This window comes from Papilio machaon, chromosome 6 (assembly GCF_912999745.1).
Source record: "Papilio machaon chromosome 6, ilPapMach1.1, whole genome shotgun sequence".
NCBI classification, from domain to species: domain Eukaryota; kingdom Metazoa; phylum Arthropoda; class Insecta; order Lepidoptera; family Papilionidae; genus Papilio; species Papilio machaon.
In genome coordinates, this window is record NC_059991.1 from 7,364,731 (window position 1) to 7,436,819 (window position 72,089).

Here is a 72,089-nt window from a genome sequence, read left to right on the forward strand (position 1 = left end):
GTTCCACATCGGTTGAGATCACTATATTTGTTTTGTACTTCTGCAATAGAGTTATGTATAAACTTTGCGATTCAGTTTAACCACACTTGAATGATTTTTTACTAGAATCATGAAGTAATTACATATAATAAGGGCGTCATAAAAGTAAACGTAAAATGCGAAAATCACAGATATCGTAATGCGGCTCAATTATAAGAAACTAGCTTTTACCCGAGACTCCGTCCGCGCGGAATAAAAAAAAATGCACACTAGATAAAAAAGTTCCTATATCCGTCTCCTAGTTCTAAGCTGCCTCAATCCCATTAATTTTCAGTTAAATCAGTTCGACCGATCTTGAGTTATAAATAGTGTAACTAACACGACTTTCTTTTATATATATAGATAACAAATTCTGAGGCCTAGAATAATCAAACTTGGAATCCATTGTTCCGTCAAATATTCCGCTTTCCAAAAGGGTCCCGTAGTCAAAAACGTTTGAGAACCTCTGATATAGATAAATTAATAAGATAAGAAAGATATCGTGAATTGATTTTGCATTATGATTTCAAGTAAAAATCATCATTGCGTCGGTTCGTCGCAGCGGAGTCTAATGTAATTTGATAAATAAAGTTACGACTTTCTCACAGATGAAGCTATAAAAATAAATTTATATAGCGAACATTTTGAGAATGATTTTCTTTGAAAGCGTACCATACCAAAGTATATTTGCAAATAATCAAATAAATTCAATAGTGAATTTAGCCTTTGTAGTTTTTTACTACTTGGTAATGTTTTTAATTTAATTGTTAGATTAAACGAATCATATAAGTATAAAAACATAAATTATTCTATTTGAATCTGCAGAAAAAGATTCCGTTGTGGAACTTTCATGTTTAAAATATATTTGCCGTTCAAATTACGTAAGTGGTTTGAGTCGTCTTTTACTATACGTACATTAAAGTACAACCTTTGCTAATGATTTGAAAAATCTTCTATTTAATAAAATACCTTATGTTGTTCATTTAAGAAAAATAATATTCCGTATGTTTTTTTTTATTATTTTGAGTATGTAGAAATAGTTTCAACAAAGACGGTCTCATGACAATATCAACGCAGAACAAAACCAACTGCCTATCCCTTCAGAGACCTTTCTGTAGATCTAAAATTGTTTCATTTTCCTCAAAACATTCATACCTCTTTTATGGATGATGTAGAAAAAGGTAGCACACATTTCCTTTGAAAATTGATCTTTGACACTTTGGTATATTTGGACTTGCTTAGGGTTTATTATGTTAATAGCTTAATAATATAAAATTAATATTTGTAATGCTTTGAATCCAACGACGGTACGGACATAGTGATGTGAAGGTATCATCGTTATTCCAAGAAGTGTTAATAACTACAAACGGTTAGTACTTCGCTATAGCATAAAAACTCGTTATCTAAACGGCCCTAGGTTTTGTGTTCAATAAATGGATAAAATTATGCGGTACAGTTAAAGTAGATGACTATAATTTAAGATTATATTTTTTAATATATGGAAAGGCCATCATACATATTAAGATTTTTTTAAGGTATAATTTTTTAAACCGATAAGTTTGTTAAAAAGTTGATAGTAATTTTCATCTCTGAAAAATAAAATATAAAAAACTTACACTTTACAATTTTTTTATTAAACAAATTGTCGGAATTAAAAGCACAATGATATTCATATCGATATCAAAATGGACGTCATAACGTACATCTCTCATCATTTTATTCGCAGTCGTAAAAATAAATTGGATACTTTTTATTAGAATTAGGTCAGATAATCTGTTGCTAAAAGATTAATGAACGTATTGAAATTGACTCGTAATGTTTATGTTTGCTTTCAAGATTTTTATAACATTTTGGAATATATTGGTGCAACGACCCGATATGTAGCTGGGTCTCGTATACCATATCTCATACTTTTGTGCGTACTCCTATCACTTTAGTACTGTCTTCAGCTTCGAGGGCCTCTTCTAGGTGTATCTGAAGATATACTTCAGCTTTCATGGTATCTGTCGATGGCTCCTACGTAAACTATCGTATGTTTAAAATTAAAATTTTGCAAGACACAAATATTAAAATCAGTAATATAATTAATTACGGAGCATCTAACATAAACACATAATAGAAAACTAAAATACAGTTATTCTTCATTGTAATGTTATTTCAAAACACAGACGTTATATCGCATAAATTGCAAAATTGTGATTTACACTTGTCTACGTAGGTGTCATCGATGTGTGTCGTTAGCTGAATTGTGTCCTCACCAAGGGACTTAAATCTAGCCTAAGTTAGGGATATGTTATTGTTTAATTTTTCATTCATGACAATTATTAGCCAAATTCGTTCGTTACTGATTAAAATCCTATCTATGATTTTAGTTCGAAATTTACTTACGGATCTTTTATTTGTTTACAATTATTTTGTTTCCATGAAACCTTATTGCGGATATTAAATATCCAAGAACGCCCTTAATACAATAATACTGATTTCAAAATGTGTATAAATCCACTGTCTTTTACCACGTACATTAATCATATGTCTCGTACTAAGTAAACATTACCTTGAGTTATTTCTGCAATGTTTCAACGATGATCAAAACGTTCAATTTTTAAAAACATACCTTATGTCTGACCCTGGTTTCGTTCTTTGATTTCGCACCAGATTTATGTTTGAACACATCAGAGAATTTCATATTACAATATACGAAAAGCCTAATTTGTTTTGTGTCATTGCGAAAATGCATTACGAGTAACGAATCTCTTTTTGATTGTGTTGATTTGAATCGAAATAAATTGCGTGGCATTCGCTGAATAATGGAATAATTCACAATGTACTCTCTTAACTTAAATTATAAGTTACGGAGAAAATAATTTTGTAAGGTTATGAGTTCAGAATTAGGTAAATGAAAGTTTAATTAAATCATGTAACAAGTTTGTTAATGATTTTAATAATAAAGTACTTAAAGAAAAGCAAATAGATAATTAAATTTATGTCAATTTATTTTATTCACAATCTAGTAATTGTAATTTAATATAAGAAAATGTTTTTAAATAAATAATAAGAAGAATAAATCAAAACAAACTATTGGTCAAGATATTTTTTTAAATTAAAATTATTTACCACCCCATAACAGTCAAGGCGAGAAGATAATATTTCGTAGACAAATTACATTGACTTGAATCTTGAAAAACTTTTTTGAATTCAAATCAAGAATCTCTTTCCAATCCAATTTTAAATGATAATGTTACAGTATTAACTTTCAGTATAAAGAAATCAAAATCAAAGACAGTTGAAAGACATTTTTCGTAATGCAAACTTCAACTCTTATCGGGAATTCATTTTTTATTCTAATATTTTTAATAGTGAAATAGTATTGAAAATCCATTTATTAGTAAAAAGCTTGGTAAATTACTTCTATTAACTATAATTAATAATTTTACTTACGAATTTAAATTGATGACGTAATTAGATGGTACAAATTAAGTGTTTCAGAATCATGCAAAATGGAAAACACCTATAATATTACATATTAAGGATGTGTATAATAGAGCGGGCTACACACCTTCAGTTTTAACTAAATAGTGGAACCGAAAAGTACGTGTGAAGACTACTTTGTAACTGTCACTTAAGCTGTACATTGAAGGTGTGTAGATGGCTTTATATGCCTATCGTTTATGTAGGCTAACATGAGTCAATACTTTATCGTTTCGTACTATATATACACAGTATAAGATATTTCTATAAACATTGTATTGTACTAACAATAGAAAACAGAATGTTATAAAAATCGAATGGTCCCGGCGCCAGTTTGGTTCGGAATGTCAAGTGTTCGTTTTAGCTTTGCCAAAATACCTATTTAGATACTAGCTATCGTAATTGAAATGTTCTACATTTTTTTCTGTTAGTATTCAATTGTTTTGTTCCTGTACTTTTAGGTTAGGTCGGTGTATTCATTATTTCTACTCAATTTTTTGCATATATAAATAGGAAAAATTGGATTTCCGAGGCAAAAATCTATAGAGAAACATATTGTCAATTCAGGTTTCAGAAATGCTTCTACAGATGAAACTGTAAGTGTTTCGTTCTTTACCATCTTGCTTTTGACAAATTAATGATAAAATAAAATAAACAAGAAATAAATAAAATAAAACCAATGGGTTAAGGTTCTTCAAGAAGCGAGCATATATCTTTCTTAAAAGCCGGCAACTCATCTGCAGTTCCACCATTGTTTCGGATGTCCATGGGCGTCGATGATCATGTTGGTGTTCCCGCCGCTCGTTTGTCCCCTTCTTCTATAAAAAATGTTTTCCTTTCTTACAAATAAAATTACTATGTGAAAATTATAATTATGATAATCATGCGGAGAGATTATGATCACGTTAATAAGAAAGTAATGGGATTGAATGTGGATGGCTAGATGGTAGAGGAAGACCAAAGAAAGTATGGGTGGATTGTGTGAAAGTTGATATGCGTAAGAGAGAAGTGAATTCAAATATGACAACTTATAGAGATGTATGGAAGAGTAGTACATAACATACTATACTGTAGGGATAAGATGATTACTTATAAAATAACTAAAATATCTCAAGCAGTTTAACGATGTAAAAGTTCGTTTAGTGAAATGTAATAAGTAGTGGCCATTTCTCTGTTGGAAAATATATTAGGTCTTTCATAAATGCATCCAGTGACATATTCGATGCATTATTGAATCAGAATGAAAGTCGTTTGATGTTGTGTTTACGTGTATCGTGGAACACATTTGGCGGAGATATAAACGTTTTATGTATGTACAGAAATGTGAATGTTGTGTCTATATGTACATGCCAGGTCACGTCCGTCCCACTTTTAATATGATATTAGACCTTCTTTGCCGTCGTTTTTATGTTACACCTTTACGTGATTTGTCAGAAACGGAATTTTTTGTTCCAACTTTATTATTTTGAAGCGATTAAAAATTACTGGCGGTGACTCACGTCTGACAATTGTCTGTAAAATATGATCTTGGAAAATTTGTATTTGAGATTAAAAAATTTAATAATGATTTTTTGTGCCTACAAATAGTGTTTTTTTATTATTTTGTGTATAAATGATTTATATGCTTTTTTCTTTTTTATATGCCAGTGATGTTTTTATGTGACAATAAATTCGTTCTACAAAAATATTTGTTGTACTCGTATGTTCATATTTGTAATTTTTATCAACATAGTGTTTTATAAAAGAAATTTTAATAAACGAGTTTTCTAAAAATATACGAACAAGGGAAGTTGTTTGAAAACATCAAAGTCATGATGAAGTTAACAGCGAGCTATATTTAATTAAGCTAGAACTCTAGTTAAAGTGGACAATCTTAGTTCGCTTGAAAATTATAATCGAATACATTATAAGTAGTCCATTTGTTCTTCCAGACCGAGATCCGTTGAACCATTCTGGAGATACCTTCAAACAAACATCCATCTGTCCAAACATTCGCATTTATAATATTATTAAGATTTAAAATGGATGGGCTTAGACAGTCATTTGTCATCAATGATGTTTTGTCCAAAATCAAAAACTTGATTTTTAAAGTTTTAAGCAATCATATAAAGTCACATAATAAATATTTTATCATTCATAAAACGTAATTAAATGCAATTCATCGATGAAATCGTTTCGGTCACGCGACTCACAAAATAAACATATTCAAGCGCCAAATAAAGGATACCGATCAACTACGCCTGTGTAATGAGTTTAATATGGTCAGATGAGTTATTTCGTTTAAATCGATTTTCGTTCTCTTAATTTACGAGTTTATTACTGATTTTTTTACTTGACCGTCATTTGTTCTAAAGAAAAGAAACTAGGAGACGTTGCGTTATAGCCTTTTTCGATACGTCATTAAATAAAACGACTATTCTGTTATAGTGACCATTACTACTACTATTTATAAACAAAACAATATCAGTACCAAGAATATCGGTTTTTATGACTAAGTAAAAGGTCATTTCGAAGTTGTTAATTCTATGCACATTTCAAAAAGAGCTTAAAGCTCCGGAAATCGAGTTTTGGCTTAGGAGCAAAATGCGACAGAAATACATTTCTGTTTGACAGTTTCACTCCAGGGATTGAGAAAATCGCGTACAAAGGTATTCCATATTTCATAACGCATTGGAGCATTATTTCTACTTCACAATATCATAGAGCTTTTGAGTGCTTCTATCTTCCTAGAGTATTAAGGATTATGCAGTGCGGAATCAGCTAAAAACTGAGGCAACATTTATAGAAAAATGTTATGTAAGTATTCTAGAAAAACAACCTATTTGAGGCAAAACCTAACTTCATGTGCCCAGTTTTAGAATACATCACAATTAAAAAGACGAAATAAACAAAACCCTGTTTCCACTGTTAATTTTAGAACATCGTAATGTAAAAAAAATACCACACTGTTTGAATTCGGATCTGAAGTTTAAAATTTATAGACATTTCAGTACCGTAATTTTGTTATCATTAGCGTAGGAAGATCGTAGGAGCGTACGTGTATTGATGTAAGATAATCTGTAACATCGGGTAAGAGGTTATTTACATGCGTCTTTGTTTCTGAATACTGTACAAATTTATTATAAGTCTTCTAAGAATAAATGAAGTTACCTTTCTGTTCTAAAAAATTGCCAATAGGTTGCTACATTAGGCTGCTACAGGGAGCGTAGGATTAGTAGGTGCGCTGATCCATCTGCCTAGGCCTATAATAGGGCTATTTTTATTTTCCTTTTAGCACGCAGATATGTTGAAAATAAAGCCTAGGTATTGTGGCGGTTAGGGTGGGGCTCTGATCGCCAAATACACTATCCCGGCAACATGACGTGGTCCCGAAGGCACGAGAAAGTATTTTCATGGAGTCGTGCAGAAGTTCAGTTTAGAGGGTCCCGGTGAGGTGCATTGGTGATCCCGGGACCCTTGCAGTCGCATATGTGAATGGCGATCAAAGAGGTTTTAGTTAGAAGAATTCCCACATAACCCTGTCTTTCAACCAAAAAGGCTTATCTTTTCAAGATTTCGACTCGATGCCAAAAAAAGGGTGCTATAAAAACATTAAAATAGGCCAAAAGTGCGAAGTCTTTTAAGCTGGAGGCAACGCGTAAGCTTTGATGGGCGCTGTAAGCTGATCAAAAGAAGTGCCTTATTACATATCGTAGATTGCTGCAATTTATCAAAGACCACACTTGTAGCGCAGCGGAAGAGATAAAGTGTACTTGTAAACTATGTATAAAATATAACCAGAAATTAACATAAACTTACTAATATTATAAATGCGAAAGTTTGGATGGATGGATGTTTGGTTTTACCTATTTCCAGCAGCTTAATGTATATCGCTGAAACTGGCATAGATATAGAACATAGTCTGGAAGAACACATAGGCTACTAATTACCTATTTCCGTGTGGCCGGAGTCGCGGCCAAGAGCTAGTAGTATTATGATAAAATCATCATTCTACCAAATACCTCAATAGCTGATTCTTTTGCCACGTAAAATCCTTACTAATATTATAAATGCGAAAGTAACTCTGTCTGTCTGTCTGTCTGTCTGTCTCGCTTTCACGCCAAAACTACTGAACCGATTTAAATGAAATTTGGTACACAGATAGTTTTTAGTGATAGATAGTTTAACGCGAAAAAGGGGTTGTAAGGGGTTGAAAGTGGGGGTGAAAGTTTGTATGGAAGTATCGCCTACTATTGTTTACTGAACCGATTTAAATGAAATTTGTTACACAGATATTCTAGAGCCTCAGAAATAACATAGGCTACTTTTTAACGCGAAAACAGGGTTGTAAGGGGTTGAAAGTGGGGGTGGTAATTTGAATGGAAGTATTGTCATTTTAACAGTTAGATGCTTGAAATTTCTTTCTAAGGCTGCTAATTTGATAGAAATAAATATGAAATTAAATTTTTGTAAAAATGTTACCCTCAAGGGTGCTAAATAACTATAGGGGATGAAATTTTGTTTGGGAATATTTTAGACTTTGGTGAATGTTTTGTTTAGTATGTTTTGCTGTTACCCTTACGAATATTTAGTCTAGGGCCTCAGAAAGAACATAGTCTATTTTTTAACGCGAAAAAAGGGTTGTAAGGGGTTGAATGTGGGGGTGGTAATTTGTATGGAAGTATCGTCATTTTTACAGTAAGAATCTTGAAACTTCTTTCTAATGCTGCTAATTTGATATAAATAAGTAAGAATTTCGATTTTTGTAAAATTTTTACCCGTAAGGGTGCTAAATAACAATAGGGGATGAAAATTTGTTTCGCAATATGTGAGGTTTTAATGAATGTTTTGTTTAATATGTTTTACTATTATACTTACTGATATTTAGCTTAGAGCCTGAGAAAGGACAAAGATTAATTTTTAACGCGAAAAAAGAGTTGTAAGGGGTTGAAACTAGGGGTGGTGATTTGTATGGAAGTATCGTCATTTTTACAGTTAGAAGCATGAAACTTCTGTCTAAGGCTGCTAATTTGATATAAATAAATATGAAATTCAATTTCTGTAAAAATTTTACCCTGAAGGGTGCTAAATAACAATAGGGGATGAAAATTTGTTTGGGAATATGTGAGGTTTAGGTGAATGTTTTATTTAATATGTTTTGCTGTTACCCTTACTGATATTTAGTTTAGAGCCCGAGAAAGAACAAAGACTACTTTTTAACGCGAAAAAAGGGTTGTAAGGGGTTGAATGTGGGGGTGGTAATTTGTATGGAAGTATCGTCATTTTTACAGTAAGAAGCTTGAAACTTCTTTCTAATGCTGCTAATTTGATATAAATAAGTAAGAATTTCGATTTTTGTAAAAATTTTACCCGTAAGGGTGCTAAATAACAATAGGGGATTGAAATTTGTTTCGCAATATGTGAGGTTTTAATGAATGTTTTGTTTAATATGTTTTACTATTATACTTACTGATATTTAGCTTAGAGCCTGAGAAAGGACAAAGATTAATTTTTAACGTGAAAGAGCGTTTGTAAGGGGGTAAAAGTAGGGGTGGAAATTTGTATGGACGTATCGTCATTTTTACAGTTAGAAGCTTATAACTTTTTTTAGGCTGTTAATTTGATATTAATAAATAGGTCATTTAAAGTTTGTAAAAGTTTTACCCTTAATGTTGCAATATAATAAGGGAATAGGGGATGAAAATTTGCATAAGAGTAAATGAATATTTTGTAAGTTCCATTTGTTTTGTTGTAATTTTTTATAAGTTTGAATAAAATACCTCAACAACAACAACTAAATTCACGCCCGTAACCCAGAGGGATAGGTAGAGACCAAACACCTACATTTGGTGCGGTCGCGGCACACCTATCTCTATGTCTACATCCATACATCAACGCATAGCACGTCGGTCAAGTAAAATAATAATCCTTAAAAAAAATGCTTAACGAAAACAGTATTTCACGCGGACGAAGTCGCGGGCACAGCTATTTAGTATAAATTGTAAGACCATTATGACGTCAGAAGACCCATGAAATAAGTTAATATAAGAAATATTTTTTCCTTATATTACTTCTTACTAATATTATAAATGCGAATGTTTACTTGGATGGATGTTTATTTGAAGGTATCTCTTGAAAGGTTTAATGGATCTCAATGGATGATGAAATTTGACACAGATGTAGAACATAGCCTATCATCACACGTCGCGGGCGCCAGCTAGTATATTAATAATTGTACATGAGACGTTAAAAAAGTCAAGGTCGGGATCAATGAGTTTGATACGAAGTTAAGGTCTCTTCCTATCTGTACACAAGTGTAAATATTTTTAAAAACATTCAGATAGACAGCTATCGAAACAATTTGTAGTTCGAGAATATTTTGATAAATAAGTATAGAATTGTGACAGGGTTAAACTATTTCATTAAAATGACTACAGGTTCAATAAAAAGGGGTCCTTAGCAGTTGAATTGAAGATGCGAAATTGAAGTACAAAGTAACTTTGATTACTGAAGAAAGTTTTTTCAATTGTTTCGCTTTTCGTAAATCCGTGATAACAAAGTCAATGCTTCTTAAATACATTTGAGTTAAATTGGCCCGAGTTCAATCACAGCGTAATCTTCTTTTAATTGACCTCCGCTGGTTCGGAGAAAACTCGATGTAGGGATAGTCACTGATAGTGGCGTAGCGGGAACATATCTTGTACTTTTCATTTCTACACAAAACTCCGCCGTGGACGCCCGCAGGCGCTTTCGACTCTCGGTCGTGTTCTTTTTTGTTCGAAATTTGAAAACTTAAAAAAAATGTGTACAGACGATGTGACTTGACATTAAAAACTTTTTTGTCTGTTCAACTTTTCTTTTTAAATTTAGAATGTTTATTTTTGAAAAACTTTTTAGTGAAGTAAACATACAGAGTGAACGAGCGTCACCTTAGCCCAAATACACAACTCAAGGAGACAAAACAATTAAAATGTAAGTAATTATTTTTAGTTTATACTTACTTACTTTAATTTATTTCCCTAATTACAGAAAACAAAATGTGATTAAAACATAATATAATAGCCTAAAAAACTCGCATTCTATTATCTGTTATATTTTTTATCACTATCTCTTTAATTTGGAGAATGGATTTAAATTCCAAACGTCTCCTACTGAAGACATATTTCCTAATAACGATAAACTTAACTTGATATCTAAAATGTCTATACGAACATTTACTGTGATGACAGTATCATTTTTTATTATGCAAGACTAATTATAGAAAGATAGTATCGTAATAGATTTTTTGACCAATAATTAACATTTGTAACCAAGAAAGTTATTTTAAATTCACACACACCGCGTGAGATTAATAAATTAAAGTTAAATGATAATTTTTAAAATTACGTACAATTAAACGTTTAAGTCTTAACTATATTAATTACAGGCTTACCTTACAACCTTGTTGATATCTCTTTAGTTTACTTTTTTGTAATTTTGTCGAACGACTATATTTCAATAATTTTTGACAGTAATTGTTCCTAAAGAGTATTGAGTTTTGAATAACCGTAATTATTTACGGATGACTCTGTCACTTGTACGATAAATTTATCCTGTTTAATACAACTTTAAGGCAGGTCGCAAGGTCTCGTCACTATATTTGGACCCATGGGTCTTGTAAGAAATAAAAAAATATAATTCGGAATTGTTGGAAAACCAATTAAATCCGAAGCATTCAAAATGTTATAATATGTCAAAATAATTTATGCGCAAACATTTTGATAATTTTGTTTCATACTGTCTTTTTATGTTGTGCATTTGAATAGAGGTTTTTAGGTAGGTAGAGGTAGAACTAATTATCTTATTTTTTTATAACACATTAAGTATTGTAGAGTCAATTCAAGTTGATAACTTGAATAACTCATTGAAATAAGGAACGTTTGAAAAAATGTGTACTATGTAATTAAATGATGTTCGATTATTTTATGTTATTTTAAATTTCCTAATAGATTGAAAAAGTTGAAATACTTCTTAGAATTTATTAAATCATTTTGAGTATAAAAGATTTTTTTTATAGCTTAAACAGATTATTATTCGAATTAATTGCAACGTAAAAATTTTTTAGATGTTCGAAAATTATCCTACAATTGTGAGAAATTGTCATCATTACGATGACTTTTAGACAAGTGTTACCATTTAAAATTAATGAGATTTCAATGTAAGGAAACGAATACTCTTTCGACTATAATATATATAGCTGTGTATTGAATAGAGATGCAAATAATGATTACGATGGCTGAGTATTAAAAAATACATTTATAATATTTGATATCGTTGAAGCAAACAAAGCTGTATTTATAAAAATTCGAAGTGTAAATCTTATAGTGATTAGACATCTCTTTTTGAATTTCGGTCGTAAATTTCAATTTCGACCAATATTCGACTAGTGTTATAAAGCATTAGGTTTTTGAATATTTAAAACGGAATTATCTTTTAACAGTGTTACATCTGACATACGATTCTGGTAAGAGATTATACGAGTATGAGGAAGTTAAATATTTAACCGTCTTCTTTATTGTATAACATCACGCTCACTAGCTTCGGACCCCAACTAATTGTAACAAAAGCTTATGTTATCAATAATCTCAATGAATATTAATGTCTTCCTAATTGAGTTAGATTCAAACGTTCCCTATTGTAGCAAAGGGCATCAATCAATAATAAAATCCACAAAAATTATTTAATTAAATTTATTTTGTGCTACCACAACACTTTTTACTCATATTTTAAAACTAGGTGTCACCCGTGGAATAAAAAAATACATTATAAGTTAGCCTATGTATTCTTCCATGCTATGATCTACATTTATGACAAATTTCATCGAGATCCGTTGAGACATCCAACAAATTGGTATTTATAATATTAGTAATATATATTTATTTTGATATCAACCGCAGATTAATGGTGCAATAATGAACAGAAACCGGAAATACGCAATAACACAATATGGACACAAATGGTTCCGGTCATCACGAGCCATTGGTTACGATAATATGTTCTATGAAATTGTGGAAACTGCGGTAAACATTGTTTATAAACGCATTTGCCGATTCGATGCGTCACAGAACAGAGAATTCTAAAAATAACATGTTGTTTCATACAGATTTATTTTCTCATCGAAACTAGATTATCTCATGTAGAGATGCAGAAGTAACATTGATGTCTTGGAAGAAAACCGCACAATTCCTCTGAGGTTAAATATGAAGTGTAATAAATTTAATTTAAACAATAAAGTTTCAAATCTTCACGTCTAAATGTATAACTACAATTGCAATACTCGGTCCCATATCCTCCTTATCTACTGCAAAATAATGACCGCCAATGACATATTGGTTAAGAGTCTGCATGTCCAATGACTCGGTAGTAGGTTCGAATCCATCGTTTATAAATCATCATTAATTATTATAAGCTTACTTGGAATGGGTAATAAGATAAGATTTGAAAACATTTTACCTTCTTAAAAGTACTCGGGTACATAGACCAAACATGTAGTAACCTAATAACAAGGCTTTGACAATATAATATTTGAAAACAAGATCGTTTTCCGAATCGAATTCGTATAAAATGATAAAAAACGTGGAATCATTATGATTCACAAGGACAATGTTGAAAATGGGTATTACCGTTTGACGACCTTGCACTAAAATTGTTTAATACAATTATCAATTTCACGGAATGACAAAACTCTTATCAGTTTATTACAATTAAATTGAAAAATATAAGGATTAATAGGAACTTATACGTTAAAGGAAAATATAAGGATGCGGATGTTGCGATAAATAGCTCCCATCACCCACAGTTATTTCATTTTAAATCTTCCTTTATCTATATATATAAAAGAAAGTCGTGTTAGTTACACTATTTATAACTCAAGAACGGCTGAATCGATTTGACTGAAAATTGGTGGGCAGGTAGCTTAGAACCAGGAAACGGACATAGGATAATTTTTACCCCGGTTTCTATTTTTATTCCGCGCGGACGGAGTCGCGGGTAAAAGCTAGTTGATAATATTCCTTGATTTGTTAGCCGACTTCAAAAAGAAGGAGGTTATTTTGTAAACACAGTTACGGTACATACGATTGGCGTCAACTTGTAATCTGCAGGTCCTAGGTTCGAATCCCGATATGTACCAATTTTTTTTTTCGATTTACATATGTACATTTATCCGACGTTCTTACGGTGAAGAAAAACATCGTGATGCTGCACATATCTGCGAAGAAACAAAAAGGTATATGAAAAGATACGCGAAGTCAACCAACAGAGCAACAAGCACTGGGCCAGCATGGTTGATTATGGCCTAGTCAACCCCAAATTATGGTAGGCTCCAAGACCTTCAGTGGGGACGTAGCTGATGATGATGAAAACGGGAAAAGAAACATACAAATTCTAAGAAAAACTGTGCTAGGGTAAGGGATTTAAATTTAAATAGATGCTACGGCCTAATTAGATTTCGAGATTATGAGATTTTGGATGATTTACTTTATATTGTCATCAGAATAATTTGATTTATTACTTTATCATGTTGTATGGTAAACTTTACCATTTCATGTTTGAAACGGCTTGATTATGCGACAGTTCGTTAGTTTTTATAACTTCGCTTGGTTCTTTCTGATCCCAAAGGTGTTATAAATATGGCGGTTAGAATAAAAAGTAAATTTTATTTCTCTTTTATTTCGACAGTAAAAGATGTTACATTTATATTTGTACTTAATATAAGTTGGATCATAATTATAAAAAGAAAGATGTGTTAATTCTTTTCATGAAGGTAATATTGAGTTATAAGCGTATATTAAAAAAAACACTATTTTACTTGAAAAAGTTGTTGCCTGTGCTTTATTTCATGTGATAATTTGTTTTTAAACATCTTTTTTTTGTTTGTGGTCTAATGCTTTCGTTGTAAAGTGGTGTTAAACAATGGTGTTGGTGTTAAATAAGAATCTAATAACATAAGTTATAAATAATGAGTATAAGTATGTCATTTTGTTCTCGTGACGCGTAACGCGTATGAAAATTGATGAATCCCTCCAAAGTGTTTGATTCCAAACAAATCGCGTGCTATTTTAATACATCGTCAGATAAGTCGTTAATCTTATTCATACATCAGATTTTTATTAGAGAATCGATAAGATTTTTCCCTCGTGATGTATAAAAATAGACTTCCTACGTTCATAACATGGTAATAAATCTTAGCGACTACTTAAATTTCTAATATACAAAAACACGTACGTACGCAAATTCTATTTAAAAATATTATATTTACTTAATTTGAGTTTCCAACATTTTACCGCACCTTATCAAACATTTTTTTTCTTCGGTAACCCAACATGTTTTTCCTCACCGTCGCCCACGTGTTAAATCGGCATTTAAAACTCCAATAAACAATTTCGATAGAGCCGGCAACGGAAAACGAATTTAAATAGATCGTATTTTATAAGATCTAAAGAAAGTATTTGAATTAATTTACTATTTAGAAGATTGGAGGATATTTTTATATCATCTAAATATACTTTTAACAGTGGTAGATCCCGCAACAACAATATTTGTTGGGTGCACGAATTGGCCGGGTCGATTGGTGCAATACCACGACCACACAGAAGACAGGCGTGAAGTGGAAGCAATTCGTTTCGTCTCCTAAGTGTGGTACCGGAGGCCTGATTTTAGTCATTTTTCCTTTCCAACCCTTTTCTTATTAGGAAAGGATGGGAAGGGGAAGTGGATTTGGCGGAAGAGGGGACACATAGGAAGGGGAAATATCCTCTTACTGTGCGTCCCCTTCTCCGTTGATTAAAGGTAGGCAGGCAACGCTTCTGCATTTGCGGATGTCTATGGCCGTTTGCTCGTTTGCCACCTTATGATATAAAAAAACTTACTTAATATACTTCGTCGTACTTTTAGAGTTTACATCTTTGTACCACAATTAGGAAAAGGAAGTCGAAATGCAAATTTTATAAATAAATACAGGTTTACAACTGTATTTTAATTAAAATGATGAATGTGCAAGAATTTCATTTGCATTATGAGGGTAGTGGAAATACAACAATTCTGTTATTATTCGACTTTCCTAGTAAATGGTAATTATGTTAAAGCAGCAACCGGCATGATTGCTTTAAGGTTATATTTATACATAATTATAGAATACACACTTGTATGTAAAAATACAAAGAACACTATGTGTACTAAAAGAAAGTAACTAAACTACTTAAGTACTTATAATTATTTACCTATTAGTACCTATTATTTTTAAAACTAAAATCGTACTTGGCAATACTATTAAGCTATCAACCAACTTTTTCATTTCTGTGCAGTAAAAGTCGATTTCCTTTAAAAGAACTCAAATATTATACCTCTGGTATATGGAGGTCGGATCGCACATGACGTTAGGCGACTCTATGCTCATTTTTTATGTTATAAGGTGGCAAACGAACAAGAGTCCACCTGAATTCGCCGAAATGGAAATGATCACTGCCCAGAGAAATCCGTAATTGCAGATACATTGCCTAACGTTAACAGACGGAGGAGGAGTCGCACAGAAAGATAAGATTTTTCCTTTTTATGCAACCCCACTTCTCCACACTTGTAATAAAGGATGGGATGAAAAAGAGAACTAAAATTGGATCTTCGAAACGCATCCTTATCCGACGAAATACGGAATTACTTCCACTTGACGTCTGTCTTCTGTGTGGTCTTGGTTTTGCACAGTGCGAGCCGGTCCATTTGTGCAATTGATATTGTTGCTGGCGTCTATTTGTTAAGTTTAAGTAGATATTAGAGTTCTGCATTTCAACTGTTGATTTCACAAAGTTTAATGAACTTTTGGCATTCCCTTTTAAACTGTTGATTTAACGTGTGACAAGTTTTTTGTTTAAAAATCTTGGCATCACGGAATGATGATTGATGCCTTTTTGATCGATATCTACCGCCCGAGGTATTCCAATTAACCGGAGCCTGTCATCGGGTAATTACAGTACCTTAAGTACTCTTACATAATAAAACAAGAGCTAATGACGTCACAGCACGTACGGTGCACAAAAAAGTTTATGAAGTAACATTGAACAATCTGTAGCCACTTAGCCCGTTTAAACAAAATTACGTTGCCAACCAATATTGATTTTAATGCTGATTTAGAAAACAAAATTGTGTATACCGATTGGGATAAGAGATCGTCATCTCCTTAATTAGTAGACAGCTAAAATTTTGTTAGCGAATGCGGATGGCCATACTTGCGGTTTTTCTCTGCATATAGAAATTAGATTTTTTTTCAATTGGTAGATTAGATTAAATAGAACTATAATTCTTAAGCTTTCATTCATTAAATTATAAACCTCATAATCTATCTGAATGTGAGCAAAACACCTCTCTCTATTCAGGGTAAATGAAATCTGTTTTAGTATATTTTATAGTTATGGTCCATTTTTATACTCTGTTCATTTGTTCCAGTTTAAAATTATAGCGAAATATACAAAAGAATGTTAAAAGTAACTAATTTTGTTGAAAACATGCAAATTTAATTATTAATCGAACTAAGCAGGATATAAACGGGTGTACTATATTTATTAAAGATATCGTATGCCATTGCTGGCATACCGTTTAAATAAATAACTGAATTAAGGCTTAAACCAACACGGCTTGGTTAATTCCCCGCATCTAAATTATCATTACACATTAATTTATTCATTATTTTGAACTGTATACATATTTCGAGTAACAATAAACATCAAAATTTTATCAGATACATTAATCAATTAATTAATCTATAAACTATTCATTTGTTAATTAAATTAATTATTAATTAATGGCATTGACATACTCCAAAAGATTTAATTAATAATAATAATGGTAAAACGGTATGTTCTTGTGTATTAACAAGGGCTAAAATTAAATGCCGCATCTTTGTTTACATTTTTCTTAATAATTGGCACGCATATAATAGACCGTCTAAAAACAAACTCAAAGGTCAATGTTCTAGTTGTAACGCGCGATAAATTATGAATGTAAATCGTGATACTAATCATTTGTTTAATATTAACTATTGCGGGTTTTTATTTCATTTTCAGAATTTATAAACCAAAGATTTACAATACAAGGCTGAGTTTAAGACCAGTTTAGTATTTCGCATAATTTGGTATGTTAGTCTTTTAATTTGATAAACGATAAGTATTTAGTCATATGTACATTTTATAAAATAAACCATTTTCTGTTAGTGGGACAAATTGTCTAGCATTTCTTTCTAATTCTAGCTTTACGTTGTTATAATTTCATCTTTTTAAATAGATAATTATGACTTTAATCATCGGAAACAATTGTTTATTTAATCATAACATCTGTTTGATGGTCGATTTGAACATTTAGTTCATTTTGATTTGTTATAAATAGTTTTGGCAACGCAACAAAGACAATGGAAAGGGCATTGCTATGACACGAATACCAACCAGAAATTTAAAATGGAGATGCAATAAGGTCAATGAACTTAATACTATTATAAATAACACATTGCTAATTCTAATCATAATGTAATAAATATTACATCTTATATATATAAAAGAAAGTCGTGTTAGTTACACTATTTATAACTCAAGATCGGTCGAAATGATTTAGCTGAAAATTGATGGGGAGGTAGCTTAGAACTAGGAGACGGACATAAGAACTTTTTTATCTTGTGTGCATTTTTTTTTATTCCGCGCGGACGGAGTCGCGGGTAAAAGCTAGTAATAAATACAAATGGGAAAAAACGAATGCCACCTTACTCTCCGAAACTCTGCAAGTTGATTAGGCTACATACATAGATAAAAATTAACCACTCTGAGGGTCAATCAAGTAAAAAAGTAATCATGGAAAAAGAAACGCAAGTCGTAGAATTATGGTAATGTAACTTTGATTACTGCAAGAAAAAGAAGTGGTAAGATATTTTGGAGTAACTGTTGAGTCGATCGTCTATTAAAATATTTAAGGTACATTTTTATTTTAGGTAAGTCTGGAAAATATTTTCATGATAAACTAGCAGTTAATAAGCTTATATGACACGTTCGTAGATTTACCATAGCAGCGCCATCTATTGATTACTTATTCAACCCAGTCGAAAGGTATCGACATCTGTTAGAATCATTTGGAGTTAACAGATAATTGTGACTGTCAAATAATAACAGACAAATAATTAGCAATAAATTAAAATTGCGACTATAATTTGAGATTTAAACTATCCTATCTCTCAAGTTGGATCGAACTGCACATGGTGTGCGAATTTTATTATAATCGGTTTAGTGGTTTAGGAGTCCATTGAGGACAAACATTGTGACACGAGATTTATATATATTAAGATGAAGTCTGCCAAACTCGTATAAGATAAAAATAATAATTTGCTTTATGTATGATTTTGTTAAAGGGAAGTAATTAATCGTGGGTTTCTAAGATCAAAATCTCCGTTTAAAATATATTATTATCTCAGTTTCGTCAAAGACAATAACAGGGATAATGATATGTTTTTAACAGAAAAGTTGGCTTCAAAAACCCATGGTAAGTAATCTCCAACAGCGCATGTTGGTGTAATTGGAAATTCTTTCGAAGTTTGATTGTTTACTTGTTTGTTATCGTATGTAGGAAATTGTTTGTAAAGTATATTAATTTACAGTTTGTTAAGAAAACTCCTACTTAAAGTTGAAAGAGTTAAAATAATAAACAAAAGAATAACTTGCGTAATCGTATCTTACATTAAAATACGGGTCTAAAATATTAAAATTAATATTTAAAAAAAAAAACTGATGCATCTTTTTCCGCAAATGTGTGAAATTAGATCATGACACATTTCTGATTCATAAAATCTTTTTATTAAATAAGTATGGTTTATTTTCTATACATATAACGTTTTATGGTTTGTTCAGTTTAAATGGAAGAATGAAATCTTACATTTAGGTTGAATCTGAAAATGTAATTAAATGGTTCCATGAAATTTTTGAACACAAAGTTTTGAAAACTACGGACACAATTATAGTCAATGTAAATTACATACAATTAAAAACAAATTGAAATGATTTTATGGAATGTTTTAAATGTATGTGTAAAGAGAAATTATTATCTATTTTAGATTTAAACTGATATCGGAGCCAAAGAGCTGCCAGAATAATAAATTATACACTGAAATGTAACGAACATATTTTACATTAAATCAATTATTTTCATAAATTCAGGTCAACTGATTTTCTGTTACGATATATATCGAATATTTAGAATAAACATGTAACACATTCTTATTTTTTTATAGATTTATATTTATTTTTTACAACCTACACTGAGGCAGCAATCATGACTAAGGCCTAGTAACTCCTAACATTGGATAAACTCGGACCCCTCCTATTCATATATTTACGTAAATCCCTATTGATATATTTACGTAAATAATTTGATGAACTATAGAGTTTAAATCATAATTAAAAAATTACAGAGAATTAAATTTACTATAGAAATTGAATTGTAATTCTAAATAGCATACTAAAAATGGACTTAGAACGAATCACATAATTTGATATCACACTTTAAATTCCCAATAATACGAACATAATATTACAATATCATTTTAAAATGTAACAACATTTTGTATTTTTCGGAATTTGAGATATTCAATGTAATACGGATCATTGTGTCGTCTACGCTGTTTGAGCATGAAATCTAAACACAAAACGTTAAGGTACACTAACTGTCCCCAGACGAATAAGGAGGGGAATATATCGCAATTTTACATTTATTTTCTAAGAAGTCAGTGCTCTGCATAATCAAATATATCACCTATTCTATACAACATCGATTGCGTTTTGAATATATTCAATAAAAAGGGTATCAATATGACAATACATAAGAGTAAGGGGTAATAAACTAGTGTGTCTAGTAAAGACATTCTTTTTGTGACCGCTTGTACTGTACATGGTTCAAGGTTTTTTTTAATAATCGTAAAAATCGAATCATGTTTATTAGGATTATATTCAACTCTTGCCTATTTTACTCTTAATATTACGAGTACAAATGCGGATTTTTACATGGATCGATGAAAAGATGGATCTTTGATAGAAGGTATCTCAAGAACGGCTTAACGAATCTTGGAAAATTTGGCATAGGTGTAGAACATAGTCTGGAAGAACACATATTTAGTAAGTTTATTTTTTAGTTAATACCGCACGGACGGCAGGCGATATCTGTAGGAAATAAAATGTTAAGAAAAAAGGACAAACATAACCGGTTCATTCAACATTCAAAATAAGCTTTATCATTTTTCTTAGTTATTTAAATAACAAAGAGGTTTCATAACTTGACGTTGTCCTGGACGTCCAATTATGGTAATGATGTTGAGGGCTGTATCTTACAAAAAAAGCTTTATATTTATAAAAAAAAAAACTTCTCAGTTGATAAGAATATCAAAGATAGAAACTTGGTCAGTTTTTGAGAGCTTATACTTATTTAACTTTGTTATAGTGCTTTCTTTTTTTACTAAGTATACTTATTATTGTGATACATTATAAAAAAAGGCAATTACTATGTACTATGCTATGATAGCGTCGGTGGCTCAGGGGTTAAGCACTTGACTTGCAATCTGCAGGTCCTGGGTTCGAATCCCGCCATGTACCAATGTGTTTTTCGATTTTCGATTTACATATGTACATTTATCCGACGTTCTTACGGTGAAGGAAAACATCGTGATGCAACCTGCACATATCTGAGAAGAAATTCAATGATATGTGTGAAGTTAACCAACCCGCACTTGGCCAGCGTGGTTGACTATGGCCTAGTCACCCCTAACTTGGGGTAGGCTCCGAGCCCCTCGGTGGGGACGTATAGTGAGCTGATGATGATGCTATGATAGTATATATTCGAGTATTATGTGTTATAGCTATAAATTAAAAATAAGTGTCGAAACAATGAACAACAAAAAATAATTAAATCAACTAATATTTGAAATATAAACCTATTGTGTTTCCTTCATATGTAATTGTATTGGGAACGAAAATTATTTGCGTCGCACATAAAATAAATGATGTTTATTAATTTTGCAGGTGAATAGGCTACACTTCTTTCATATCGTAAGTTGTATAAACATTCATTGAGGTGAAAAAAAATTGGATCAAACATATTTTGATTCGACACAGCCGTCGTCGGTGGAAATATTTTTGACGTCCTCAATTGATTTTTTTCGTCTGAAAATTCTGGTGAAATGTGAAAATTTTCACCAGACATTTAAAAATCAGTTAAAATTGCATTGTAATATTCCTCAGAATTTCGAAAGACATCACAGGACATAGATCAAGGCAATAAAGCGCGTTTAAAGAAAATTATTTTTCCATTTGACTGCGTATAATGATTGAAGTCATTTCATGGAGCTGTTATAGACCAACTTTATGTAGAATAAAGGATTAAAATAATATGCAAATTCTACACAACATTTGTTTTTAATCTTCTAGTTTATTTTCTGTAATTTAAAATGTAGAGTAACCTAACCTTAAATCTATGTTTATTTTTAAATGAAGAATTCTACTGCCGTGAATTTGTACGAATACGTGTAGGAAATGCAATGAAATTAAAAATAAAAGTGGTGTTCTACTTTAAATTTAAAACATAATTACTATGAATTTCAACTTTCCTGTCTCTTCTATACTGTAGTTTCAAAGTGGTCTTTTGCTTTTCTAAGCTTAAATACTACTATCACAGGTAGATAATTGTATTTGCAAATCTAATTTATTTGATATGGTTTATATTATAAATATATTTGGTACAAATGCGCGGTCGTTGAAAACCATTATTCATTCAATCAAATCAATTGTCAGCTTAGCTCGTCGGTAGAATTTCGTATGAGTTATAGTTTTCAATGCTGGTAAGTGGGTCGGCGCGTCGGGCTCGTCTCCCACCGTGCGAACTTCCACTGATTTCCGAAAGCAATTGACTATGTCATGTGTAATTCGTGTGCCAAATAATCGAATTATTTATACGACAACGGCGCCATATAATTTAATGCTGTAATAAATGTACGTTAAATTTTAAATTTAGAATTTGTTATATTTCTTTCAACTATTCACGTAGTGAAAACTGTCTGGGTTTTTAATAAGGTTGTTGCGGTTATGAAACCGTGTAGTAGTAAATTATATTTTTTTATTTCCCTGAAATGTTTATTACAAAAATGCGGGAATCTATATATATAAAAGAAAGTCGTGTTAGTTACACTATTTATAACTCAAGAACGGCTGAATCGATTTGACTGAAAATTGGTGGGCAGGTAGCTTAGAACCAGGAAACGGACATAGGATAATTTTTACCTCGTTTTTTATTTTTTACTCCGCGCGGACGGAGTCGCGGGTAAAAGCTAGTTAATAATAAAGAAAAGCGGCAATTAAAATATTTACCGCATATTGATAAATTTCAAACAAAATTTACTACGTAGAAAATAGGGAAAAAATTAACCCGATTCAATTTCTTGAACAAAAACGAATTTAGAATTCGAACCCAAACGACAACGAAACAGTGTCATTATTTATGTTGTTAGTGTTATCAGAAAACATTCAATTGCTTTGGAGGATATATGTTAGTGCCTAACTTTTATTCGATTTTGTATACTCCGACAGATAACAGACCTTTTGCATAAATCCAATGTTCCGATAAACCCTGTTATTTTACGTACTATAAGTTTTGTCACACTGCTTATTTATGAATAGAAAATAGTTCGGTAACTCTGCTCTGTGGTAATACGAAAAATGTTACTAGTGTAGACATCAATAAACACTCATGGCTGTCATCTCTTCGTTTGTAGAAGTATCTCAACTTATTTACATTTTCCTTTATTCTTATTTCTTTCTTTCGCCTTTCACATTATCGTACATCAACCTAAAATCCTACCAACATTATTTGTATGTACAAACTTTTTGTGCGTCTTTTTCTGGTTTATTCTGTATACAAGTTTAAATATTAAAAAATAGTTACGTTGATAGTTGGTGTAAATAAATGTAGAGTAATATTATGTATAGAACGTTTAGACTTCAATTCTATTGATTTTTTAAGACGAAGAAGAAATTTTCGTACATCACTATAAAGAATAATCCGTTAATGTTGTTGGATTTTTTTTGCTTCCTTTTAAGTAAAATAATGCTCAAAGTTGAATTTTATTTTCACAAAAGCTATGTAACTACCAGATACCGTTTTGTAAGTAGAATCAAGTCATGTATGTTTTTGTTACAAACGTAAAGATCTTTATAAGTAAATTAATGTCTGAGGAACGAAGTTAACGGAGATTTACTGCACCCTTGCCACCGCGAAGATTAAGATTGGACACTTACGTTGTAATGTAATACAGTAAAGTTGAACATAAAAAAAGAAATTACCTTTGATATACTTTATATAGTTTTTAGCTGTTACATAAAATTTTATTTTAGAGAAAATATCTAGAAATATTAATACTTGTAGACTCGGCAAAAATGTTCTTAACTAAAGGTAAAGTAGAGAAATTTGTTAGCCTTGTTTTTTATTATCGTGAAATATTAGGTCCTTACATATGAAATTGGCGTTTTGTATGGGAGGAACAAAAAGTCGAATATTTTTTAATATAATATATTTAATTAATCAAAGTATGAACCATTATTTTCTATGCACTTTTGCCATCTCATAGGTAGTTCATTGATCCCTTTACTAAAAAAACCAGTCGGACGGGAATCAATAAAATCTTTGAAGGCGATTTGGACTGCCCCATCGGAGTTGAATTTTTTCCCTTGCAAGAAGTTATCCAAATTTCGAAAAAAATGGTAATCTGTTAGAGCAAGGTCCGGGGAGTACGGAGGATGTCTTAGACTTTCCAATTTAAGCTCTTCTAATTTAGTAGCCGTCTGTTGCGCAGTGTGTGGTCTAGCGTTGTCGTGAAGCAGCAGTGGCGTGGAGCGATTGACCAGCCTAGGTTGTTTAGCCGCTAGCTTTTCCATCATAGTTTGCAATTGCTGACAATAGACATCAGCCGTAATAGTCTGGCCAGATTTGAGAAAACTGTAATGAACAATACCGGCACTAGTCCACCAAACGCTTACAAGTAACTTTTTTGGGGTTAATTTTCGCTTGGGGCAGGATTTGGCTGGCTGGCCAGGATCCAACCATTGCGCTGAGCGCTTCCGATTATCGTAAAGAACCCATTTTTCATCACAGGTAATGATTCGGTTTAAAATACCTTCATTATTGTGCCGGTTTAGTAATGTAACGCAACAGTCGACGCGCGTTTGCCGGTTTGCTTCAGTCAATTCGTGAGGTACCCACCTTTCAAGCTTTTTAATCTTCCCAATTTGCTTCAAGTGAATTAAAACAGTTTTATCACTAACATCGCAGCCTGCAGCTAACTCGGACGTGGTTTGCGATGGATCCGCTTCCACAATAGCCTTCAATTCTTCATTATCAACTTGAGTCTCAGGCCGTCCACGGGGCTTGTTCTGCAGATCGAAATTTCCAGAACGAAAACGTTGGAACCAAAAACGAACTGTGTTTTCTTTTGCAACACGACCGCCATACACATCATTCACCCTTCGAGTCGTTTCCGCAGCACTAGTGCCACGGCGGAACTCGTACTCGTAAATAATGCGATATTTTAAGTTTTCCATTTTGAAAAATGAGTGACGCAAACAGAAAAAAACAGAAGAAAAAAAACAAATGAATGACGGTCATCGAACCACAAATACATGAGTCTATAGCTGTACAAATTTGAATTTGGAATTCCTTACCAAATAGGAGAAATTCGTGATTACAGTGGCCAGTACGAAAAACGCCAATTTCATATGTAAGGACCTAATATTTGTTCAGTGTACAATTTTAGTTTGTGATATTATTATCAAACGAAGTTAATAATTTTAAGGTGACATAAACATTCTTACGTCATCAACCTCAGTTACTTGGCACAAATTTTACTTCATTAAAATAAAAAAATCATGAAATTAAATGTCGCATATCTGTCAGTTAAAAAGTGTGAACATATTTCATACTTTCTTAGTTGTCACAGTGTTATAGTTGTTTATAACTCCGTACTATTTTACTATTAATAAAAAAATGTCTGCATGTCTCTTTTGTTGGTGTTAATTTTTCTTGTATATTACTTATTATTAATACTTCGTTCCTGTTTAGACTTATTATAAACTCTAACCGTAACATAATTACGCAAATACAATTTTCTTACATTAATTGCATGTGTACTTATGCTTATTATATAAAAAAGCATTTGGAACAGTACTGTAGCAAAACACAATAAATTACTTATGATATCAACTATAGACTATAGTAATATATACTTCAACCACTTCCCTTATCATATCAATGTATTAAAGCAATAAAAAACTTTAGTTATCGATGTAGTATCAAATATGTAGGTGTTAACATACCGCGAGCCTGATACCTGAAATATGTTTCATAAATCAATATAAATGTACCTTTTATGTGATCTAAATAATTAATCTCAAATAGTCAAGTTGTCGTACTCTCTTTAATTCCTAGTGCAGTTTATTTAAAATGTAACTATCAAACTGGATAGTCAATAATTCGATCAACCGATGGCGCTAATAAAAGAGATGCAAGAGTAAAAAATATTTATATTAATTACATCATTTATTTAGAATAAGATTTCATTTATATCAACGATAATTTTTTAAGTATTAAATATGTTTAAAGTAATAACTGGCCACCGAGAATACCTTAATTTAATAAAATAAAAAGTAATAAAGAGAGATTTAGGCGCGAAGTAGATTGCAAGATGTGATACGAACAAGGTAAGAAGCGTAACTAAATTGAATGTGCTCTTGTAATTTATTGTACATAGTGTTTAACAACGAAATAAAAAACATTATGAAATTGATGGTACCAGTTTACATTTATCCACAAACACTTTCTAACTTTATTTCAAATTAGTTGTCGCCCGGGACTCCGTCCGCGGGGAATTAAGAAAAAAACTTAATAAGTAGCCTATGTGTTCTTCCAGACTTTGTTCTACATCAGTGCCAAATTTAATTAAGATCCGTTAAGCCGTTTCGGAGATACCTTCAAACAAACATCCATCAATCCATTCATCCACTAAACATTCGCATTTATAATATTAGTAAGTTTTATTTGAACGTCACATTTACAATAACGATAGAAAGTATTACGAGAAGCTTCTTTACAAAAATGCAGTTTAAAGCAGCGATGTACCTACTTTCACTGTCAGGAAATGGTACATAAGAAAAAAAAAGCTGAGTTTTAACTGTACGGCTTTATTTTACAAATGTTGTTTGTTGACCCAATTTTAATTACATTGTCAACAACAATTTTGTGTTCGAACTCAACAACAAAGTTGTCAAACTTGGCCAACGAAGTAACATTGGCAGCAAGACATCGTAGACAACATTGTAGTCAATAGAAGAAACTTGTGCAATAGGGATTTGATATAAATAATAACGTTCTACTTTCTTGAGCCTAATTTTAATTTATTATTTATACTCGTATATTTATTCACGAGTACAAAGAAAGGCAACTCTTGTGATTTTAAGGTGAGATATTGTCCTTTTCCTTTTATACGGATAGAGTAAGTCAGAATTTCTTGGCCATTAAATGAATTACTACTTAATAATTACTAGTAAATATCTTAATAGTTACTAGTAAATATTAGATTACTAGATATTTACTTGTCACTAGTTATTAAGAATTGACATCTCTTTTTAAGATAACATATTTTAATCCCATTGGACTGAAAAAAGAAAATGTCAACCATTTATTCCTGACTTATTACGTTACGGATTTATTGACATGAGTCAGGATGGTCAAAGGCTAATATTCAGTAAATATTTTATTTGGTATGTTAGACATCTGTTGAGTAAAATCGGTATATACTCAGATCGTAACCCTTTATATGACGGTTTTATAGACAGCGGGTGTCACCATTAAACGCTTCAAATTAATCTGAATTGACGACTTGTAATTGTGACGACACGGTCAATGTTAGAGCTGTTAATACGTCAATAAAGTTGAATAACTTTTTATTGATGGGAAATAAAAATAACAGATGAAGGAACACTATTATGCTAAGCGTCCACAGGTCGGTTGCGGACGAATCGGACGTATCGCATAATACGGATTCAAATATGATCATGATGATGTCCTCCGTGACGTGATCCGTCAATGGCGAACCTTGCTATCCTGCTATCTCCGAGAGTGCGATCGGAGATGACTGGCAAATCCGAACTTAGTTAAATTAGGATTTAAACATACATAGTATGAAAAGTATACAAGTGCTTCCACTGATCTGCATCGCACTAACCGCATGTTACGGCATCTTTTCAATGCGTGTTTAATGACGTCATACGGAACGCCGAACTATGGGCCTAGCACGAATATTTGTGACAGTCGCCATCATATCGATAAAATTTGTACTGAAATTTGTGCAGCGCCCCTATGGCACGTAAAGTACACTAAAACATACTAATTTTGATATAATTGTTGATGATGACAGGATACGCAGGCAATTGTCACAATATTCGTGCTAGGCCCACTGATGACGCGACCCGCGCGCTTCTACGCATCTCGCTTTCCGTGCATTCGAAATTGTTTTTCCCTTTCCTTCATTCTCATTAATAAACGATCGCTAAGAAAATCCGAATGAAAGTGACATCGGCAATCCGATCGCTGCTGATGCAGAGGATACAGTATGAAAAAATAATATCCGATATCGACCTGTGGAAGCGTAGCATTAAAGCGACTAGTAACGGAAGGCATCAAAAAAAACTTGCGAGCCGTCATGGGACGCCTGGCAGATGTGAAACATCATGTGTGTACAAGTAATATGCATAAAATATCAAATATTATAATTAAATAAATAATAATAATAATGTATACCTCAGTATAGCGTGGCGACCCGTCGCCACACCGTACACTCTACTACACATAAAATATATATATGTATACCTTAGTATAGCTTGACGACCCGTCGCCACGGCAAGCGTCGCCACGCCAACGATTCGGTTTACAAGTGATCCTATAGATGTTTCAAATCAAAAGATTTCTGTTAACTTTAAACGTTTACGTCATCAGATAAAATTTTACAAAGAAAAATCCTACAAGTGCTAACCGTCTAAGAATTATTATTGGCAGCTACACAAAAGGTACTTGAGTTCTCGATGCTTAAAGGCGCCAGGAACATTTGGCGAGGAACATTGAGGCGTATTTATTGCACTTCTGATATCAAACGATTGTATGAGAACATACTCAATAATTTACGGCAAATGTTTGCTGTTACTTATTTTGATTTCATGTATTTCATCCATCTAACATATACTCGTGTTAAAATTAATATTAGGTCCTTACATATGAAATTGTCGTTTTGTATGGGAGGAACAAAAAGTCGAATATTTTTTAATATAATATATTTAATTAATCAAAGTATGAACCATTATTTTCTATGCACTTTTGCCATCTCATAGGTAGTTCATTGATCCCTTTACTAAAAAAACCAGTCGGATGGGAATCAATAAAATCTTTGAAGGCGATTTGGACTGCCCCATCGGAGTTGAATTTTTTCCCTTGCAAGAAGTTATCCAAATTTCGAAAAAAATGGTAATCTGTTGGAGCAAGGTCCGGGGAGTACGGAGGATGTCTTAGACTTTCCAATTGAAGCTCTTCTAATTTAGTAGCCGTCTGTTGCGCAGTGTGTGGTCTAGCGTTGTCGTGAAGCAGCAGTGGCGTGGAGCGATTGACCAGCCTAGGTTGTTTAGCCGCTAGCTTTTCCATCATGGTTTGCAATTGCTGACAATAGACATCAGCCGTAATAGTCTGGCCAGATTTGAGAAAACTGTAATGAACAATACCGGCACTAATCCACCAAACGCTTACAAGTAACTTTTTTGGGGTTAATTTTCGCTTGGGGCAGGATTTGGCTGGCTGGCCAGGATCCAACCATTGCGCTGAGCGCTTCCGATTATCGTAAAGAACCCATTTTTCACCACAGGTAATGATTCGATTTAAAATACCTTCATTATTGTGCCGGTTCAGTAATGTAACGCAACAGTCGACGCGCGTTTGCCGGTTTGCTTCAGTCAATTCGTGAGGTACCCACCTTTCAAGCTTTTTAATCTTCCCAATTTGCTTCAAGTGAATTAAAACAGTTTTATCACTAACATCGCAGCCTGCAGCTAACTCGGACGTGGTTTGCGATGGATCCGCTTCCACAATAGCCTTCAACTCTTCATTATCAACTTGAGTCTTAGGCCGTCCACGGGGCTTGTTCTGCAGATCGAAATTTCCAGAACGAAAACGTTGGAACCAAAAACGAACTGTGTTTTCTTTTGCAACACGACCGCCATACACATCATTCACCCTTCGAGTCGTTTCCGCAGCACTAGTACCACGGCGGAACTCGTACTCGTAAATAATGCGATATTTTAAGTTTTCCATTTTGTAAAATGAGTGACGCAAACAGAAAAAAACAGAAGAAAAAAAACAAATGAATGACGGTCATCGAACCACAAATACATGAGTCTATAGCTGTACAAATTTGAATTTGGAATTCCTTACCAAAGAGGAGAAATTCGTGATTAAAGTGGCCAGTACGAAAAACGCCAATTTCATATGTAAGGACCTAATACTTACTACGCTGGCGCAGCGACGTTAAAATTAATAAATCACTCAAATGTTTTTTACGCTATTGTGTTTTTATTTAAAATATGTTACTATTTTTAATTTATCGATAACGGTTAATGAATTGAACAGCTATCGGTTCAAAGAGCATTTTCATTTGGAATTCAGACAATGAACGCATACCAGGAACTTGATTTATGGCATCGGATTAGTGTTTGTTGTTTATAGAGCGGACAATTTGCAGTGTTCTCAGGATGGATCGCATTAGAATTTAATTGCCTAGCTTCTGAACTTAACAGAATTTTAAATTTGATTTTATATCAGATTTGATGGTTTTTAAATTAAAGTTTTCTTTATTAAAAAAAGTTATGATGTAACATTATTAAAATTAACGCAAACATCTTTTAAGACCTAATTTTTTTAATATTCAATAGAGTACATTCTGAACAACTCTACCTAGTTAAAGAGACAAATGCACATTAACTTATGATATATTTTTCTGTGCAATTAAAAAGATTTTATGCAAAAGTGTTTCAGAGTACCTCACGTAGCGAAACCTATCTCTCATAATGTGACGTGACCTGATTAAACTCTACTTCTTACAGGAATATGAAACTGATTAACATAATAATTCAATAAACGTAATACTTTATCTTGAGAAAGTGGCCATTGAACGTTATTATAGCGACTAAAGTGTTCGGGATGTGAAATTAAGTATCATTTAGAAATTGTTTCTTTATTAATTTCATACTAATCGGTAGCCATAAACTACAAAATAATAATTTGATTATAACATGTAATAAAATACATACGTTGTATTGAAACATTTACCTTTGTACCTATATATTACAGTTTGTTTTGTTGCAAAGTTTTTCCTTGACCTATTGCCATTCGACGTTTTATTAGATTTTGTTTCGGACAAAGGTTTTTCATTACATTGTTTATTGAAAATTTCTGGTTATTTTTTTAAACTTAATTTTTTGAACTGAATTGGAGAAGCATATTATATAATTAAGACAGAAATAAAAACTAAGACTGTATTTCGTTTATTTGCACATAATTTATTAGCACTTTTAAAATAAATTTATTTGTAGTAAGACTTTGACGCGGAGTAATTTCTTCCATTAATTTTTTTAGGAGCGAAAGAGGAAGTAATAAGAAAAATCGGTTAATATTTATCAATTAAGCGAAAATTGTTCATTGAACCGAGACGCTACAAAGAAATTAATGCTTTAATAATTTTAATGTTCAGGAGAAATGCAAAGATTTATTTTACTAGTTTTCAAAGTCGAAAATGCTTCCTTATTTTATAATTAACTAAAATTAACATTAAGATTTCACTAATTAAATTAAGGTCTTTACTTAACTCTTTACTGTTATACTGTTTACTTACACTGGTATTCTCTTTTCGTCGAGTAGACAGTTAAGTATTGTATTTCTATAAAAAATGTTAATTGACAAAATATCTAATTTTTAGCTTCAAAAAGCAGGAGGTTATGTATTACTTTACTAGTATACAAAGTTACGTGACAAAGAATGAAAAATTAAGAAATTACTATTACAAGTTTTGTGTACTAAAAATATTTAGCAAACAACCGAAACGCATTGTTTTGTTCAAATTCCTCGACAAATTCAATTTATCATTTGTCAAACGCAGCACATCCAAATTGAATTAAAACTAACAGTTTGTCCGTGACTGTAAAGTGTTCATTTTAATTTTGGGTCTATATCGAATGGAATTTTGAAAACTATTCTTTATTTCTTTGTTGCAGAATCATGGATCCTGAAATAATAATGGAAGAGATGGAACTTCAAACCACGCCTAGCACTTCTCTATACACGACAATCTACCCAGCCTATGATAATCAAAGCTCCTGGAACAACATAACCAATGTTAAAGAACAAAGCGTAAATTATTACTATTTTTTCGATGTAAGTATTTAACTGTTGCACAAAATAAACGTGCACATTACAACTAGAAATCTAGTTGTCTACCTAGATATAGGCACATAACTTTTTTTATACCACTTTTTCACTAAGTTATTAAATGCACGTTTCAGGCCGCGCGCGACTTATATTTTATATTAGTTATGATCGCGACACTGTATTTGGTAAAGATTGCTTGTAAAAATATATAAATCGGGCGCTGCTTGTACTGCTGGTGAAAAAGCAGTCCTACTGAAATACATGATACTGTAGAACTCCAATGTCGTGACACATGTATTAATATACAGTCGACCCAGGATGAGCGATAACTGGATAAACCAGAAACCTCTATAAGCGAGAATCAATGCTAGATTCTGACAGACATCCTCTGTAAGCGAGAAACTCGAATTAGAGGCAAATCTTTAAGCGAGAAAAATTTTGCGGTTATTTCGACTCTCGCTTATGCAGGTTCGATTGTATATTGTCATGTCTCGGATTCTTCTTGAGATCTGACACTATTGTAGTGTCACGTCAGTTGAATTCTACGGACACCTGTAACAGTTGGTAACAACAATGTGCGTTGTTGACAAAAACATTTTCGTCCGGACAGTGGGTTTGATAGCACTATCAATATCGTCGCACGATACGCCGAGAGAGCGTCCATTACGCGATTAAATCCCTTCACGTTTACTGCCTACTTAATCCGCCTGAAAATGTAGTGGGTGTGGGATTGATTTGCTTTCATATCCCCCGACGTATGTTTCAAGGGCTTGGCTATAGTCGAAATAACATTTCATTTGACGTCATATTTTCGTTTCATAACTTCTGTAATTACTTAATTGTTAAGACATTTAACCACCACAATAATATTTTAAAAATGTATTTTATGTTATCTAGGCATTCGTAAATACATATCGTAGAAAAGCAAATAATATCAAACCACTAGGGTGAAAATTTCTTGAATAGCAAAATAAATATCCGATATAATTTTGTTCATGACTCGAATTCAAACAACGCGACCGCTATTTGACTTTTTAGAGGCAGGACCTGTAAAGCGCGCTTTACCATTTTATATATAAAAACGAAAACGAACAATAAGTTTTAAAATTACTTGTTTTGTGTGTGTAAATTTTTAAGTCAGTATGTTTAAATAATGACGTTTCAATTTTATGAAGTGTAAGCATGATGCACATTTGTGATTTTCAACTTACCTCAACCCCACGTAAAATGGCAGAATTTATTTAGTACTACAGCTCCTTGCCTAGTCCGTTTTTCTACAGTCAATGCGACCGCCATATATTTAGAGCGTATCGACAGTTGCGCGAACAACCGACAATTCTAAGCCACATGTTGGAAAGCTTCAATTATTTGCGACGCAATTCGAGTTAACTGTATTCGTTATATTACCATAGTGTAATAGAAATTTTGATTAAGTACTAATTAAATATCAATTCATATTTAATTGTTCAATAATAACTTAAGTAGTTATTTGATTATATTTGAGAATTGTAGATATCGTTGATAGGGAATAAATAGAAAAAAGAAGATAAACGGTGATTTATGGATAAATATTTGTATAAAAATTCAGACTGATAGAGATAGAGAGAATTTTTTTTGTTTAGATAGTCTTATAAATGAAGAGCGTCGGAACAAAAACCGATTTATCACATTGTTTTTTTTGGAAAAGTGTAAAAAGATGACCAATTTCATGATTCACAATCAATTGGCATGAAAAAAAAGAGTCAAAATGTGATTTATTGGTTTTTGTTCCGACGCTCCTCAAATTAAAACTATAGAATCGTGTTTTAGTTTGCTATTCGGATCGATTCGATCAGATCAGCTCGGCTTCTTTTGAAGCAATTGTAAACAAAAATTATGAAAAGAAATAAACGAAAAAAACACATTATATGTAAACAAAATTGTTACATGATCGATTTTTTTATCTCAGCTAATATATATATGAATGTTTTTTTCCAGACGGTACAATTTACGGTGATGTGGGTGCTATTTGTCCTAATTGTGCTGCTAAATTCTTCAGTAATAGCTGCCTTGCTCTGCACCAACGCGAGGAAAAGCAGGATGAACTTCTTCATCATGCAATTGGCGGTCGCAGGTTAGTAAATTTAATTGTCATAACACTTCTATAAAAATTGTAATAAAAAAAAAAACTTGAGAAGTGTCAAGGGACACCCGGATGGAACGAGGTTCCTTTCGATTAATTAGTGAAGGAACCAATGTTTATTCTATGAATAAAAAACTTAAGTCTTCACAAGAAGTACATTTTATTTCTATGAATTCGTTATATATTGTCACGTCGTTGCCATGGTGAAGTAGCGCTCATTCGTCGTTAACATACTTACTATAGCAAAAAGTGTCGTGACAACTTTTCGTAAGAATTTTTTTCGTCTAGCCGACTTTCCCAACGCGCGATAAGGAACTTCATTCCAAAAAAAAAAACAATTTAAAGTTATAATATACAAAAATAATAAGTAGGAAATATAGTAGTTTATAGGTACACAGTTATTCCGCACAAGTGTCTCACAAATAAATAATGCTTGATTTACGATTGTGACAAAGCTGTTACAGAACATTCAACGTTAACATTTTTACTTGACCCTCGGGAGCTGCGCGTACGGAAATAAAAACCAACTTTATTGTTACACTTCTTTGTGATTGACCTCCCGAAGGATTAGTCAAAATGACGCATATTTTTCTTTCTGAACAAGGAAAATATATAAACATGTTATACCTATAATTAAGTTTTTATTTCATATAATGAATTTAATTCAAAGAATTCATTCTTACATATTCAATTTATATTTTGCGTCATATATTCACCAAAAAAAACTGAACATAAACAAAAAGAGTTACATCTTTAATAGATATAATAACACTTTTCAGCGCATGGTTCAAAATGTGATGTGGCATCATGTGATGTGATATTACTTATTTATACGACTACGTCCCTAATTCGTTCAGTAACCTCATTGTTTTCTCTAACGCATTAAAATATTTTTACTATTATATTTATATGTAAATAAACCTTTCAAGGATAACGTTTGAATAAATACGTATACATTTTAAGTATAATTTTTGTAGAAAGCATTTACTTAGTCATTGATATGGAGAGGCTCAGCTATTTAGTGGAGTACGATTGAATTACTGAGGACTATCGAAATTTATTTACGGCCTCTTCACTGATTGCTATTAGTCAGCGCTATTATATCCAGTAAGATATTTACTGAATATATTATCTTTTTGTTAATACTATTACGGACAAGGAAGAAAATCCCTTGAACAGATTCATTAAAGAAGAAAACCTAGACATAAAATATTAGAATAATTACTGAAATTAATAGATGTATACATGCTCCAGTAGTTTTAAATATCCCATTTCGTTTTGGATCAATCATATCATCTACATTTAGCATTCCAAGGTCGATGACTTTCTAAAATTTGATAGGAACCCTGGGGGCTTAGTACGAAAATATGCGAAAAAGTGTTCATCACGTCATCAACAAAATTTGTATCAGATTTGTACAGCGTAATCCCTTTTCGGGCGTAAAGTATAACTACAGATCTTATAAAAGTTTTGTTGATGACGTTTTGAAATACTCTATGCAAATTTTCGTACAAGGCCTCTTGCTATCAAAAAATCTCTCTTAAAAATGAAACCAGTAATTTAATTACGTAACTAGTATACAAGAGGTATAAAATTATAAAAATACCAGTGAGTTTTTTAGCGATATCATTATTAAAACCGCATTCTTTGTTGTATGTTCTTGTCGTATTTCAAATTCTATCTTGTACATAAAATTTAAGCTTTTCTGAAGATGCAAATCGTACCGCTTTACGAGTTCCCTTGTATGAGGAAAGTACTAAAAGATGTGTAGTGAAATACTAAAATTTAGCTGATATCACCACAAAAATTTAGTATTTTTCTTAACAAATACAAAGTATACTCGTAAAAGATGACATAAAGGCCAAGTTGAACGTACTAAGAGCAACGATGTGTAAAATTGTTCTACGAAATTATTATGATCTAGAAGCGAGGCGGAGAACATCATTACGGCTTGCCTTACTTCAAATTACTTCTTTGAATAACCTTTCTGAATTTTATATTCACTGGTAAAATACGTAGTTTATATTCAACCCTTAGTTTAAATATGTTGAAAAATTGAGCTTTAACTTTTATAGAATACTAGCAGTCGCCTGCAACTTCGTCCACGCGGACTTAAAAAATCTCGTAATAAATATAGGCTATATCACTAGTGTACTTTTCGAACTGTGAACGAATTTTTTAAATTGGTTCAAACGAATAATCTAATCTTTCCTCTTTATAATACTAGTAGAGATATTGCAAAACTAAGTATCGTTGTTGTAATTTTGTTTCTTATCTTTCGAAGAAAAAGGTACAGCATTACTTTCAAAGGGTTCAGTACCAATCTCTACTTTAACCCTTTTGATTTGTGTGATTTGATGGACTACTTAATAATTTCTAGTACAAAAAACAAATGCAAACTTTCATTGTTATTCAACATTGAGGAATCCGAATTTTCTAACTTTCTTTTCTTATATGTGGTTAGATTTCTTGGAACTAAGCAGGTTATATTTCTTGTGGAATAATTTTATTACACGACTTTATATGACATGACAGCTTATTTCCTAACTGGCATAGAAACATTTATTCGGGTAGTTGATAACAGTAAAACGTAAGGTCGAAGTCCAGCAAATGTTTTTCTTGTGAGATTTCGCGAACTCGAGGATAAGCTTGCTATAACAAATTCATGGTATTCCAAAGCTTTTCGGATCGTTTCCGACGCTTTATTCAATTTATTATCTTTTGGAAAAGATTTGTATGTTTCGGATTTGATTTATTGTTTTTCGCTTTTATTGTTCTTACTTATTACTATTATTAGAAAAATTTAATGCGGAAATAGAAGATGTAAGGAGTATAGTACAACTGATTTACTTGGCCTTGTGTTCGAATTACTAAAATTGAAACAATTATACTGTAATTCTATACGAGAAATATTAAATATAGAAAAATATGCTATAAATAATATTAAATTATTTGTAACAAAAATATATTCTAACGTACCAGTGATATTATCCCATGTCAAACCAGTTGTCCAGATAAACATTTCAAAAATCTCATTAAGTCCGGGTCAACTTCGGTATAATGTTTATATAAAACGTATACAGCCTATACTTTTTAATTTTCAGTAATTTAAAAAATTGGTTAATAATATTTACATCAGTAAAAGTTACAGAATACTCGTGGAAAGTAAAGTTGATATCTCTGTAAAAATTGAAACCTGTATGTAGCACTTTAGATAAAAAATTCTATGATATTTACATTAATAATTTCATCGTATTCTAATAACTACTACTTGTTAACCCTTGGACTTCCCGAACGATTATATTTTTTTTCTAAATCAAAAGACAAAGTTTCTTTGCGGCCAGTATGCCACCTCTATGGCAGAATGCAAACTCCTTATCTACCAAACAGGATGAATACGTAAGTCTTCACTTAACAATCTCTACAATATTTTGGAAATAACTGGTTACATCTGGTTAAATATATTTCGCTAACGCACAAGAAAACACCACGAGGTTTTCAACAGAATATTATTATAATAACAAAAAATATTATAAATAAATTTTATACTCTACGAAAGTATATTTACTCATTTTAAACATATCCGCGTGTGGGATAACAGATTTTCATCGCCTCTATCGTTTTTCCATCAGTACAACCTTATTTATGTCGGAATATGAAGTAACGCCTTGTTAAAATAACGCATACGTAAATAAACTTGTATTGTACAATGTTTTCATGTGTATCGTAAATTACACAAATTCTGTATCTTGTAGTACGTACGTTTGAACATGTTTTATAGTTTTTGATGTGAAACTTCTGTACAGATTTATATATTTGGATTTCTCTGTCACAAAAAAGCGTTACGGCCGTTTTTTATGGTTGTTATTAATTTGTAGCTCCCGTCCTGATTTTTAGTTAGTACTTTTTGACTAACAGTTATTTTTTTTATTACCAAATTTTTACATTATTAACTATTATTCATTCATTACTTTAAAATGTTTGAAACTTAACTTATTGTAGCTTTTCATTTTATCGATGCATGAAAATAAAAAACAAATCTGCACATTAATCGAAATGTTTGAAGAATCAATATAAAAACAATAAAATAAAAGGATAGCTTTCTAAATTATAAAAGATATAAATTCTAAATCAATCCAATTTATCTTTCGCATAACTCGCAATTCGCAACAAGTTTTAACAGTTTTTTTTTTTACAATCGTAAACGTCGTTTTTATTGCTATAATGCAGTTTTCTCGCCATAAAAATGTCAGACGTGGGCTGAAACGTGCTAATTTTATCTGAATCTGTCTTGTTAGCTAGATATTTATGGAGGACCATTCACCTCTATTATACCATTGAAATAATGGTCCATTAAAGTTTGCCAAGTTAATTAAATTACAGCCTCGGGAAAAAATCTATTAAGCGAAGATAATTACAAAATACTTCGCCAGTCTAACTGTGATTACATTAAATAAATTTATGTAAAATCCTGAGAAAATTGTACATTTTATTGTAAATAAACTGTTTTTTTTGTATCTTTGGAGGAATTGAAAGACGTAAGTTTATTTGGACTACGGCTTATATTATATGAAATTTATATTAGCTGTTTACAAGATAAATTATACAAAGTAACTTGTATTTATTTCTAAAAACTAAAATCATCATCATCAGCTCACTATTCGTCCCCACCGAGGGGCTCGGAGCCTACCCTAAGTTAGGAGTGACTAGGTCATAGTAAACCACGCTGGCCCAGTGTGGGTTGGTTGACTTCGCACATATCGCTGAATTTCTTCTCAGATATGTGCAGGTTGCATCACAATGTTTTTCTTCACCGTAAGAACGTCGGATAAATAGTACGTATGTAAATCGAGTATAGAAAAACATTGGTACATGACGGGATTCGAACCCAGGACTAAACAAATCAAGTGCTCAACCCCTGAACCACCAACGCTCTAGTAAAATAATTCTGTTTAGTAAAATAACTGTTTCAAATTTTACAAAAATTACTTAGTAAAAGTACTGTCAATATTTAGACTAATATCACACATTCTCTGGAATAGTAATGGTGGCGTAGCGGAAATGAAGAAAATTTATTATACAATAGTGAGAAGGAGTTTCTGTGGGAAACGCTCATGGTTTGTAATAATCATAGATCATGTTATTGATGACAGTTTCCTGAGGGTCAAAGTGGGTTATAGACTCGTTATAAACATATATTTATTTAGTTAATAAAATTGGAGTTTCCGTATGTAAAATCGAAAAATTCGTATTTCGTGTCCGGAATGTTTTTATAAACCAATTTTTAAAATTTTTGTGTTTCTGTCCCGAAGCCACATTTGTCCTGGATAATCTCCGAAACAGGTGGGACGATTTTGACGGGACTTTAACTGGAAGGTTGATGATATGTGCGGGCATATATATATATAAGTAGTCTGACGTTTTTGACCGCTAGTTTTTATGATATCACTTGAGTGCCCACAGACAATATAAAATTGTGTTTTTATTTATAATCTTATAATTTACATGATAATTCAATTTGTTGCAGATCTCTTCGTTGGATTGATTTACGTATTTGTTGATATAATTCAGAAGATAACAATCACTTGGTATGCTGGCGAGTTTATGTGTAAAATAGTAAAGTTCCTTCAGGTAAGTTCATTTTAAAAAATTATTCTTTTTTATATAGGTATATTTCTAAAATTCTAACTGTAAATTTTTTTTTTTAAATTAAGGTGTATAATAATAATTATAATAATAATTATGTTGTGAGTATCAAAATCCCTTTCTAGATCAATGTACAGTAATGAAATAATTAGATGGAACTGCTCACTTGTTATGTAAAGTAACTATAGTTATATAAAGTGAAGTTACCGAAATCAATCTGCAAACAAGTTCCGACGGAAAACCACAAACGTGAAATGAAAGAGATTCCATCGTAATAAGTCGGAGGGTGAATTCCAATTAGTCACGTTTCCTTATAACGTTAATTTAGAAACTAAAGAAAATTATTAATCTCCTCGAAAAAATTAATCTAAAACATCACGCTATAAGATTACTAATTTAAATATGTCTGAATAGAAAGCATACAGTATTCATTTATGTGTTAGAAACAGTCTATGGCAGGCATTATCAGAGCACTATTATTCTATTAAAGCTTCATCATCATGAACGTAATTGATACATACAAAAGTACATTGAATTTTATTTTAGTATAGAGAATATTTTCTAAACTGTGGAAGGTCTATGTACACCGATATAGACTGATGATGAAGAAGATTTAAAATGTACTTAAAATGTGTTGTAAAAAATAAATCTAAAATACGGTACAGTGTAATTACGTAAACCATTACTGAATTGTTGCTGAAGGCGTGAAATTGTCTCAAACGATTTGCATTTTATTGCTTCCAAGTATAAGTGCGGAGAATTTCTAAGACTATATTTTGTTCTATATCTAAATCTGTGTTTAAAAGAAATAATCTGAGATGGACATGTCATGCATTCCATGATTATTATAAACATTTTGATAGACAAACTAGACATGTTGTGGAATGAGCATGAAACTGACTGACTGACTGTGAATTGAAATATAACAAAGGTTGTTTGTTTTTTTTATATCAATACATGGCAAACGAGCAAGTGGCAACTTGAATTGACCGAAATAGAGAAGCGATCCATAGATATTCGCAATTGGAGATGCATTGCCTTTAATCGACGGAGGAGGAGACGCCCAGAAAGAGAATATATTTCCTTTTCCTATACCTCCATCATATACACTTACCCTACCCATCTTTTCCTTATAAGAAAAAGGAAAGAGGACTAAAATTTTAAGTTAAATTAAATACATGATGCGGGATCCAAACCTGGGACGGTTAATTCATACTGTTGTAATTTGGGACCTTCTTATAAAACAGCTGTCGGTATAAAATCTAGGAAAAGAGATTAATGGACAAGTAAATGCTGATATTGGAAAATACTTATCAAAAGTTTAACGTCGGAAATCGTGGAAGCGTTGAAGAAACGGACTGCAAATCTCTGGTTCTTGATTCTATAACTTTGCGATTATAAAAGTTATTTCAATCAATCATATTTGAGATCGATGTCTCACTAAATGACAATTTTATTAGTGTTACATTTAAATTATAATGTTCTGAGAAACAACTACAATTTGTTAATATCAGAAAATTTTATTTTTGTTACAGGCGGTGGTTATGTATGCGTCTACATACGTTCTCGTGGCATTGAGTATAGATCGTTGTGACGCAATTACTAATCCTATGAACTTTTCTGGAAGCTGTAAGTATACATTATAGTTCAGTATTAGTTTTTTTTTAATTCAACGCAGGTGAAAAGACGCATAAAGCTAATACCATAGCTATAAAAAAATTAAAAGGAAAAAGCTTGCTTTATAATAGGCTAATTACATCTACCGATTAGAGTGGCGAGCCTACTTCAGCTGAGCGCTCAGTATTTGTAAACATATTGTCGAGAGCTCGGCAGTGCGCTCGGCCTAGCAACAGGAAGACAAACACTCGGACCCAATTTTATTTCCTAGGATAGCTAGTTTAAAATACAATGAAAAGTAAATCATATAGAAACGATGGAAACTATAGTTTAAGTCATTTCCACTATAAATAACTAAAAATGTTAAATAAAAATAACTTGAGAGGTGCCAAGGGACACCCGGATGGAACGAAGTTCCTTTCGATTAATTAGTGAAGGAACCAATGTTTATTCTATGAATAAAAAACTTAAGTCTTCACAAGAAGTACATTTTATTTCTATGAATTTTCGTTATATATTGTCACGTCGTTGCCATGGTTACTATAGCAAAAAGTGTCGTGACAACTTTTCGTAAGATTTTTTTCCGTCTAGCCCCATTTCACAACGCGCGATAAGGAACTTCGTTCCAAAATGTTACAGTTATACTCGTAATATTTCTCAAAGCACTTTTATGTTTAAATGTAAGTTAAGTATGTTGTCACAACTTAATGTTTATTATCATTTATCTTAACAACCTTAAAAAAAAATTAAAAACAGAAATGGCACATTTTTAAAAGCAACATGATGTTTTCCTGTGAAATTTTATAAGAATTAAACGATATTTTTTTAAGATTAAACATTATTTTGAAGACCTTGCTTATAAGTGTAAGAAATTAAGATAACAGTAGTGTTTTTAATGCATGCAGGCATATTGTACGTATCTTTTTTTATTCTGCCCTGACGAAGTTGCGACCGACCGCTAGTTAATTTTAATTTTCTTTTGTGATGTTAGCAATGAAAATGAAATAAATTCGAAATTTTTATTTTCGCTTACGACAAAGTCAATTATAAATGTACCAAAATCGCATAGATATAAACGAAATGGAATTCAAACTTTATAGCAAATTTAATTGGCAAAGAAACAAAATTGTCTCGTAATTTTTATGACACAATCAATCGAGATATGTACTTGGTCTTCTGAATTTAAAAGATAACATAAAATGTTAAATTAATCCAGAAACACTAACTTTAATTTAAAAAAAAAAATAAGTAAAATCAAAGTTCTGTGAATATTTAAAAATACGTGGTGAGAGAGTTTTGAGAGTTTTTAATTTTTTTAAATTAGTGATACTAAGTTTTTTTTTATTTAATGATCTATTATGAGTATTTACTCTATCTACTAGTCTATTTAGACAATAATATTATTTATGGTACATTTATCCGGTGTCGGCACCGACTAGTTTCGAAGTGACAGGCGACAATACCAGTCCCACTCACCCTGATGAAGGGCCCCCGATGGACTCGAAACTAGTCGGTGCCGACACCGGACAAATGTACATGAGTGTTTTAGCCGTTTCCTATTTTAGTTAATGATAATGTCTCACGAAAGTTTGAATAATTTAATTATTTATGGTATGCCGATAAAGCATGTGCTTAAAATAGGGATTCAGTCAGCCATGAAATTTTATGTTGTGGAAACTTTATTAGAGACAATACCGTTTGTTTACAAATGCTATGTTAATATTAATTAATATCAGACGTGTGTTGACTCTTTCATCTAAACTTCCGTATAGATATACATAGTTCAGCGGATACAAAACTGTTCCGCTATAATTATTTCCACGTAATATCTTTTTGGGTAAACTGTTTCGTCTCAGTTAGTCTTTCAGAATATATTCCTCGATTCACAAATTCTTCGAATTTGAATTTGTTTTTGATTAAACAAGTTTTAATTAACACAACCGAACTAATTATTTATTTAATTACAGGGAACCGCGCTAGAGGTCTAATAGTATCAGCCTGGCTTATAAGCATCATTTTCTCAATTCCACTTTTGATTTTGTACGAGGTTAAAGAAGTTCAAGGTACATACGTTTTTTTTATTATAGCATTATTTCATTTTTTACTGTAACAACCCATCGTTCGTTTATTATTTCAAGGAACAATATAGACCAGCAGGTCAATTCGGGGATCATTCAATACATTTTAATTATGTTTTTTTTTTTGCTACCTAACTAAAACCAGGTCTTTTAAAACTGGTCAACATTTTTATAGTTCAAACATTTTAGTAAAGGTCTGATTTTTTTTTTATTAATTTGTAATTTTCCGTCTCCCAGGCCAGTTACAATGCTGGATAGATTTGGGAACTCCTCGAAGATGGCAGATATGGATGTCTATGGTGTCGGTGATGATATTTGTTCTACCAGCTTTGGCTATAGCAGCTTGCTATGCGGTCATAGTGTTGACTATTTGGACCAAGAGCAAGGCCGTAGTTATGAGCCCACCTATCAACTCCCGAAGGACTAAGACTATGAGGAACGGTGAGACTTCTTTAAGAATTCTAGATGTAAAAATCTAAAATATAATGTATAAACATAATTACTATGTGAAAGATTGAACATCAATGAAAACTTCTGGATTTAGTTGTAAAAATGAACTCACAAAATATCTATTTCAAGTTATTAAACTAGTGTCTAGACAGAAAAATAACAAGATGGAGGACAAATGGCAGAAATAGCAAGTTATTTGTTATTGATATAAATTGTGTGATATTTATTTTCTGAAAAAAAAAAACATCGTAAATTAACACTGTTTTATTTTTTTTTATTTTTACTTCCAGGTCAAGTAGAATGCGATCCAGATTCAAGACGCGCCAGTTCCAGAGGTCTAATACCGCGAGCGAAGATTAAAAGTGTCAAAATGACTTTCGTTATTGTATTTGGTGAGTCCCATTAATTGATTTGGCTAAGACATTGATACTGAATATGGCAATTTTAATCTACAGTAAATTGTTCTGATAACGAACTTATCTATTTATCTATATATTAGGTCCTTACATATGAAATTGGCGTTTTTCGTACTGGCCACTTTAATCACGAATTTCTCCTCTTTGGTAAGGAATTCCAAATTCAAATTTGTACAGCTATAGACTCATGTATTTGTGGTTCGATGACCGTCATTCATTTGTTTTTTTTTCTTCTGTTTTTTTCTGTTTGCGTCACTCATTTTACAAAATGGAAAACTTAAAATATCGCATTATTTACGAGTACGAGTTCCGCCATGGCACTAGTGCTGCGGAAACGACTCGAAGGGTGAATGATGTGTATGGCGGTCGTGTTGCAAAAGAAAACACAGTTCGTTTTTGGTTCCAACGTTTTCGTTCTGGAAATTTCGATCTGCAGAACAAGCCCCGTGGACGGCCTGAGACTCAAGTTGATAATGAAGAGTTGAAGGCTATTGTGGAAGCGGATCCATCGCAAACCACGTCCGAGTTAGCTGCAGGTTGCGATGTTAGTGATAAAACTGTTTTAATTCACTTGAAGCAAATTGGGAAGATTAAAAAGCTTGAAAGGTGGGTACCTCACGAATTGACTGAAGCAAACCGGCAAACGCGCGTCGACTGTTGCGTTACATTACTAAACCGGCACAATAATGAAGGTATTTTAAACCGAATCATTACCTGTGATGAAAAATGGGTTCTTTACGATAATCGGAAGCGTTCAGCGCAATGGTTGGATTCTGGCCAGCCAGCCAAATCCTGCCCCAAGCGAAAATTAACCCCAAAAAAGTTACTTGTAAGCGTTTGGTGGACTAGTGCCGGTATTGTTCATTACAGTTTTCTCAAATCTGGCCAGACTATTACGGCTGATGTCTATTGTCAGCTATTGCAAACCATGATGGAAAAGCTAGCGGCTAAACAACCCAGGCTGGTCAATCGCTCCACGCCACTGCTGCTTCACGACAACGCTAGACCACACACTGCGCAACAGACGGCTACTAAATTAGAAGAGCTTCAATTGGAAAGTCTAAGACATCCTCCGTACTCCCCGGACCTTGCTCCAACAGATTACCATTTTTTTCGAAATTTGGATAACTTCTTGCAAGGGAAAAAATTCAACTCCGATGGGGCAGTCCAAATCGCCTTCAAAGATTTTATTGATTCCCGTCCGACTGGTTTTTTTAGTAAAGGGATCAATGAACTACCTATGAGATGGCAAAAGTGCATAGAAAATAATGGTTCATACTTTGATTATTTAAATATATTATATTAAAAAATATTCGACTTTTTGTTCCTCCCATACAAAACGCCAATTTCATATGTAAGGACCTAATATATAAAAGAAAGTTGTGTTAGTTACACCATTTATAACTCAAGAACGGCTGAATCGATTTGACTGAAGATTGGTGGGCAGGTAGCTTAAAACCAGGAAACGGACATAGGATAATTTTTACCCCGTTTTCTATTTTTTATTCCGCGCGGACAGAGTCGCGGGTAAGAGCTAGTTTATAATAAATACTGAAACTGATAAATTGGCACCACAAATTACGGGCAATTATTATTAAATGCTCTTTTTAAAGAAAATAAGCTATACAATGCCAACTCCGACTTTTTCGTAGTACTTCTTGAGATCTACAATTATGTCGTACATCTTTTTTTATAACTTTAAAGGAATATCATCAAGTCAAAAAAAGAACATCAAACAGAAGTGTAAAAAATCGAAAAATGTAGTCGTAATAAGCATCAGTAGAAAGTGTTAGTTAATAAGATTTCTAGCTTATTTTCGTTTGTTGGTTTATATTTATACAGTTGTGATTACGTAGTGTTAATAAATGTGTTAAAAATATAAAATCAGTCTGGATTTCAAAACATAAATAAACTATGAAATACGTTTGACTGTAAAAAAAATAATTTGTCTGTTCTGTTCTAACAGGAAACGAGTTTACGACCTCTGTTGCATAAGACATATGGCCATTAAACGTGTCTGTTAAATTATGAATTTTCTTTTTTATTTGACCTTTTTTCCAAGATCAAATAATTTTTAGGAGAACATGGTCTTTTCCGTCTACTCTTACTTAATTTATATTTAAATTTTTTTAGTTTTATTTCTTCAACAAATCGTAAACTTTTTATGATGTTTTCTTTCCTTTCCATTTGTCACTTTCAAAGCGAATTTTATTTTAGATCTTTTAATTTCTTTTGAGCTCATTGAAAGATTTATCAACTTTGATGTTCTTTCGGAAGACGTTGCGCTTATTACATAATACACTAAAATGTTTATTTTGTTTATATTATAAGATAAATATTCGTTGCATGTAAATTATTATGAACCTGAAAAAAAATACAAATAAGCGTAAGAAAACTATTAAGTAAACTGCTATCGAACAAATTAACTACATGGCGCACAAATCACAATAACTTGCGGTAATGATTTCCAAGAAATCATCCTAGTTCCTCATAATTTTTTCTTGTGGACTTAATTTATGTATATTTTGGTATGCCACGTACAGTAAAAACTGTTACACGCAGATTGTTTATAAGTTCTGCGTGACTCTTGCCGCGTGAGGTCTCTTTTTGAATTGCGGTCGTGCCAGTAAAATATGTACCACGCATGGCCAGTGTCACGGCTGGTCTCATAGTGGAAATTGGATGTAAAGTAATATACCTTGGAATATATAGAACTATCTTGAGCTGTTATTGATTTTTATATCCTCAGTATTCGTGTTGTGTTGGTCACCGTACATCGTGTTCGATCTGCTACAAGTTTACAACCACATCCCGCCTACGCAAACCAATCTGGCGATAGCCACACTCATCCAAAGTCTGGCTCCGCTAAATTCTGCGGCAAACCCCTTGATATGTTGCATGTTTTCGCCGCATATTTACGCCAGTCTGAGGTAATCAAATGTTTACGAGTGTATTTTACAAGCTGATGATGTGAATGATTACAGATTTCTTGATTTTAGTTTGGTGTGAAACTAAAGTACATTGGTACATTAATTGAATTAAATATTTTTTGTTATGAAACAAACTCAACTGGTTTTACAGCTTTTATTTAATTTATTGCTGAATTAAATGTATTTTCGCATTAATTTATTAATATTTTTCTTAAAAGCCTTTTCTTTAATTAGAATGAATCATATGACCATAAAATAATTATTTACAAATTTAAATGAATTTTCTATTTATTTATTGTAAGTTGTAAAATTTAAAATACAGACGAGTCCCGCCATACCGCTGGCTGTGGTGCGGAAGGTCACTCAAGCGCCATGCGCGCGGCACGCAGCGCTCCCGCTCCGACTCTACCGCCAACTCTGATCTGCTCAGCTCTACGCATGCACGTCGATCACACTCAGTAGCAACGGTAACTATACCTCCACCTAATTTTTTCCGATCTATATAGGATGGTATAGTACGCACTTCTCTTCCGTAACCATTTACCCCTTTACCCCTACTTTACATTTTGCAAAGTTTGTCGTTTTTGTCTTTTTGTTACTCTCGCCTCCTTTATGATGAAAAATAAATGTATGAGTATACCAACTCTCCAGACATTTGAAGCACGATTTAAGGAATAGTCTTCTAACTTTACACTGACACTAAGACAACAATAACACCGTATGCCGAAAGTTATATGCTAATAAGCTATGTTAGCTGATAATCTTGTTAAATTAATGTAAAATTGTAAAACTGGAAGTACATTTTTTTACCTGGGGAATTTTTTTACAGGTCCTAAATCGAACTCGTAGTAGCAGCATATCAAGATCGCAGCCTGACAACCGTCGTAGCCAACTCCTGGTTGTTATTTCATCCAGAGACTGACAGAGGACGCCCGCTTCTGTACCCGATGTTGACGTTATGCTATAACCACACGCACGAGACGGGACGGGAACGACATGGGCTGAATATAACTGACGTATTTAAAAATTGTATTTAAATGTGTACTATATAAGTAATCTAACTTTTATTATTATGTATTGGTATTTATTGTAATAAGATACCGTCGGTAGTATTATAATATTACGAGCCCTTTTATTAATTTATTTATTATAATTTGTATTATTTGTCGTTTACGTTTCACACAAAAATTGTTTGTTTTTTAATTTAAGTTTGAACTTAAATATTAAACTAACTTCATTCGGACAGCTAAATACATATAAGTAGTGAGACAGTTAGAGTTTAAGATAAAAAAAAATAAGAGAGACGAAAACACTAAGTTTTGGTAACTCTACTAATAGCTTTTAATATTATACTTGAGTCTTTGTATAATGTTTGTATATAATGGCAACTAAACAGATTGGTCAAAATTGTTATTTTAAAAAGTATTTCAGAAATATCAAGAATATTCGTGTAAAAATGTGTAAATCTTTTCTAATGTTAACATAGAGTAAGCCTATTTACTTCACTTTAAAAAATAAAAAGGAATAATGTTTTTAGAAGTAAAATTAAGTCTCATGTTACGTTTATTACGTATTTTTTTTAATACTTCTTATTTCAATGATTTTATTTAATTCAAATGTTAAGGAAATATTGTTATGCTTGTGCTTTGTGCCCTTATATGATTTATACAATATATTTAAATTAATATTTAAAAGTATTAATATTTAGACTCAAAGTCGGAGAAAAAATAGAGAACCGGAGATAAGTACATATGTAAATCGAGAATCGAAAACGCATTGGTACATGACGGGATTCGAACCCAAGACCTGCAAGTCAAGTGCTTAACCTCCGACCACGGACGCTCTTTGTTTGTTTAAAAAAAAATAACAGAATCGTGGGATACGTAATGTTATTGTTATTTAAAATTCTTTTTAGTACATATAGGTGATTTATTAAAATTAAAATAAAATAAAAAGGACTTATTCTACCGAATGTTTAGAACAAATTTAGTTTAAGTAAAAAAAAGTTTCTTTAAAATTATTAATTATAGAATAAATAAATGTGTATTCAATACCAAAGACTAATTTTAAAAATTAGTTTTATTTAATGCATTTTCAATTATTTAATATAATAATTTGAGCTTTATGTTTATGAAAAATGTATAAGTTTAAATGTAAATTCGTACTTACATCGATTGTATTTTATATTTAGACTTTGAGTATTTTTGTACTGTAAAAATGTAGTTATGTATTTGGAGATTATAATAAAAATATAGGAATTATAACTATTTTATGTCATTTTGTGTTTTATTGTATACAAAATAAGTACTATTATAAAAGAGCAGATAGTAATTGACGGGAACAGTAATCGAGTTTGGAAATGATTAATTTTTAAATAGTTTTTTTTTTCTATATTGATATTCAACATACAGGATGAATAATTGGTAAAAAGCAGACGAAGTAATGTACATAGGTTATTAAAACTTAAATGAGTTTGCAACGATGACATTTGTTGCGTTCGTTGCAATATTACTCTATGTTTCCATTGTCAAAACACTTGTATAACAACTAATTGTAATCCCTTCTCACAGTCTCAAAAACAATGTTTAGTTTCACATTCACTGTTAGTTGACACACTGTCAACTATGTAAATCTATAAAGATAATTTGTCTATTATCGATTCATTAAACAGTGCTTCCAAAATATCGGATATAGTTCCAACAATCAATTCCTTAACTGAATATATTGAGTACTGCCCTCTATGTGAAGTTTTGAGAGATGGGTAAGTTACGTCGCCTCGTCGCATTTTTGTAGGTTGTTATTTTCCTATTTTACTAAGAGATGGCGTGTGGAAGAAATTATGCCGTCCCGTAGTCCGTTAGAAGTTGGCAGATAAATGATGATTTACAGATCTATATGTACATATACACTCGTTTGTAATTTGACTAGGCAAATATTAAAACCACTGCAAATACTATGTTTAAACGAATTTAATATTGCATTAGTATTGGAAGATCGTCAGTGTCCGCCAGTCATTAACAAGTTTACAAAGTGTAAAATATAATCGAAATAATTTCAAAGTTAAGTATTTGTCATAAATATGAAATATTTTCAGTAAAATAACAAATTCCAAATTTCCAAACGGCAGCTGCTACGGTCTTAAACTTTTCAAATATTCTGCTTAAATATTTCCTTTTTCCCCAGACAAAATCCGTTATAAACACTACAATAGTAAAGTTGAAGATAGCCCGTTGTTGCAGATAGACAAATATTTATCTATACTGAATTAAATGCAGAAACATTTCTAATAAAGGTAATCGTCAAGAAAATCTTTTATTACAATGAAAATAGATGTTATCAAAAATTTTGAGATATAAATTTTCGTTTCAGACATTTTTAGATACGTACAAGACTGTAAAAATGATTGTGAAAATAAGACGAAAAGGAATAAGATTGTTTTCAATCGAAAATGTTGCGATATATGTTGGTGAGAATTGCCTCGTCGCCGATCGCTCAGTTATCGTGCATCAGCCACAATGTTTTATTACAAACAGTTTCTAAAAATCGTTACATTGATTTACGGACATAAAACAATAGTTATTTTATGTGATTTTCTTTACAAATTACATCTTAAAATATAAATAACCAACCTTTAAAACATCGTTTATAACATTTAACGATGTCTCTAATGTTTTTTGGAACTCATCATCGCCCGGGCCTTTTTACACTCACGTGGGGTCGGCACATAGGGTTTTATAAATCTTAACGTTTTGGCTTAAGTTTTTGCAGCCGGCCGCCTGCCTGTCGCCAACCCTACTTGGAAGGAATATCTTAAACTTAAATATTATACAAACTAAATAGCTAAACAATTCGAAATTTAACTACATTTTTTTTAAACTACAAATTTAAATATATACACATAACTATGGTAACTGAAGCAACTGAATGTCTCAATTCATACAAAATAAAATATTTCTTTCAGGTAAGTATTTAAGATTTGTACATAATAATATTTAAACTAGTATCATGCAATTTAACGGTGTGAAGTTAAGAGATTGAATATGTGAATTGCTATAAGTGTAAAGGAAGACAGAAGAAAGTATGGATGTATTGTGTGAAAGTGTAAGAGAGGAATGAACAGAGAGAGAGAGATATGACAGCTAATAGAGATCTATGGAAGGAAGAGGACGATACATACTGATGAAACTTATGAAATGAAATTCAATTTTTATTTCATTTATAAATAGAATTGAATTGAAAGATCTTATTTAAATTTTAATCAACCGTGATATTCACAAAAAATAAGTATTTCATGAGGTCACATGTCAGGAACATTGAAGAAGCTTTATTTCGTTTGTCAACGTCAAAGAACTTTCGATATTGGAAAAGGTCATTCAAGGACAAAGGATTACGAGTGGATAAAACTCGTTCCAACAAAAGTACTCAAAGGATCTTTGACATTGCATGATTTACGAATATCTTATCTCACTTCTCATCGATTTATAACTGTTATTCAAGACTTTATTTCTGATATAAATAATACTGTAACTTCGATTATACTAGAATCTGGTTATTCCTTCCTTTTCCATCTGTATGGAGGGGAATAGATTCGACAGAGTAGAAGATGAAAAAAATGTAGGTTACGCATATAATTTATGTCGTTGAATGCAGAAGGAAATGGCACGATGAAGAAGACATTGGGGAAGGCATATTTCCAACAGCTTTTAGGCAGAATCTTATGATGATGATGATGATTGACCACATCTTGTCGTTTTAGATGTCAATAGGTAAAGGTTACTTTACGGTTTACGAGTCCTGCTTGTTTTGGCACATTCTAACTTTTTTAATTCATTTTTGTTTTCGATTTAGCGAAGGTCTTAAAAAAACTCCACGCAAAAGTGATTAAGTTAGTCTTGTTGAATAATGAAATGTTTATTGCGATCTCAGTAGTTTCTAAATTTATACCAAAAATAGACATTTCATAAACGACAAAATTAAATATAAGCACTTACTCAAGACAGGTAGGACTTCAGGAAAGTTGAAGTTATGTTTTGAGGATAAAATATTTATTCCGGAGAACTTTCCGGCAATATATACGTCAGAGTACGTCGGAATATTCTTTAGTACTGATAAAAAATAAAGTCTAGACAGCATTGATGTTGTGGCTAAATATAGTATGCTGGCACTTTTGTGTCATCCTTGGTTTAATAGTCAACTTAGAAGTTCAAAACCTCATAGTTCCTAGTTATAGAAAGGCAGTTTACTCTTTGATTGATGTTCATATAAAACCTAGAAGGAATATATAAAATTATACTAATCAAACTACGACTAATGCAAGCAGGAACTTCATTAAGTTACAAATGAAGTAGTAAATCAAACCAATTACTATTTCAAACACACCTCTAAGTTTAATCAAGATTAATTAGAATTTTATTTTACTTTTTATTACTTCCAACACTTGTTGGTAAATGTAATTAGACCTAGCAACCTTACATAGCAACAGTTTCGTTACTGGGTGTAATTGAAATGATTCGTTTAATACTTAATATTTAAGACGTTTTTTTTTAAAACCATTTTATGTGGAAAAAATATTATTACACTTATAATTATTTATGAAACAGTTATGTTTTTCATATCAGTGTTTTCGCAATGGGAACACACAGGTTACTTAAACATACATGTTTACACAAATTGATTTCTCAACCTTTGAATAAAAGTACAAATGAAAATGCATTGAGAATGCAAAGAGCTTAGGTAAATGCATATAAGTACCAATATAATACAAAAAATGAGTATAACAAGCATTTATTCTCTAGTTCTACTTTCGTAGCAACAGCTACGAAATATCTTGGAAACTGAAAATTGAACGAATTGGATGCAAAATATTGGTTTATTTTCAACGGTACATCTGACTGACAAGAATTACATTACAAACATTCATTAAACATCAAAAACTTTTACGTTTATATCAGTAAAACTTTTTTGTATTCTAAGAATGGACCGAACTGTTGCCTACTAACTATATTTTGGTTTGAGACCTTCCTATAACTCATATTTGTATGCTAATGTAATAGGATTCGGGAACAATGTGAGAACTTCAAGCAAAAGTAAGGATGAATTATTACAAACATTCTCTCCGCAACACAAGTGCCAACTACATTATATGCAGAGCAAGTAATTCGTATTCGAGTAGGAAAAAAACTTTGTGCGTGTTCACGGAATTTGAAAATGTACACGATAAACGATTCAATTTTCTAACATGCAGACTTAATTAATATTACCTGAAACAGATTTCAATAAATTGAAAGTAAAATGTAGCAAAATCATATACATCTATCTCTATATATATAAAAGAAAGTCGTGTTAGTTACACTATTTATAACTCAAGATTGGTCGAACTGACTTAGCTGAAAATTGATGGGGAGGTAGTTTAGAACTAGGAGACGGACATAGGACCTTTCTTATATTGTGTGCATTTTTTTCCGCGCGGACGGAGTCGCGGATAAAAGCTAGTAAGTCATAAAGTTTAGACAAATAATAAATACACTAAGATCGTGTGTTTTTCTATCCTCTAAACGACAATTGCATAAAAAAGTTTTAGATCACTTCTTATGAAGTTTGACAATGAAGACGAAATTTAGAATGTAGCAGTACATTTAACTTTTATTTTATAGCTATTGATTTAAAAGAAATGTGACTTTAAACTTTTAAGAAGTTTATTTGGCAGTGAGTTGTATGTTTGAAAAACATATTTTGGTTATCGAAAACTTTTCTTTTTTACTGTTAGAAGATTTTTAGTAGTTTATCCATACTTTCTATTATTAAAATAATTTATATATAATATTACTATTTTTTTCAATATGATCGTCAACCAATTTTAAAAAGGTTCCAAGTTTATAATTTCAAGGAATATTGTAAATTGTAACTTTCACTTCTTAATAAATATATATTTCTGATTTAATTATAAATTCAAAGCATTAATTATTCCCTTCAAATAAGTTGATTTTACGATGTTGAATCAATTTAGTTAAAGAAGGTATCTTAAAATCTACTGTACTCCTAAGAAATACTTTTAGCAAAAATGTTGAATCTCATCAAGCTCTTATTTAATTTGAGCCGACCCTTTTCAGCTCGAGAAAATGACAAAGTCAAATCACGTCTTGTAATCGTATTACGTGTACTACAGAATGTTTCAGACTTTTTAAAGCAAACCTTAAAAGTGTGTGTCTTGAAAATTATTTTTAATTTTTATCAATATCATAATTACGTTAATATTTTTTAATTACAAATGAAATGGATTAAAAAAATGTCAATTTAGCAGTGTGACATTGAAAGCGACAAATATGACATTTATGTTGACTCGGAATTGCAGCGCACGCATTTCTTTGTCGTAATTTTCAACGAATACAAATAGTGGGCCTAGCACGAATATTTGTGACAATCACCATCGTATCTTCATAGACAATTTGTATTAAAATGTGTGCTGTAAACACCAAAAATATCATACTAATTTTGCATAATTAACGATGACGATACGAAGATGATTGTCACTAATATTCGTGCTAGGCCCACTGAACTATACGGACCAAAATTGACGAAGGACAGAACTATTATAAGTGTGAATTATAAGGAATAATAAACAAGTCACATGATAAAATTTGTAATGTATTCAAAGTAATCCTTTTGTGGGTAATTAAATAGAATATTCCAATACTGTGGATTACCAAAATGTGCGATTTTCCCACAACCGTTAACAGAATATGCCATAAAACCTGTTGAGACTGTACCAAGGCTGATTTTACGAGTCAAGGGCGGCCAAGGGCAACCGGTATTATTATTTGCCAGCAATATTTCTCCATTCTTAAGAAGAAGTAATAAGAGAAAGACTACAAATAAAAAAAAGCAGAAAGTGAGTTTGCAAGCTATAAATAAATGTAGATCAACATTTTTTCGTCTTAATTAACAATCAAAACGTCCTTCACGAAATTAACTACTCATTATGATTATAGTACTTAAGTAGTAAGCTTAGTTAATTATTACTCTTAGAACAATTTAGATTTACTCTAAGCTAGCTTTACCTTACAAATTTATATTCCATATTCATCGTATGAAATAACAATGTTAAATTCTTGAACAACCCTAGTATTAATTAAAACGCTTTGTTGTAAAGCTTGAGTTTGTTAGTTGAAAATAAAAGTATGTAAAGTGTTTATCTTACTTGTGTATTAATTAACATGAAATAAAACATTTTTTACTTTACAATAATTTTTGTTGTTACAGATTTCTAAATCTGACTGCAATTGTTTTTTTCATAGCATTTTTTAGTCTACAGTTAATTTACATTACAATACTATAAAACTGTAGAGCATTGGTAGAAACCAACTGGGGCCCAAAACTGCAGACCATTCAAGTTTATATGAGTAAGCCGTCGCTGTACAAAATTAAAGATAAGGTTGCACATATATCGATAGTTGAAATTTGTATTTATCTTTTTATGTAGGTTAATTTCAACATTGTTATTGGATAATAGAGTTGTATAATTATTAACTAAAAGAGGGGAATATCCTTGAACTCGGTCTCGACTGGACATGAAATTACTCCATCAAAAGGTTTTTACGGGCGTTTTCATCATCCCGCCTCGTAAACTGGGCGCTTTGTGATAAAATATTTTAAAATGTACTATTATAAGCAACACAGGCTTTTAGCCTTAACCTTATGCTTTTATCATGTTTTTGAAATGTACAAGAAATTTCTTTTAAGTGGTATAAACTCTTAGATTGTGCTAATTTCTTTATTTCTTTTAAAAAACGTAGTACCCACCTTTTTCTTATAACTAAAGGATGGGAAAGGGAAGTGGATTTGACGAATTCATGTGTCCCTGTTTCTCGTTTGCCATATTGTAACATAAAAATTACTATTAAAGCAAATTGAATAGTTAACATTATTAAAGTGATCATGTTTAAGTGTAATATATTAAATTTTTTATCGTTCTGATTCTTCTTTAAAAAGCGAACAAAAAAAATTATATTTCTTAAATTAGTTTTTACGATTTCGCACGTTCGTAAAACATTTGGCAGCTGTGTACACCTATAAAACGAATAAAATTGCATTAATTTCAAGATGTGTGAGGTATAAAACGGCTAAATTTAATAATGTACCCGTATGTGGGTAACGATCACTTTTGTTTGTGAGTATACAATTTTAATGATGTAGCTATGACGCTGTCGCTTATACTTTCTTAGGATCATTTCAATTTATTTTTAATTGTTATTCTTTTATTATCTGCATTATATTTTGTTAATTTTATGTCTTTCATTGGTATGCACAATAAGCAATTAAGTTGGAAAACAGATGCCGTTTATTTATTAAAGACAAAAATGAAAATTGCTTGAAAACAAATTTCTTTAAAATTGATTTCCTAAAAAACTCTTATCATTCGATTTATATTCACTAGTGTTTTTCAATAATAACACAATAATCTGTTTTTACTTTTTTTCGTTCTTATTTCAAATTAAAAAAAAAAAACAAAACGTTCATTCGGTTTGTACTTATTATGTTTCTTTGCTATATATTACACTGACTAACCGTCGGTTTCTGAGATCAAATTCAAAGTTTGAAAAATATTATTATCTCTGTCTTGTCAAAGATAATGAGTGGGATGACGATATGTTTTATATAGATATTTGGTCTCAGAAACCAACGGTAAGCATCACTTACAAATGGAGGAACAATTAGGTTGTGTAATCAGCTATAAATAATTAATAGACATCTGGACTGAATGTTATATATGTCTCGCTTTGGGTTATTTTGGATCATTTAACAATACAGAATTGTTACGAAGTAAATACCTAAATATAGGTAGTTATAAATTCTTTTGACAAATCTCTACAATCTTCAAACACATTTAAGGTTATAAAATTTCGTTATAATTTTTTAAGTAGTTACATTGTGTCTTAACTCTTATTTGAAACTGTTAAACACACAACTCACGCCTGTAACCTAGAGGGGTAGGCAGAGATCACGGACATCCATTTGGTGTGGCCAAATGTACCTCCGCAATCCACTTTTCGTCATTTCGGGAGACGGAATGTGACGGGTGGCGAACCGAGTCGCCGTCTTTGAAATGTATCTGTTTTTTTTTTTAATTTTGAAACTGTTAAAATTTAAAATAAAATGTATCTATTAATTAGAGTTCTGTTGAAGAGATTAAGTAAATCAATTTTCTTTAAGACAAAAGCTCGGAGGTAAACTAAACTTTATAAACAGCAGTCTTTAGATTTATCGAACCCATTAGAGGAGCCTGCAAAGCCATTAAGCCGAACTCTACCTGTTACCGCGTTTTGTTCTAAATGAAAGAAAATTAATAAAATTTAACTTCCTTGAAATCGCTTTTTTGTCAATAATTGATTGTACATAAAATCTAAATTGTCGGTTGATGTTTATTACTTTTTTATACTAATCTGATACAAATCTTAAAAAAAAATCTAGAAGGAGACAAAGTGGTAGTGTATGGCAAAAACATTTTTTACGTAAAGCCATGGTGATTTGATGACTATATAAAATTAAGTAAAAGATTTATTGTTTTATTTGAAATATATTTTTTATTGAATGCAATGTCACAGTATTAAATTTTTTACAATGTTTGTTATCGTCGTAAAATTTTAATATTAACTGGTGATAGGTAAATCATAAAATGAATATAATTTATTTGTTTTACGATTTGCAAAGCTCTTAAGTTTTACTATTCAATTATTCTTCAAATAACTATCTTAATATGAATCTATACTTAAATATTATATATACAATTAATAAAATTGGAGCATCTGTTTGTAATATCAAAAATAGAAATTATAATTTTTGCACACGATGCTTATAACGAAAATTCAATTTTCTGTCTTTTTCAATTTTTTTTATTTGCCTGTCTGTCTGTCTTTAAGGCCGAGTTTGTTCGGGGTAACCTCCGGCAAAGCTGGACCAATTTTGACGAGTCTTTGATAGTAAGGTAGCTAATGCACGCGGGAATATTATAGGCTACTTTAATTCTGACAAAGTAGCGGGAAACTGCTTGTAACTTTATATAGAAATGTAGTTACTAACACAATACTTAAGTGTCACTTAATTTCTTGAAAAAATACTTTAACTTGAGAGACGTACAAGTATTTAAGAGGCGATCCCACGCTCTTATTCAATTTGAAGACCCTTTTCTTTCAGAGAATGTTGAAGTCTCATCACGTTTTCTTAGCGCATTTGGAATGATTCTTGTAAGAGGATCACATATATTTCGATTTTAAATCTTTTTACCAACATCTTTTATCTTTTTAAAACTAAGAATTCAATAATTTCTGGATAAGGTGCATTTCAATATGAGAAGTGTTTCGTAAAATTGAGAAAGAATAAAGCTTTAGCAGCTTTCCAATAAAATGGGTTTAAATTATTTGTTTTAATTGAAAAAAAAATACGATTGTTCTTTCACTATACTATACGATATACTTATCTGTTGTGTGTTATAACACAATTGGAAAAAAATGGAATAATAATTTTCCTAAATTGTATAATTTTGAAATTATTTGATTTCAAAATACTTAAAAATATCTACATTAATTATGCAAATTTTATAAAATCTTTTAAAAGGTAACACTTGAAGTAGTAATTATAAAATGCGACAATTTAACACCACAAAATCGTTTTAAAGGCGCGAAAATTTTACGATAACAATAAAAACTGCCTTTGCAAATAAAATACGGCAGGTTAACGAACTCTGAACTTTTTGCACGATTTTTGTTTCATTGTCTAGAAAAGGTAAGTACAAGTTTAATTGTTTATGAAGTAACAATTCTCTGAAAAAAAAAACTGAAATGTGTACATGTAAATATTTTATATTGTATAAACTAACAAATAACGTAAGTTAAAATTCTTACCAATCACGTGACATAGTGCGTACATTCTTCAATTGTATTATCAACTAGCGGTCGCCCTCGACTTCCTTAATAAAATAATAAAATTATCTGTACTCCCGCGTGCATCAGTTACCTCTCTTTTATAATAGTGACACAAATACATCGTGTGCACGAAATGTGATTTTTTTGTCGATACTACACACAGACACTCCTATTTTATTAATATATAAAGATCCATTCTAACTTGTAAACAGTAGCATTAGCATACTAAAAAAAAGTTTCAAATAAATTCTTAACATATATTGAGTAAAAGTTATTTTAAACAATCAAAGTTGTAAAAATAAAACTATCTCCAATATCAAATAAATATTCAATAGAAAGTGTTATACAGTAAGTATTGTGGGAATCGTCTTAGTACACAACAACTTTATCTGTCTTCTTATTTATCTTTATATTTAAGTTATACTACAAATTTATGTTAAAATAAAAATTTCCTTACCTACGAGTATATGATATGACATATGACGTTTATTACACGAGTAACTCCAGACTTTTTTTTATATCGTTTAATGAATGTAATCTTTTTCTATCACCTAGTATTATTTCATCACCAAATATCCTTAATTTTTTAATATTGGCAAATTGAAATAATGATCTACGCGGTGGTGGAACATCTTTTTTCTTCTGATAGTGATAGTGATTCTACTTATTTTTGTAAACATGTTTCTTAGTTGCCAGTGTTCTATTTTTAATCCTTATTTACAAAGGCTCTATTTTTGAAAGTTATGTATTTTATTGTTTTATAACAAAGTAAGTTATTAAGCTATAAAATTGCCTCTCACAACAAAAACACAAGGATGTTATTAAAGTTACAGTAACGTTTAGTAGTCTTTAGGGATTTTCTGTTACTTAATGATAAAAGGCTACTAAATTTGATGTAGACAACTGTTACGAGCCAAGGGTAAGGTCAGCATAACTCGTAAACTTTATAACTTCTTACTGTTACTATGATGGATCTTGTCATTGTGATGTAATAACTTATCATCAAGTAAAAAATAAAAACAAATAACGTTAGTTTTAAGTCGAAGTCACGAAAAGTCGAATTTTCAAACATTTTAATGAACTGTCTTGTATATCGATTAAGGACATCCAATATAATAATCTAACTTCACTCGAATCTTTTTCAGAAATCTTAAAAATTAATAGAAATAATTTTTAAAAATATTTTCCCTAAGAAAATTGTATCCTCTGGGAAATAATTTAATTCATATAAAGAAATTATTCAGATCTTCGACTTTCCTGTGACTTAAGTGTTGCAACGAATGTCGATCAATTAATAATAATAAATAATAAACATTTAGATTGGACATTGGCCTGATACATTATGCATGTTTTTATAAACCACGCACAAAGTGAGGAGGTTCCTTTCTCTACAGCTCTAACATCTGTTTGCTTGAGACATGGGATTCCGCAGCCTGTGGTGCACTAATTTTACATAATATATTACATTATTATTTTTATAAAAAATAGTTAAAATATAAATAAAAAATAACATCACATTATATCTTTGCACAGTTTGAAAACTTTCTTCATAAGTTATCAGCTTGTTTAAGTTTCAATATTAAAGTTTCTCATTTAATCTTAGGTTTAAAGAACATTCACTTCGAATACAAATTGAGAAACATAAAATGTTTAAGATATTGTATTAATTTATAAATAAATTTAGAATGGAAATAATAATTGTTAACTATAACGGTTCTTGTATAATAACTGTTTTATTTCTGTAAAAAGATCGTCTATATACCAACCGATGAAGGTATAGGAAGGTGAAGGTATAGCAACCGATGATTTAAAAAAAGACTGAACTGTTCCGTTATAAATTAATAAAATAAATTGACCAGTTAGGATTTAATTAATCATAAATATTGGTATATAGTACATCACTAATTAATGAAGTGCCTGCATTTCCCTAAATTGTGTGATAAAGTCGATCGTAAAAACTGCGAGCTGCCGAACAATTTAATCACGGTTCAAGGTCAAACACGGTCAATCTTCCTGTTGTTGTTTATAAGTTTCCGATATAAAACGTATGTTGTAGCAAAATCAATTACGTAGACTTCTACGAGTATATAGGTTTATATTAAGTTTATATTGCACGAATATTACTATCAATGTAAAGGTGTTAGGTTTATCGATATTTTTAAAGTTGCATAAGTGATATGAACAACATTTCTTATTTATTTTATTCCACGTCGAAATTACTAAAATTAATAATATTTAGACATTATTTTTTATATGTTTGTAATGTATTTCTTAACTTTTTTACTTATACTTATAATATTACTATATGTAGCCCACGGCTCCGTCCGCGTGCAGTTAAAAAAAACTTAATAGGGGTATGAAAAATAGATAGCAGCAAATTCTCAAAACTACTGAATATGCATATAAAATCTCATTAAAATTGATCAAGCCGTTTCGGAGGAGTATGGTAACTAACATTGTGACATGGAAATATTTATTAGATTATTTTAAATGCAAATGTTAAAATGGATGAATGGATGTTTTTTAGAAGGTATCTCCAGAATGCCTCAACGAATCTCCCAGATTTTTTGGCACAGATAAAGAAGATAGCTTGGTAGAACTCATAGGCTACTTCTTAAGTTTTTTTTTTAATTTGCGTGAACGAATTCACGGCCAAAAGCTAGCAGCTTCATAAAACAGTCTAGAAAGAATAGGTAGCTAAAGAATTAGCATAGCTGTGTCAGTGTTTCAATGTTAGAATACGGGAGTGTTTTTTTGTATTACTATTTAGAAAATAGAAACGAAAATTTCAAGTAAAAATATTAAGTTGTTTCAGCACAGCAATATTTCGCGCTGGAATTCCCAATGAATAGGACAGTGAAAAAACAAATTGTTCCTCTGGCGTGATGCCAACTTTAACAGCCAAATAAAGCAACAACTTATGAAAGAGACTTTCTTGTTTACGTACATACTTCCTTCTAAACTTCCTTTTGTAACCTTAAATACTGTTGATAGTACTATTATCACAAAGAACAAAAATATTGTAATGAAATAAACGGTTACCTATTTTATTATCTACGCTCGACCGATCGTCCATGACTTCGTCAGCGCGGAATAAAAAAAAGTAGGAGAATACTGGCCTAGGGACGCCTTAGTCGGCTTCTTTATTATATATTAGCTGTCGTCCCCGACTACGTCCGCGTGGAATAAAAAAAAATACATAATAACCTAAGTAGCCTATGTGTTCTTCCACACTATGATCTACATCTATGCCAAATTTCATCGAGATCCGTTGCGCCGTTCTGGAGATACCTTCAAATAAAATTCCATCCATCCAAATATTCGCATTTACTCGTATGATATTAGTTAGATCTTTGTAATATGAGCAAAGAAATTTGTTGCTTATCAACAACCTGGCAATCAATACATCTTTGAGGTCGTTATATTAAAATTTTACCTATATGAAGTTAATACCAGTGGTGCCCAATACAAATTTAATAAAAAATTAATTCTATCATATATATTTTTTTTCTTTTTGTGTTTTAAAAAATTCTGCTCTTAACTCAGCATAACTTTGCAATAATGTATTATTTTAATAAAAAAAATATTTTCTTGTATTGTATGAGCTAGATTGAATGTCGTGTTTGAACTACAGGGGGTAAATCTTGCCTATCAAGAACTCGTATAGCCTATAACTATCCCCGGGATATCCATCACTTAATTTATTATGTTCATATTAAGAATTGATGTTGCTTAAGATCAATTTAATGTTGTATAGTTATTTTATGAATATGGAAGCATATAGTTAACTGCGGCATATTATAATGATTAGTCTTTCTTTTTTCAGTGCATCGTAAATACCATTGTATTTCTATATTGGACTCAAATTAGATTGTTTAATTATGATGTATATTTCTCATAAATTTAATATTTAAATATTATAATACCATTATGACCTAAGAATAGTAGTGCTTCAAACAAAAGTCGCCAAAGACAAAGCTAATAAAAGAAATCCTTATCCGATAAAAATATAAATCGATACAAATTCCACACGAAGTATGCAAAGAAATTTTGTTCTATTTCCTTTGTTCAATGATAAAGGTCCCTTGATTCCAAGAGAATACATTGAAAGAAGGTCAGTCAAGGGCATAGAAAGAGTTATAAAGAGCTAAGACTTGTAGCACATAGCCGCTATGTAAAGCTTAAATGGTAACTTATAATTATCCAAAACTATCGCAACATCCGTAAAAAATGATGTTTAATTATTTTTTAAGAAAATGTTAGATGTGTTATGTTTTTGTTCAAGTTTTTGGACGTGAAAAACTACGGTTAGATTAATAGCCGCTTTATCTTTTTTGTTTACGATATTTTAGTGTTATTAAACCTTTATTAGTTTCAATCTAATTGCGTGTGGTCTAAAAATTAATTTACTATTATAAGTTTTATTATTCATTTAATTTTACATAATGTGCAATATTTTAAAGAAAGTAGCTCGAAAATTATTTTAATTGATAAAGACATTAAATAGTCATTTACTCAGCGGCAAGGGCCATTTTAAATTAAAAGTAAATAAAAATAATACTCCGTTAATTAAGTTTTTGCGTATGGTTTTTGATAAAAATTAAGTTGTTTTTACGCTTCACTTAAATTTTACGTTTGAAATATAGGAGTTAGAATATTTTTTATGATGATAATTTCAAACGTTAAATCATATACTCGTGAAATATAATAAAGTTTATTTGTAGGAATCACTTTTAAATAAATGTAATTAGGTACCAAACGTCAACCAACCCGCACGAGATCAGCGTTGTGGACTATGGTCACCCTTCGCTGGGAACATACATATATTATGAGATGACCAACTTAGACATATTGTTATCTGTGTTTTATGAAAGAGAATGAGAGGGAAGAAAACATGTTTTGACATAGAATCTTTGTCAGTTGGAACCCACTCATAGTAAATAAAACAAAGGACATGCTAATCGAATTCCAAATTTATCTTTTTTTAAATTCAGTTCAGTATTTGCAATGTAAATAACAAATGCATTTCATTATGCCACTGACATAAAATATGGTCCACTAAAAGATGAATCCATTTCGTTTTCCTTGAAAATAACATTTCCTGTCGAAAATTAAGCGTTACTCCTTGTAGTGACATCCCAAAACAATATTTCGTCCCAAACTTTATAGTCTTATTTGGCTCGCAGCCCGGATTATGTTACACAGATCCAGACGCAAATTTGCAAAGTTGTACTTTAAGTCATTTAATACATATTATGAGTATTATTCATGTGCATAATTTGCTTTTGTAAATTTACTAAAGTTCTATCCGTTGCAATTAACACACTCGAAAATATATTCCACTTAGCAACCCAAACTAAACGAAAATTCTAAACGAAAATTCTAGTTTGGTTGCTAAGTGGAATATATTTTCGAGTGAGTTTGTATAGCGATTACTCGCTAAAGATAAGTTTTAATTATAAAACCAAATAACTTAAGAATAATACATACACTTGTTCTTTTTCAAATCGGCAATTATTGTAACAGTAATGTGTTAAAACTGAGACAACGTATTTTTTTTTTTTTTTAGTAAGGAAATTTTAATGATGGTGAAATTTGAATAAGACATGAATCTAAGAAAGGGTATAGTTTTAATTATGGTTGAAATTTGTCGCACGCAATTCTTGTTATCGTCTTTACATAAGAATCGTTCTAATAAACTCCGGGGTTAAGAGCGTCATGAAATTTATGATAACGATCGTATTTAGTGACAGGATAAAGAGCCCGTCTAATTGTAAAAGTCTAGCGCTAATTAAAATCAACACCAAATAGATCTGATTTCAAAATTACTAGAATTTGTCTCTGTACTAGAATGTTCAGTGTGTTCAATGTTCTGTACATTCTGCCCATTTATCACACAAATAAAGCAAAGTAGATGTAGACTAAATAAAATTGTTACTGTAAAAAGGAAACCCGACCACCGAAAGAGGAAGAGTACCAACCGCATGACACCTCATTCAAAATCGGTTCAGCTTTGGATTTAGCTGTATTCAAACTTACATTAGAGGGCATAAAAATACATACGTTCGAAATATAGGTTATATTACTCTCATCAATGTATCAAACAGCATAATGCTTACGGCTTGAGAAGTGTCAGTTGCAATTATAGATGTTAACTACCAGGCCTATTTGCGCATAATTATTAAGCTCGAGTCCTTTATCTCGCTAGAGCTTTCGCCGCCCAAGTGATTCGGATGCGAGCTTTCACGCGAGACGCACGTAACGGCCTTTCTCGTGCGGAATACAACTTTTATTCGCCTAGTAAAAGTTTGTTGGAACTTTTTTCATACAATGTTAAATTACATGTAGTTAATTTAGTTAATAAGGACAAAAAAAGTGTTTTTCGTAATTATTAGAATTTAATATATTAGAAAACATAACTAATTTAATATTACTAAAAAATTTTTAAACATAGCTAGTGGTAATTAAATAAGGGATTAATATTAAAAAAATTCTAACAGTTTAATGTATAAGTGATATTAAATAAAAAGAAAAGCGGAGAAGATTTATTTTTGGTAAGTTATCTTTATTTTTGTACATATTATTTAATGACATAATTGTTAATATTTTTATTTAAAAATGTATTTCATATTTATTTTCGGCCAAATATAACTCTCTCTTAATTATAACATTAAATCAGAAAGCTGAATGGTATATTGTTTGGTTAGCATAGTATTTATTAAACTCTAAACACGTTAACTATCACTGTTCATGCAATGGAAAACAATATTTAATGTAACCAACGAATAAGCATTGTACTTTGTGATGACGAATAAATATTTTATTGTAATTTATACGAGTTGTGTGATTTATTTGGTACATTTGACGTCTTCTATAAAATGCAGATGCAATAAAAAAGTAGCTATTAAAAACTGGCAGTTTTATAAATTTAAGAATATTTTTCTTTTTTGAATTTAGTAGCATCTGATCCTAGAAAAATCATTAAGATTAAAAAAGTATCGGAATGCGTGTCAATTAAAAATCTTATGAAACTAGTTTAAGCTAGCGCTAATTTTTAATGTTTGAAGTCTCCAATTTCAGGAAAGTAAGATTAAAATATTATCCGTCTAATTGAATACTTATTTCATTGCATTTTAAACTTTTACCTTTCAGTGACGAATATAATTTTAAAATCGATTGCTTCTGTTTTTTTCTTTCAATAAATTAAATCGTAGTTGGTAAAACTATAAGTTAGTATTTATAATTTTAAGTAGAATTTCTAACTTAAGATACTACCAAATTAAGCGTCTGTTTAGTTTGAATGTTATCTTTTGTTGGATCTAGAATAAATAAGGTTCGTGATAATTTCTTCTACTTACGTAAACTCGTCACGTTTGCGAATATACATTTTTTGTTAATTGTATGTCAAGATTTTGATGAGTGTAATATTTCTACATTGTTATAAATAAAGTGTTTATGTCTTCATTTAATTTCTTTTTTTTGTAAACATTGTTTTGTTTACTTTATACGTTACTTTTTTAATTTTATCATAAGGTGGTAAATGAGTAAGCGTCCACCGAAAATAGCGTAGCGACCGCTGCCCATAGACATCCGCAATTGTAGATTCCTACCTTTAAGGCGGACGGTGAAGGGGACGCACCAAAAGAGAATATTTCCCCTTCCTATGCGTCCATCCCTTTATCAAGTCCACTTCCCTTTCCCAACTTTTATTTCTAACAAAAGAATGGGAAGCGAAAGAGGACTGAAATTAGGCTGGCACGCACACTCATCAAACAAAACGCGGAATTACTTTCACTTCACGCCTGTTTTCTTTGTGGTTGAGGTATTGCACCGGTTGACCCGGCCCATACATAAAGACTTTATTGTTGCTGGCGTCTACCATTGTTATATTTCCAAATGATAATTTAAGAAAGAATAAAATATTGTGACACCTAAATTTCCTATACTTTTCGATGTTTTCCAAGGATTTTTATATACATATACATATTTTTAAGTTACAATCTATCAGCTGTTGTTTATTCTTTTTAACCGTTCTATACGTAAAGATGCGGCCGCTTATTACCTTTCTAGTGGTCTCAATATCGAAAAAAGCTCTAAACTGTTCGGAACCCACTTATTGGCGACTCGCAACGTTTTATTTTCCCAGGAGACAAGTACTGGCTGCGAGCCAAGATATTATTTTTTGATATAACAATCAAAATGGAGACAAATAAAGAATTCCAATAGACAATCGATTCTTGATAACACGAAGGAGCTTAACTATGGGTTATGAAAAGTGATCACAGTCTAATATTACAAACAAAATTTGTATGGATGGTTGTATGTTAGTTATTAGGTATCTCAATAACGCCTCCATGGATCTGGATGAAATTTAGTACAGATGTAGACTTTTGTCTGGAGAAATACCTAGGATTAGCTATGATTCTGGAATTAAGTACCATTCCCGCGGGGTGCGTTTATTCTTTCTTTTTACATATTTACTCGATAACTTCAAAACGGTTCACCATTTGAAATTTGACACAGATATAGATTATAGTCTCGAATAACACTTGCATATTGATCTTGTTATTTTTTATTTCCTCGTGGACAAAGTCGCGGGTGAAAACTATTTCAATATAGCTAACACTAACGAAGCATGTACAAAAAATTTAATATTCTGTCCGCTCCCATTCTCTAGTAAAAGACAAGTCCCTGCTTCTGTAAATTCACTATGAAATTATTACACTCTAGGTTTTACCCACGATTTCGTAAGTGCGAAGTAAAAAAAAAACAGGACGAATAGTACGCATATGGTATTCAAGACTATGTTCTATATCTGTGCCAGAATTTTAATATGATATGTCGAACCGTTGCAAAGTTATAGAGTAAACATGTTAATCAAACGTATTATTCGCGAACCGTACACATTTCCGAGATCATGAGTAGCCTCTGTGTTCTTACATATTGTGTTCTACATCTACATCAAGTTTCGTCGAGATTTATACTGTTCTGTAGATTTCTTCTCACACATAAATAAATCAAAACATTCGCATTTATAATTTTAGTAAGATATTTAAGATATATAATGGTAAAATGTATAGTAAAGTAATAATTCATATTTTACAAATACATATTATAAATGCTAATGTTTAGATGGATGGATGGATGTTTGTATGAAGGTATCTCCAGAACGGCTGCATGGATCTCCCTGAAATTTGCCATAGATATAGATTATAATATAGTTTGGAAGAACATATAGGCTACTAATTAAGTTTTTTTTTTATTCACCGCGGACAGAGTCGCGGGCGATCGGTAGATTTTATATATTTTTATAATTATTTTGAACTCTTCACTCTTTACAGTTTGCTAATTACGTTGTACCTAAAGTAAAGGCAAAATTAATTTTGAATAACTTCTGACCTTTAAAAGCGAGTATACGTTCCAAAAATAATTGACCTCACCATAGAGCTTGCGTGCCAGAGGCATAATCTTACTCTTGTGCTTTGCTTCGCCCTATTCTTATAAGAATGGGATGAGAAGGGAAGGTCGATTTGGCAGAGGATGGAACGTATAGTCCCTTTCTATGCGTCCCTATATCTATTAAAAGGTCAACTAAAAATTTCTTTGGGCAATGGTCACTTCGCTATTTTGTCGAAGTTATGGCGCTTGATCGTTTGCCACCCTGTTCTCCCAAAAAACAAGATAATATTATATGTGTAAAAAATAACAGATTTAATTTTATCCTGTTTTAAAGTAAATAACTTTATAATCAAATACATTACACTACTTTAAAAACATTTCTACTACGTTCAACTTTAATCAAAAATATATAAGTAAAAGGCAATAAGCACTTAATTAAAAATATACTTTACAGAAAAAAACATCAAACAAATCCTCAGTTACAAATAAAACTCAAAGGCCACGACCGATTCCAAATAACATTTAAAGACATTCAAAGAGAAAAATAAACTTAAAAAATATTGTGCAATATTTTTTATAATCTCTGTCAAATAAAAGTCCCTGTGTAAATGTCAACGTTCATCAGCCTGCAAAAGGTGACATTTAAAGACTTTCAGGATTTATAAATATGCACAAATTTTATTTTTAAAGACTGTACGGCTATTGCCTTTAAGGTCATTTTCAACCACCTTTTTTATTTTGAAATGAAACAAAATATGGAAATATTCAAATAAAACCAATTTTATATAAATTAATTCAAAGTAGAGCTCTTTTAAAATATAAGTAGTCAAAGACAAATAGCACAATAGTATCTTCTGACTGGGGTTGATAAGTTGTTAGAACTCATTAGAAAAATATATTTTTTGTTTATGTATCAACAACTACTTTTTATTATTATTTTTATGTCCCTTTTATATTTCGTCTAAAATTATCTCTGTGTTTATATCATTAGAACTTATGCAACATGTTTTCCAATTCAGAAACTGTATAAGCAAGTAAAATTTAAGCGTTTCACGTACAAGTACTTAGGGCAGGCGTCCAGCTGGCACCTGGCTAAGACTTTGGTAAATTTTAGTAATACTACTACTAGTGCTTCTAGTATTAATATTCCTTCTATATTTGAATAAACAATAACACATTATTTAATTTTAATTAAAAATACTCATATTTTAAATGTAATATTAATCTTCGAAATCAATCCTTAATTCATAACTGTTTCAGTTCCTTTGGCAATATGTAACATTACACTATACGAGATGGTTTCGCCTCGATTTATCACTGTAAAGATAAATGAACGCCTCTGTAGTTGATCTCAATGAATATTCTGTCTTAATACAAGTATTTATTATGCGTTTGATATTACTAAATTTTAGATACCTAACTAATATCTAACGTAAGTCTAAATGATACAATAACGATGAAATGTCGAATAGTTGAGGACTTGACTTACTTACTTGACTTAATGTCCTATGTCCCCGTAGTAGGGCAGAGGGCGTCCACAGTGCGTCGCCAGCTCGCTCAATCTTGAGCTCTGCGTTTGGTCTCGAGCCATGTCAGCCCGACTGTCTTCATGTCGGCTGCCTTTAAGCGCCGCCAAGCTTGTTTGGGACGTAACAATTTTTTTTTTTTTTTTTGTGACTGAGTAGTCACTGTTTGCCTTGAGCAGGCATTTACAGTTTCACCGGGCTTGAGGTGGCCGGGCGCAGATGGCGCTTAGCCTAAACCTCGTTTAAGAGTAACTAGACTCGAGGGCTCCCTCAGGAGCCTCGGCTCGGGCTGTTACTTCGTTATTATTACCGGATTGGGAGGTCACCGAGCTCTTAGGTCGCTTCGGTGGACGCTCCATGGAATGACTGGGCGCAAGGGCCCCCGAGAGGGGACCTCGGCTTGGGCTGTCACTCATTACGCGTTTAGCATTCCGATTCAAGGGTGCCCGAGAGGGCCGAACCTAAACGTAACAATTAAATTTGTATGATATAAAAACGTTAGTACGGTGAAAGAAAATATCGTCATGCAATTCCCGGGAGAAAAAGACGGCGACGCGACTCACTCACTCGTGACCCGTTACGTTCCGTCTCTCGAAATGGCGAAAAGTGGATTGTTGAGGTTCATTTGGCCACACCAAAAGGAGGTCCGTGATCTCTGCCTACCTCTCTGGGTTACAGGCGTGAGTTGTGTGTGTGTGTTATAAAAACCAATTATAAAAGTCAAACAAATTGCTTTGTCGTTATTTGTTTTCCATTTAGAACGTTGTTTGTTTATTTTTTAGTTAATTGTATTTTTGTATTTATTTAAATTCTACATCTGAGTCTCCAGTATAAATGATAACCATTTATCTTATAGAATTATTGGTATTTTCCTTTTGCCACTTACGAGTAGGTTGATTAACACTGAACTATGACGTAACCTTTATTTGTTATAACATTATATCGTTAGGTAACTTATTGCATAGAGTTTTAATTAGTGATTTAGTAATGCTCTCTGGGAGTGAATTTTTGAAATATATTGATACACTTGGCACTACTGAGACAAGCTTCTATGTGTCAGTGTCATCAGAAGGTACTCATAGTATGCAAACGACATTTTATAATAACTTTGTTAATTTACATTTACTGCTTTTCCCTAAAAAAAGTAATATAATAAAACTAAATAAACCAAAGTGTAAGCCCTAATTTCTTTAGTTATTTAGTAACTGGCTAAACGAGTGGCTATTAAACTATTTGAATGAACCACAACAAAAATTAAGTGCCTCGCATAAAACCTCCTTTGACCCAAGTTATCGTTAAAATGGGATCAGAGGTTGATCCTAGATTAGTGCGGTAGAGAAATACGGGATCACTGTAATAAGGTGGGATTTTCGTCAGGGAAACAACCTTCTGGATTATTTTAACTGTTAATTTACAAATACAGTGGTTTTCTATATTATTATTAGTTATTGACAAATGTATCTTAATCCATTAAAAAAATAACGCAAAACTCATTTAACAATTTCTAAAATTATTTTTGTAATAATTAAAGAGCTTTTGTTTATTAGAAAATACGTTAAGTCGATCGCAGAAATTTTAATGGACCATACTTTTCTCGTAAACCAGAACAATAACACCCTACGTTTGAATTCGCCCGTCGGTCAGAAAGTAGAGTACTGTCATTTTGTATCAAATCCGGGTAAACTTATATGAAAAAAACATCCTTTTTCTTAATGCTAAAGGGTATCAAAATATAAATACGATGTCACGAAGTATTTATTGTTCTTAGTTAAGTAATTGTAAATAGAAGATCAGCAGAAAATTAGGCGTCAGTTTACTTTGAATGTTATTCGGAGCTTCGCTCGTGAATAAACAAGCTGATAGTTTCTTATATAAACTTGTTGTGTTTACCCAATTATCATGTATTATTTCGCAGATATTTTTATGTCAAAGGAAAGCCTTTTAATAAACGATAAATTTTATTAA

General features: G+C 31.5%; 1 protein-coding gene across 1 annotated transcript; it reads left to right on the forward strand.

Moving 5' to 3' along the window:
- Positions 1–10,293: 10,293 nt before the first annotated feature.
- Positions 10,294–48,295, forward strand: LOC106714461 (cardioacceleratory peptide receptor-like). The gene is made up of 11 exons (XM_045678278.1): positions 10,294–10,437; positions 31,869–32,028; positions 34,000–34,135; positions 39,672–39,775; positions 41,326–41,419; positions 43,375–43,470; positions 43,723–43,926; positions 44,226–44,327; positions 47,101–47,281; positions 47,604–47,748; positions 48,111–48,295. Exons 2-11 carry the CDS (start codon positions 31,873–31,875, stop codon positions 48,201–48,203), a joined length of 1,311 nt encoding a protein of 436 aa, XP_045534234.1. The 5' UTR covers positions 10,294–10,437; positions 31,869–31,872; the 3' UTR covers positions 48,204–48,295.
- The last annotated feature ends 23,794 nt before the right edge of the window (positions 48,296–72,089 follow it).

Excerpts from the sequence above, each read along its gene's own strand:
- LOC106714461 (XM_045678278.1), top strand. The coding sequence starts at position 31,873 with ATGGATCCTGAAATAATAATGGAAGAGATGGAACTTCAAACCACGCCT. Across the intron at positions 39,776-41,325 it reads AAATAGTAAAGTTCCTTCAG|GCGGTGGTTATGTATGCGTC; the intron begins GTAAGTTCATTT and ends TTTTTGTTACAG. Across the intron at positions 43,471-43,722 it reads CGAGGTTAAAGAAGTTCAAG|GCCAGTTACAATGCTGGATA; the intron begins GTACATACGTTT and ends TCCGTCTCCCAG.